Here is a 72,089-nt window from a genome sequence, read left to right as displayed (position 1 = left end):
CACACCCCATCAGTGGCAGCACTTGTGCCCCAGTTGTACACTTCACAGCTATATTTGCATCAAGCACATTCAAAAATACGCTATACTTAACCGTCCCCAGGATGACACCGGGGTAGGTAGCAAAGTCTTTCCTGATCCCAGCTCTGTTCATCTTGGATCATTTTTAAAAACAATGTAAGCAAGGGTTACTCCAAGCGGAGTCTCCCTTTTTTTCCAAAAATTGGGCCACACACACACCCACCACTTCAGTGGCAGCACTTGTGCCCCAGTTGTACACTTCACAGCTAGATTTGCATCAAGCACATTCAAAAATACGCTATACTTAACCGTCCCCAGGATGACACCGGGGTAGGTAGCAAAGTCTTTCCTGATTCCAGCTCTGTTCATCTTGGATCATTTTTAAAAACAATGTAAGCAAGGGTTACTCCAGGCGGAGTCTCTATTTTTTCCAAAAATTGGGCCACACAGACACTAACCCCTTCAGTGGCAGCACTTGTGCCCTAGTTGCAAACAGGATGTTTTGATTTGCATCAAGCACATTCCAAATCCACAAGCATTTACTCTCCCCAGGATGACACAGGGGTAGTATATTCCTTGTGGATCCATGACTTGTTCATTTTGATGAACGTTAGTCTGTCCACATTGTCACTGGACAGACGCGTGCGCTTATCTGTCAGCACACACTCAGCAGCACTGAAGACACGTTCAGAGACAACGCTGGCAGCTGGACACGACAAAATCTCCAAGGCGTAAGTTGAGAGCTCTGGCCATTTTTCAAGATTTGAAGCCCAAAATGAGCAAGGCTCCATTTGCAAAGTAATGGCATCGATGTTCATTTGGAGATACTCCTGTATCATCCTCTCCAGCCGTTGACTATGTGTCAGATTTGTTGTCTCTGGTGGCCTTGCAAAGGAGGGTCTAAAAAAATTATGAAAAGATTCAATTAAATTGCTGTTACCAGCACCAGATACGGTGCTACTGGTACGGGTAGACTGTTGGAGATGACGAGACCGTCCCATGTTTGTCAAGTTACAACTGGGAGATTCACTCCCTGCACCTGCACGGTTGTTTGGTGGAAAAGCCAAGCTAAGATCGAGTAACAGCTTCTGCTGATACTCCTGCATACGTGCGTCCCTTTCTATGGCTGGAATTATGTCACAAAATTTGGACTTGTACCGGGGATCTAATAGTGTGGCAAGCCAGAAGTCATCATCACTTCTAATTTTGATAATACGAGGGTCATGTTGGAGGTAGTGCAGCAAGAAGGCACTCATGTGTCTTGCACAGCCATGTGGACCAAGTCCACGCTGTGTTTGTGGCATAGAGGTGCTAACCGTTCTTTCTTCCTCTGACATCTCCCCCCAACCTCTTTCAACTGAAATTTGACCAAGGTCTCCCTCATCCGCTGAGTCTTCCATGTCCATGGACAGTTCGTCCTCCATTTCTTCATGTTCTCCTGCACCTTCCTCAACATTTCGCCTGCTACCATGCGCCCTTGTTGATCCCTGTCCCCATGCTCCCATGCCTGCTGCGTTGGTGATGATGAACGTCTGGACCTTGGTGATGTTGTTGTGTCTTGTGCATATGAATCCTCCTGTAGTTCCTCCCCTTCCTGTTGTCCCACCCCCTGACTCCGAATAGTGTTTAGCGTGTGCTCAAGCATGTAAATGACTGGAATTGTCATGCTGATAATGGCATTGTCAGCGCTAAACATATTCGTCGCCATGTCGAAACTGTGCAGAAGGGTGCATAGGTCCTTGATCTGAGACCACTCCATCAGGGTGATCTGCCCCACCTCTGCATCTCGTTGGCCCAGGCTATACGTCATGACGTATTGCACCAGGGCTCGGCGGTGCTGCCACAGGCGCTGTAACATGTGGAGAGTCGAATTCCAGTGTGTCGCCACATCGCATTTCAGGCGATGAACCGGCAGGCCGAAAGACTTCTGGAGCGATGCAAGTCGCTCAGCTGCGGCGGTTGAACGGCGGAAGTGAGCAGACAGTTTTCGTGCCCTGGTCAGAAGGCCATCTAGGTAAGGATAGTGTGTTAAAAATTGCTGGACAACAAGGTTCAACATTTGAGCCATACAAGGCACGTGTGTCACCTTGCCCAGGTGAAGGGCCGCACCCAGGTTTGCAGCATTGTCGCACACGGCCTTACCAGGCTGCAGGTTGAGTGGAGACAACCATTTATTAAACTCAGTCTCCAGGGCTGCCCACAACTCAGTCGCTGTGTGACTCCTATTTCCAAGACATGTCAAGCTAAAGACCGCCTGATGTCGTTGCGCTTTGCTGCCAGCATAGTAATGAGGGGTGCGTGCTTCCTTCTGCGCAGTGAGAACGCTGGTGGCCTGACCAGGCAGGCTTGGGGCGGAGGTGGAGGACACAAATGAGGTGGAGGAGGCAGAAGCAGTGGCGGAACTTGGACAGACAGAGGATTGACACACAAGTCGTGGGGACGGCAAGACTTGTGCAGCAGACCCTTCACCATCTATCACCATAGTTACCCAGTGCCCAGTCAGCGACATGTAACGTCGCTGTCCATGCTTACTGGTCCAAGTATCGGTGGTGAAATGCACCCGTTCACACACAGAGTTTCTCAAGGAAGCGGTGATGTTGTGTGCGAAATGCTGGTGTAGCGCGGGCACACCTTTCTTAGAGAAGTAGTGGCGACTGGGCATCTGGTACTGGGGCACAGCGACAGACATAAGGTCTCTAAAATCCTGTGTGTCCCCCAGGCGGAAAGGCGGCATTTCGGTAGCCAAGATCTTACAGAGGGATAAAGTCAACCTCTTAGCTTTGTCATGAGTCGCAGGAAATGGCCTTTTATTTGTCCACATCTGAGGGACAGAGATCTGGCTGCTGTGTGTAGACGGTGTTGAGTAGGGTGTCCCTGGAAAAATGCAGGTTTGTGAGGAAAGTGCAGGTGGAGACATGATGTTGCCTTCATCCAGCGTTGGTGCTATCGATGTCTGAGAGAGCTGTACACACGCACTTGTTTCCCTTTCCAAACCAACTGACGACCTACCAAGCAAACTGCCTGTTGCGGTTACAGTGGTGGAAGTTGTGCGTGGAAAACCAGGTGTGACAGCTGTCCCCACAGTCCTAGAAGATGAAGAGCGCGCGGATGCACTGGAAAAGGCAGGCGGTGGATGGTTCGCTCCGCTAGGCCGCATTGCAGCATGGTGAGCTTCCCACTGGGACATATGATATTTATTCATGTGATGATTCATGGAAGAAGTTGTCAAACTGCTGAGGTTTTGCCCTCTACTAACAGAATCACGACAAATTTTACAGATCACATAATTTGGGCGATCTTTTGCTATGTCAAAAAAGGACCAGGCTAGGCAAGGCTTAGAGGGTATGCGACCTGCTGAGCCCCCCCGACTAGTGCTCAGAGGCAGAGTGGTGGCTGAGGATGCAATTGTAGACGTGCTACTAGTGCTCCGACTCTGTCCAGGAAGACGCAAGGTAACTTCGTCGTCGGTTGCATCCTCCTCCACCGCCTCTGTTTACCTCCTCGAGTGCCTAACTGCGGGTTGACAGTAGGTGGGATCTAGAACGTCATCATCATTTGTTGTGTTTGCACTCCCCACACCCTCAGACCGAGCCTCTTCTTGCCCTGACCGAATATTAAAGTTGTCATCCCAATCTGGTAACTGCCCTTAAACTGGCAGCATAAATTGCTAGTATAATAGCTTTGTAAAAATGAGCTTGGATGTTCAATGCAGACGTGCTGCAAATATCTTTGCACTAGTGGGACAATACAGAAGTCCAACAGCCACGTTTAGGATGCCACTAAGTTCACTCAGTGTTTGCTAGTATAATGGCTTAGTAACAATGAGTTTGAGTGTGCAATGCAGGCACACGTGCTGCAAATATCTTTACACTAGTGGGACAATACAGAAGTCTAACAGCCACTTTTAGGATGCCACTAAGTTCACTCAGTGTTTGCTAGTATAATGGCTTAGTAACAATGAGTTTGAGTGTGCAATGCAGGCACACGTGCTGCAAATATCTTTGCACTAGTGGGACAATACAGAAGTCCAACAGCCACTTTTAGGATGCCACTAAGTTCACTCAGTGTTTGCTAGTATAATGACTTAGTAACAATGAATTTGACTGTGCAATGCAGGCAGACGTGCTGCAAATATCTTTGCACTAGTGGGACAATACAGAAGTCCAACAGCCACTTTTAGGATGCCACTAAGTTCACTCAGTGTTTGCTAGTATAATGGCTTTGTAATAATGAGTTTGAGTGTGCAATGCAGGCAGATGTGCTGCAAATATCTTTGCACTAGTGGGACAATACAGAAGTCCAACAGCCACGTTTAGCATGCCACTAAGTTCACTCAGTGTTTGCTAGTATAATGGCTTTGTAACAATGAGTTTGAGTGTGCAATGCAGGCAGACGTGCTGCAAATATCTTTACACTAGTGGGACAATACAGAAGTCCAACAGCCACGTTTAGGATGCCACTAAGTTCACTCAGTGTTTGCTAGTATAATGGCTTAGTAACAATGAGTTTGAGTGTGCAATGCAGGCAGACGTGCTGCAAATATCTTTGCACTAGTGGGACAATACAGAAGTCCAACAGCCACGTTTAGGATGCCACTAAGTTGACTCAGTGTTTGCTGGTATAATGGCTTAGTAACAATGAGTTTGAGTGTGCAATACAGGCAGACGTACTGCAAATATCTTTGCACTAGTGAGACAATACAGAAGTCCAACAGCCACGTTTAGGATGCCACTAAGTTCACTCAGCGTTTGCTAGTATAATGGCTTTGTAACAATGAGTTTGAGTGTGCAATGCAGGCAGACGTGCTGCAAATATCTTTACACTAGTGGGACAATACAGAAGTCTAACAGCCACGTTTAGGATGCCACTAAGTTCACTCAGCATTTGCTAGTATAATGGCTTAGTAACAATGAGTTTGAGTGTGCAATGCAGGCAGACGTGCTGCAAATATCTTTGCACTAGTGGGACAATACAGAAGTCCAACAGCCACGTTTAGGATGCCACTAAGTTCACTCAGCGTTTGCTAGTAAAATGGCTTAGTAACAATGAGTTTGAGTGTGCAATGCAGGCAGACGTGCTGCAAATATCTTTGCACTAGTGGGACAATACAGAAGTCCAACAGCCACGTTTAGGATGCCACTAAGTTCACTCAGTGTTTGCTAGTATAATGGCTTAGTAACAATGAGCTTGAGTGTGCAATGCAGGCAGACGTGCTGCAAATATCTTTACACTAGTGGGACAATACAGAAGTCCAACAGCCACTTTTAGGATGCCACTAAGTTTACTCAGTGTTTGCCAGTGTAATGGCTTAGTAACAATGAGCTTGAGTGTGCAAAGGGCAGGAGGGTACAGTGGCAGGGTAGTGGGTCTGGGTAGAGGAAAAGAAGCCTGCCTTTCTATCCCTCCTAATGGGGAAATGCAGCGAAGAAATCCCTGACCTTAGCTACACAGACGCTGTCATCTTGTGTAGCTGTTAAGCTCTGTTTTCACGGCCCTGACTGTCACCTATGGCTCTGACCCTGCCGGTATTAGCCCTTAGAAGGGTGCAAGAAACTTCTCTCCCTATTCTGTATAGCGCTGTGTATAGAGCGTACACAGCAGTATCGGAAATAGGAGCTGCGCCAGCGGTGACTGACACCAAGACGCAGAAGGCAGATAATGGCGTGCTGGAGGAAAATGTCCGTTTTTAAAATGCAGGGACATGTGACATGGACATCCTATCACACATGCCGTTGCTTCTCTGGCTAAAAGTCTACTTAGCTGTGTCTGTGTCTGGGATTGGCTGACATGCTGGCCCGCCCCACTACACGCGCGTGCTTAGGGAAGGAAGACAAGGAAAAAAAAAAATGGCGATCACCATTATCCATACAGCAGTGATCTGAATGCGCTGTTCCCACACACTATACACTGAAATTTCATAATAGTGTGAGTCACAGAGTGACTTACACTATTACAGCGGAAAACCAGCTAGTAGTTAGCTGGTCTTTTTGCTGCTAGAACCGTTCTCGAACGTATCTAGAACTATCGAGCTTTAGCAAAAAGCTCGAGTTCTAGTTCGATCTAGAACAGCCCCCAAAATCAGTCGAGCCGCGAAGTGGAGAACCTCGAACCGCGAACCGCGTTCAACTTTAGTCCCCATAGACTTATATGGGCACCGGAATCTGGAGTGGATCTTGATTTTTTTTTTTCAATCCAGCAGGGATCCGCCGATCCCGGATTTTGGCAGAAACGATCCTCTTCGATCCTCAAATTCGGTTTTGAATCTCACAGACCCTAAACTCGGATCTGTGATTTTTGTGAGTATTTGAATGGATTCATGAAATTTTCTGGGTCAATTTGATATCTGATAAAATATCGGGGAATACGGTTGTGTGCATGTAGCTTGGTGAAATTTTCACGCTGCTTAATTTATATATAATATAAATTACTAGGGAACCAAGAACATTTCTCTCTATTTTGCAGACCTGAACAGAAAATGTGGTTATAAGCAATAGTAACCAGTGTGTCTTAAAAAAAAGTAAACTGTACATTCCAACTTACTTATATCCATTGCTGCGTTTGAGTCCAATGTTTGTTCTGAGGCCTCTTGGATTCCAGTTACGCTTTGAACACAGACATATGGTAAATATAATCATTTGCCATGCATTATAGCAGGGATAGACATAGGCATAGATAACAGGGAAAGTATTGTAGCAGTAATGGACACCGGTGAAAAACCAACCTTATTGTACTTTGCTTTCTTATGAAAGCTTGATACTTGTCATAGAGAACCCCACTCTTGGCAGTTTAAAAAATTCTTAACTGGTGTACAAATTTGGTATAGTTATTATTATTATTATTTTATTATATGATATGATTGAATCTTCCAAGATTGAAATTTGCTGAATTGATCGACCATATATCATAATACACATAGGATGTAATAAAAATTTGAAACTTCACTGTTCACCAGTTCCATTGTGTCCACAGCCGACCATCTGGTCCTCATCACATTTTCTGTTCCTCTACCCTCACCATGCTCATCATTGCGTGCAATGGAAGAAGGGAGAATGAAGATGTGTGGAGGATCAGACAGTGGGCGAAGATGAGCATTATTGTTATTATTATTGTTATTCTTTTAACAGTTCAGCAAAGTGACAGATACAGATATCCTTTATTTTGAAGAATTTTGTATTCTAGAATATGCAAAATTTTGCAAAATTCAAGGAGAATTAAATTATACTTTAAAAAAGTTTCTTATCTCTATTTTTATATTATTAATAATATTATTTTATAGCTCCTTTAATTCCAGGGGGTTGTACATATAAAAACAGGGTTTACGTTATATAGCAATCATTCCGCAATACGTAGCAGGCATGAAAAACAAGTTTAACTAATCAAGGTTAAGTGATAGACCGATACAATAAGAGTGAGGACACTGCCTATGAGGGAGTACAACCTATAAGGGAAAAGGTAAAGGATATAGTAGGTGAAGGTAAAAATTGCTGGTATTGAAGTATGGTGGCAGCAGGATACTGTAGACTGTAATCATTTTTGAAGTGGTAGGTTTTAAGGTTGCATTTGAAGGCCTCTAAGATCAGCAAGAGTCTTATAAGCTTGGGTAGTATGCCCCATAGTACAGATAATGCATTGGGGAAATCTAAGTGTTTCTGTGAAAAGTGACAAGAAGAAAGGAAAGAAGAAAGCCTTTTGTTCAATACTTTTCCCTGTGTTATTTCTCATTATTACACATAATTAAATTTATGGACATCTATGGTTTCATTTCTTTGCCTGTGTGGATTGATGGGTTGTTACTGACATCTGGTGAAAAATGTATGTTAGAAATATATTTACTTAGAAAATTAGGGAAATGTTCAATACTTATTTCAACCACTGTGCATACATCTTATTTTTTTCCGTATGTGATTCAAGTTTGTTTTGTATATTTTTGAAGATTTTTTTGTCAGTGATGCATTTCCATTTTTAAAGAGATGTCCCCTATAGAAGCACACCACTGGTGGATGCATATTCTTATGGTCCTACTTTTACTTATTGGCAGCCCAATCTAGTGTTGGTGTAGGCTGGTCCCTTGGTTGCAACTAAGGCATAGGTATTTTATCACACTTAAAGGGGCTTTACACGCAGCGATATTGCTAGCATCATGGGCAAATTGCTGCCTGTGGCGCACAAAATCATTAGGAGCCGTCACACGTACTTACCTGGCTAGCGATGTCGCTGTTGCTGGCGAACCGCCTCCTTTTTAAGGGGGCGGTTCGTGCGGCGTCACAGCGGTGTCACTAAGTGGCTGCCCAATAGAAACAGAGGGGTGGAGATATGCGGCCGTAACATTCCGCCCACCTCCTTCCTCCTCATTGCCAGCAGCCGCAGGTAAGCTGTAGTTCGTCGTTCCCGAGGAGTCACACGTAGTGATGTGTGCTGCATCGGGAACGACGAACAACCTCCGTCCTGCAACAATCAACGATTTTTTGAAAATGAACAACGTGTCAACGATCAACGATAAGGTGAGTATTTTTGTTCGTTAATGGCCGTTTGTTGGTGTCACACGCAACGACGTTGCTAACGATGCCGGATGTGCGTCACGGAATCCGTGACCATGGCGATATATCGTTAGATACGTCGTTGCGTGTAACGGGGCCTTTAGGCTGTGTTCACAATAGGGCATAGCATCCGATGTGACAGTGCTGGATGAGATATGCTAATGACACTCGGCTCAAACTCAGCTGAGTGTCATTCTATTGTGCTCCGATTCTCTCCAATCACAGGTATGGAGAAGGAGAGATTAATTTCTCCATCTTCTCCATTGTCTGTCTCTGCATATATCAGACTGCACTTGCATGTCATCCAAGTGCACAATTTAATATTTCACATGCACCCATATATTTGTATGGGTGTGCGTGATCCGAGACATGCTGCCATGCAATTTTTTGCTCATGATGAATCGGCATGAGAAAAAAAATTCAGATCTGACCTGCATCATTTACATTGGACTGAGTGCAATGCAAGATTTTCTTGCATTATGCTCATTTGATTTAAACACTATTATGAGTAAGCCCTTAGGGTAATTCTTTTTTATTTGAGTCTCTGAGCTGTCAAGGATGTAAGCGCACTTCCATGTGGTATGCACACACAATGTCTTTTTTAGGCCGTAAACAGAATAGTGGTACTCTGTATCAAATTACCGTATTTTTCGCTTTATAAGACGCACCTGATTATAAGACGCACCCCCAAATTTGGTGAAGGAAAAGAGATTTTTTTTTTTTAATGTTAAATGGGGTCCGTCTTATAATGCCAGTGTCCATCTAACAAATCATAAAGGGTATATGTCCCTCATAGCCCCCCATCCTAAAATTAGCCTTCATCTGGATATGGCCCCCTTATATTGAATATAGCCCCTTGTGCTGGCACACGTCCCCCAGTGATGTCACATGTCCCCCATTGATAGCACACATCCCTCTGTGCTGTCCATGGCCCCCTATGGATGGCACACATCCCCCTGTGCTGCCCATGGCCACCTATGGATGGCACACGTCCACCTGCGTTTGATATGGCCCCCTATGGATGGCACACATCCCAATGTGTTGCCCATGGACCCCTATGGATGGCACATGTCCCCCTGTGTTGGATATGGCCCCCATGCTGCTGCACATAGTAAAATAAAAAACTCTTTACTTACCTTCTCCAGTGCTGTCCTGCCTCCTGTCTCCCTCCGCGGTGCTGAGCTCCTGCACTTCCTGGTTCTCGGTACCGGTCATGTGATCGGCACAACAGAGTGACATCATCTCTGCATGCCTGATCACAGTGGAGCAGGGAGACACCGGGAGACACCGGAGATCAGCGCTGGAGGAGGTAAGTAAAGCTTTTTTATTTTACTATGGGCAGCAGCATGGGGGCCATATCTAACACAGGGAGGGGGGCATGTGCCATCAAAGGGGGGCACAGGCACATATATGTGCCGCTCCCCCAGCCCATCACCGCGGTGCACTTTCAGCACCACAGTGATGGACAGCAGCAGTGCTTATGAGCGAGAGCAGGAGATCTCCCGCTGCCTCCTGCAGCCTTCACCAGCCCCCAGCACCGCTCCAGAGCTTCCCCCACCTCCCCTGGTCCCTGCAGTATATAATATCCGTATATTCGTATATCCGTATATTCGGGTTATAAGATGCACCCCCTACTTTGCCCAAAAATTTTGGGGAACAAAAGTGTGTCTTATAAAGCAAAAATTATGGTATATTTCTAAATTTTTATTTAAACATATTCAAGTTGTGCTGGAGAGACAACAACCTAATTGACGGATTGAGGTTTTGTCTGCACGGAACAGCCTGCATATGTATTAAGGTAATACGTGAGCAGGTTATTGCTATATTCACTGAAAACAGCATGTTGCAAAGGTTTAAACATAGAAGTAAGCAATACCTCTCTTGTCAAGGTCTGCTGCTCTTTACTTTGCATGTTTGTTTAAGCACCAGTAGCTTATCAATGCTCAGTGGCATATGAGACCATCAAGCATGCCTCTGTGACGCTAACCACCAGGGGGCTTTGGTACACTAGAATGATGTCACCAATAGGGGGTGCAGGTACACTAAAATGATGTCAAGTATCAAGATGTAGTGAGGCACAAGCCCACTAGGGGTCAGCAATACCCAAGCAAGAATGGTCTGCAGAGTTGTCAATCAAGCCCAGAATCAGAAGCCGGGAGGTCACGTCAGTACAGAGGAGGGAGAGAAGCTGAGGTCACATACAAGCTGGTGGTCAGGGAGGTCAGTAGTAGAGACAAGGCAGGGAAAGTGAAGGAACTAGGAATGAAAAACTAGGTAACAGGACAAGATTAGAACAAGATAAGGCTGAACAATTCCCTGGAATGAGGCATGACCGAATAGGCTCCTCCTACCAGGCACAGACCCAGAGAATACAGACAACGAGAAAGCATACAGAACACCCTGGTTCTGCAGAGAGCAAAGCCACAAGAGAATCATGACAGCCTCCATCTGTGATTAGCAGCTTTTCACTGTCCATAGATGGAGCCTAGTGTGGACAGGGCCAGCTTTTTCATCTCTGCTGCATTGCTAAATTCAAAGGCTCTAATTATGTTTAAACTGCTGCAGACAGTAATCTAAGTAATACATTGTTGGTGTCAGAGTCTCTTTGCCTATATCATGGTGCTCTCCGGTGAGTTTGACAAAATCTGCTGACAGATTTCCTGAAGCATCTTACTTTTGCACAAGTATGTCGGTGTCTAAATTATAGCTTATGCATATACCTTGCATAAATCTAGGGAAGCCTTTATGGCTAATTACGTAACAAGTTCTACAGGTCATGTTCCATCTTACTGCATTTCAGATTTTTGGTATATTGGCGTAAATGATTTCTGATTAGTTGCCCCATGAGAATACTATAAACCACTTTCAGTCATTGCATAGTTTTTTTTTAAACACCATGGATCTTTTGTCAGTCCAGAAGCTTCTGTTCCAGAAGACTCTGACTTCAAGTCATCTCTTGTTAGATTATGCTTTAGACTTTGTCTTATGGTTTAGCTCCTTAAAGGTGACACTAGAGAAACAGTTTTAATTCTGCTGGAGAGCTACCTTGCATACATTTGTACTTTCCAAGATCAGCTTTGTGCACATAGCAGAAATGTATTTTCACATGATTCACACATAAATACAATATTTTTAAATTATTTTTCAGTTTGACATGTCTACCAAAATACTTTAAAGGGAACCTTTCACCAGATTTGTACCTATTAAACTAAAAGAATCACCTTCTGCAGCTCCTGGGCTGCATTCTATGAAGGTGCACCTTGGCCCTGACTCCCCTTCAAGACCCCAAAAATAACTTTATAAAACTTGGCCATTAGGTATGCTAATTACCTTGGTTGGCCAGATGGGCGGGCTTATTTTCTGCTCCTGCTGCTGAACGCCGTCCTACTGGAAAATCTGGTGACAGGTTCCCTTTAAAAGTTTTGTCCAATGCTGTAGATTTTTCAAAATAACAGATCATACTAATCAATACTGTTTAAAGTGAAACTTTCAGCGGGGTTTTGCTATATAATCTGAGGACCGCATAATACAGAGTCTGAAACACTGATTTTAGGGATGTGTCACTAATTAGTCTGTTTATTACTGTTTACATACAAAGAGTGTTTTATCACTAGGAGATTATCACTGCCAGGACTGTGAGCTTTTGTCTGTTCAAATTAGCAAGTAGCATTTTTCATTGTATATTCCAATATTTTTCCATATGCTTGAGGCATTATACCATTATCTAAGTTTGATGTGCAGCCTTATTCTTGTATATAGTATGTATTTTTGGCTTGCACTCATATATATATATATATTAGTGCTCACTTCAGTTATCCTATTCAGTTATATGTAATTTTTTTTTCTGAATGTGAACACAGCTCCGCCCCTTTCGGCCATGTTTTTTCCATCTCCTATATAAGAAAGTCCTTAGTTACCCCTCTCCACCCATAGCAGTTTTTAATTGCAATGAGATGACACACAGTTAGGGTCACAGAGCTAGGGACCCCAATATAGAGATATACCTTGACGAGGCCTTGGGGCTCAGTTACATTGATCAATGCGATTGCTAAATATCTCCTTTTTCCTAATATTCATGGCAGGTATGCAATTCATTATTCACATGTTCAAATTAGCAAGTAGCATTTTTCATTGTATATTCCAATATTTTTCCATATGCTTGAGGCATTATACCATTATCTAAGTTTGATGTGCAGCCTTATTCTTGTATATAGTATGTATTTTTGGCTTGCACTCATATATATATATATTAGTGCTCACTTCAGTTATCCTATTCAGTTATATGTAGTTTTTTTTTCTGAATGTGAACACAGCTCCGCCCCTTTCGGCCATGTTTTTTCCATCTCCTATATAAGAAAGTCCTTAGTTACCCCTCTCCACCCATAGCAGTTTTTTAATTGCAATGAGATGACACACAGTTAGGGTCACAGAGCTAGGGACCCCAATATAGAGATATGCCTTGACGAGGCCTTGGGGCTCAGTTACATTGATCAATGCGATTGCTAAATATCTCCTTTTTCCTAATATTCATGGCAGGTATGCAATTCATTATTCACATGTTCAAATTAGCAAGTAGCATTTTTCATTGTATATTCCAATATTTTTCCATATGCTTGAGGCATTATACCATTATCTAAGTTTGATGTGCAGCCTTATTCTTGTATATAGTATGTATTTTTGGCTTGCACTCATATATATATATATTAGTGCTCACTTCAGTTATCCTATTCAGTTATATGTAGTTTTTTTTCTGAATGTGAACACAGCTCCGCCCCTTTCGGCCATGTTTTTTCCATCTCCTATATAAGAAAGTCCTTAGTTACCCCTCTCCACCCATAGCAGTTTTTAATTGCAATGAGATGACACACAGTTAGGGTCACAGAGCTAGGGACCCCAATATAGAGATATGCCTTGACGAGGCCTTGGGGCTCAGTTACATTGATCAATGCGATTGCTAAATATCTCCTTTTTCCTAATATTCATGGCAGGTATGCAATTCATTATTCACATGTTCAAATTAGCAAGTAGCATTTTTCATTGTATATTCCAATATTTTTCCATATGCTTGAGGCATTATACCATTATCTAAGTTTGATGTGCAGCCTTATTCTTGTATATAGTATGTATTTTTGGCTTGCACTCATATATATATATATTAGTGCTCACTTCAGTTATCCTATTCAGTTATATGTAGTTTTTTTTTTTCTGAATGTGAACACAGCTCCGCCCCTTTCGGCCATGTTTTATCCATCTCCTATATAAGAAAGTCCTTAGTTACCCCTCTCCACCCATAGCAGTTTTTAATTGCAATGAGATGACACACAGTTAGGGTCACAGAGCTAGGGACCCCAATATAGAGATATGCCTTGACGAGGCCTTGGGGCTCAGTTACATTGATCAATGCGATTGCTAAATATCTCCTTTTTCCTAATATTCATGGCAGGTATGCAATTCATTATTCACATGTTCAAATTAGCAAGTAGCATTTTTCATTGTATATTCCAATATTTTTCCATATGCTTGAGGCATTATACCATTATCTAAGTTTGATGTGCAGCCTTATTCTTGTATATAGTATGTATTTTTGGCTTGCACTCATATATATATATATTAGTGCTCACTTCAGTTATCCTATTCAGTTATATGTAGTTTTTTTTTCTGAATGTGAACACAGCTCCGCCCCTTTCGGCCATGTTTTTTCCATCTCCTATATAAGAAAGTCCTTAGTTACCCCTCTCCACCCATAGCAGTTTTTAATTGCAATGAGATGACACACAGTTAGGGTCACAGAGCTAGGGACCCCAATATAGAGATATGCCTTGACGAGGCCTTGGGGCTCAGTTACATTGATCAATGCGATTGCTAAATATCTCCTTTTTCCTAATATTCATGGCAGGTATGCAATTCATTATTCACATGTTCAAATTAGCAAGTAGCATTTTTCATTGTATATTCCAATATTTTTCCATATGCTTGAGGCATTATACCATTATCTAAGTTTGATGTGCAGCCTTATTCTTGTATATAGTATGTATTTTTGGCTTGCACTCATATATATATATATTAGTGCTCACTTCAGTTATCCTATTCAGTTATATGTAGTTTTTTTTCTGAATGTGAACACAGCTCCGCCCCTTTCGGCCATGTTTTTTCCATCTCCTATATAAGAAAGTCCTTAGTTACCCCTCTCCACCCATAGCAGTTTTTAATTGCAATGAGATGACACACAGTTAGGGTCACAGAGCTAGGGACCCCAATATAGAGATATGCCTTGACGAGGCCTTGGGGCTCAGTTACATTGATCAATGCGATTGCTAAATATCTCCTTTTTCCTAATATTCATGGCAGGTATGCAATTCATTATTCACATGTTCAAATTAGCAAGTAGCATTTTTCATTGTATATTCCAATATTTTTCCATATGCTTGAGGCATTATACCATTATCTAAGTTTGATGTGCAGCCTTATTCTTGTATATAGTATGTATTTTTGGCTTGCACTCATATATATATATATTAGTGCTCACTTCAGTTATCCTATTCAGTTATATGTAGTTTTTTTTCTGAATGTGAACACAGCTCCGCCCCTTTCGGCCATGTTTTTTCCATCTCCTATATAAGAAAGTCCTTAGTTACCCCTCTCCACCCATAGCAGTTTTTAATTGCAATGAGATGACACACAGTTAGGGTCACAGAGCTAGGGACCCCAATATAGAGATATGCCTTGACGAGGCCTTGGGGCTCAGTTACATTGATCAATGCGATTGCTAAATATCTCCTTTTTCCTAATATTCATGGCAGGTATGCAATTCATTATTCACATGTTCAAATTAGCAAGTAGCATTTTTCATTGTATATTCCAATATTTTTCCATATGCTTGAGGCATTATACCATTATATAAGTTTGATGTGCAGTCTTATTCTTGTATATAGTATGTATTTTTGGCTTGCACTCATATATATATATATTAGTGCTCACTTCAGTTATCCTATTCAGTTATATGTAGTTTTTTTTCTGAATGTGAACACAGCTCCGCCCCTTTCGGCCATGTTTTTTCCATCTCCTATATAAGAAAGTCCTTAGTTACCCCTCTCCACCCATAGCAGTTTTTAATTGCAATGAGATGACACACAGTTAGGGTCACAGAGCTAGGGACCCCAATATAGAGATATGCCTTGACGAGGCCTTGGGGCTCAGTTACATTGATCAATGCGATTGCTAAATATCTCCTTTTTCCTAATATTCATGGCAGGTATGCAATTCATTATTCACATGTTCAAATTAGCAAGTAGCATTTTTCATTGTATATTCCAATATTTTTCCATATGCTTGAGGCATTATACCATTATCTAAGTTTGATGTGCAGCCTTATTCTTGTATATAGTATGTATTTTTGGCTTGCACTCATATATATATATATTAGTGCTCACTTCAGTTATCCTATTCAGTTATATGTAGTTTTTTTTTTCTGAATGTGAACACAGCTCCGCCCCTTTCGGCCATGTTTTTTCCATCTCCTATATAAGAAAGTCCTTAGTTACCCCTCTCCACCCATAGCAGTTTTTAATTGCAATGAGATGACACACAGTTAGGGTCACAGAGCTAGGGACCCCAATATAGAGATATGCCTTGACGAGGCCTTGGGGCTCAGTTACATTGATCAATGCGATTGCTAAATATCTCCTTTTTCCTAATATTCATGGCAGGTATGCAATTCATTATTCACATGTTCAAATTAGCAAGTAGCATTTTTCATTGTATATTCCAATATTTTTCCATATGCTTGAGGCATTATACCATTATCTAAGTTTGATGTGCAGCCTTATTCTTGTATATAGTATGTATTTTTGGCTTGCACTCATATATATATATATTAGTGCTCACTTCAGTTATCCTATTCAGTTATATGTAGTTTTTTTTCTGAATGTGAACACAGCTCCGCCCCTTTCGGCCATGTTTTTTCCATCTCCTATATAAGAAAGTCCTTAGTTACCCCTCTCCACCCATAGCAGTTTTTAATTGCAATGAGATGACACACAGTTAGGGTCACAGAGCTAGGGACCCCAATATAGAGATATGCCTTGACGAGGCCTTGGGGCTCAGTTACATTGATCAATGCGATTGCTAAATAGCTCCTTTTTCCTAATATTCATGGCAGGTATGCAATTCATTATTCACATGTTCAAATTAGCAAGTAGCATTTTTCATTGTATATTCCAATATTTTTCCATATGCTTGAGGCATTATACCATTATCTAAGTTTGATGTGCAGCCTTATTCTTGTATATTGTGAGCTTTTGTCTGACCACACTCTCACCTCAGATAAGCAGCTTGCTGCCACTAGACAATGTACACAGAAACCTGTAGTGTGGGCAGGAGCAGCTTTCAGAGCTCTGCTACATGCTATATCTAAGATTGTGTCACAACTGCTGCACCCCAGGAAACTAAATGATACATCAATGGATTTAAGGTTTATTTTCATGTATTATGCAGCTCTCAGATCACATAGATTCCCTTTAAATCCAAGACAGTGCCAACTTTGACTAGACAGTCATAAAATTCTTACAGTTTATCAGTGTGTTAACTTTTGCCCTCTAGATATGATGAAGTCATAAAGGTGTAGTGTAAGTTCACACTAGCTAATATTGGATTACTTTGAGTTAGAAACGGCACAGTGTCACACAATAGGTCCAGCCCCTTTCCTAGGAAACCATTCCCCCTTTCATAAAGGCCACACACCCTCATCAAATAAGTTGTAAAACGTTTCTTAAACACATATTAAATATTTTACACGTCATTTTGCTTGATAAACATTCCCCAATGTTTTCGTGATAACAAGTGGGGGTATAATCACTTTCTGTTACTGTGGATCCAGTCCTCTCCAGAGGTCGGTTCAGGCTCTGGAAATAAAGTTTGTGCCAACTGAATGTTAACAGGAGAGCTGAAGCTTATGAGTGGCAGATGCAGGGGTTAAGTCACTAGAAGAGTAGAGCAATATCCGGTGATGCTCTGTTCTAGTCACCGGTTAGCTGCAGCCAACCACAGGCTTCAGTGGTCCTGCTAACATCCAGACCATGGAAACAATTTCAGGAGCTGCTGCTTTGTTATTTTAAAAACATCCATGTCTAAAAGAAATTTCAAATGTTGGATAACCCATTAAAATTGTCAATCTGATATCATGAAATTCGAGCTTTTGGTTTTCTGCATCCCATTCAATAGGATGCTAAGAAGTCCAGATTTATGTTGGAGATGTTAGATTTTATCGAAATCAATCATTCATTTATCAATAATTCATCATGTCATAAAAAATAATGTTCCATTAGCAATAGTGATTCAAAAAATCATTGATAATCTGAAACAGAATCAATCCTCTTAAGGCAACGATATTTCCCAACGAAGAAGCAAGTGTAATGACACGGTATGTTGATGTCAGATGTTAATGATTTTTCAGTAAGTCACTAGGAAAAAAAGATAGATTTCATCTGGTGATGCCGCAGCTTTGTATGTATCATAGAGCAATCTTTCTTACTCATTTTAAGAATTATGAAATCCTAAAGAGTAAAAATAAAGAATGGAGTAGAATTGAAAGCAAATGACTAAATATTATATATCCATAAATAAAGTGTAATAGAACAGTGCAAAAAATGTGTAGCTCATAGTAACAACAAGGTATAGAAGAAAAATGTGTTAAATAAGTGTACTGAAGACAAACCTGTTCAGGTTTATACTAAGTTGGGAGCTCTACTCAAAAATACCCACATTTAAGAGGGTTGTTAAATGATTAAAACTTACATTTCATTTCATGTGGCTAGGCTTTATAGTTATTGATTAATTTAACATCGTAATAATGTTGTGTATTGGAGAAGGACAAGTACAAAAAATGTGTAAAAGTAGTTAAAGTGTTAATTAAAAAAATATTCAATATGGCTGTCTGTAAAATTCTGATCTTACAAAATCTAAAATAATTTAACCCAAGTAAAAATACTAAAAATTAATACAAATTTGTATATACCCCAAAGTGGTACAGATATAAACTATTCCAATGCTCTTACTGATCTATATAAATTTTATATATTAATATTGGTCTGAAAAGTTTGGCTCCAAGGTCAACCTAATAAAAAATGTTTCTTTTTTGCAAATTTGGACTGTAAAGTGAATTGTGTAATTAAAAAGTACAACTCATTCCGCCCCCCCTACTCCCCCTCCCCCCAAAAAAACAGCCCTACTGAGGCCATGTTAATGGTGAAGAAAAGTTATGGATCTTTGAAGAAGACGAAAAATGGACACTGTAGGAAGAGTTTAAGAATCTACTTAACTTTTTAACTGCATACACCAGTAAATTATGCTAAGTTTTAACCAGAAAATGGCTCTCATGGTGTTCATACTGGCTGTCTTTGCTCATCTTTGCACACTTTGCTACATTGTTATGCATAATGACATTCTCTAGAGGTACATCTTTCCTACTATTTGACATACTGCCTTGGGATATATGCTCTTGAACCTAACGGATAAGGATGATGAAGTTTTGTCAAAATATATGAATGCTTGAATTAAGAAGTATAGAAATCAAACAATGAATTGAAATCTTAAAAATCTCATCATATTAATATTTCATATTACACATACACATATAAAAATATGTTTTTCCTTTTTCAATGATGATTCCCATGTTTCCTAACAATATGGTAAAATATAACTTTAACCATAATCGCACTCAGTAACAAGTACCACAAGTACCAGATAGTCTAGATCACAACACCTCACCAGACCAGCTAAGATAAACTATAGCTGACATAGAAGGACGTATGTAACCAGTAGATATAGGAAAGGAGCAGATGTAATTGGCCCCACGCAATAAATGATCACAGGAGACTATGATGCAGACTAGTAGTAGAGATTAACTATTGCTAGCCTGCTTATGAACTACCACCCTTCAGGTGGATGCCCAAGTCTACCGGCATTGATCACAGACATCTGAGAAGTTATCTGGGGCAGTGTCAGACTCAGTAGTCTGAACAGATCCCAACACTGCCATAACAATCGGCAAGGTTTATAAAAATCTGTGTGACACCTGTCTGCTGCATTATCACATCTGATCCATGGTGCTCAGCCTAAACTGTGGCTTTAAGAAGATCTCATCAGGCAAGACTTTAAAAAAAAAAAGATCTTATCCTAAGATCTTATTTTATGTTTTTTTAGTAATGTAAAAACAATTTTTTTCTCACTCTCTGTAAAATGACACTATGTTGTCTTAACTATCTTGAAATGAGTCAATACAATAATTGGATAAGGGAATATATATATTGAACATGTTAACTGTAAAAATGTAGCCACAGATATAAAAGTACCTTAGAAGAATTATAGCCTACCCACTGCTAGCATTATATACCATTTAAAACAAAATAGGTGTCACGCTCTCCGGGTCCCCTGCTCTGCTCCCCGGCTCACCTGCCACGCTCCCCGGCTTCCCTGCTTCTCTCCCCGGTCTCCAGCCTCCATTGCCTGCGGTCTCCAGGCGGCCCGGTCCCCGCTCCCGACGTCCGTCGGCTACTCAGCCCCAGCCCGGCTCTCCTGCGTCCTTCTCACCGCTCCCTGCCCTGGCTTCTGGCTCCCGGGCCTCGCGCATGCGCATTAGGGCGCGCGCGCGGTCATTGACCCTTTCTTAAAGGGCCAGCGTCCATTAACAGGAAATTGAACCCACAGGTACAGGGTATAAAGGGGTTTAGTGTCCAAGGGGGCGGGGCCTGTTCTTCGTGTTTCCTAAGCTAGGAGTCAGGTCTCCTTGTGTCTCTGTGCCATACTTACCTATCTCTCTTCTAGAGCCGCTCCTGCCTCGCCATCCGGTCCTGCCGATTCCCGAACGCTGACTATCTGCCATTCCGTCAGTCCGTACCATCTCTGATCCCTGTGGTGACCCGTCCTCTCGCTCCATCGGTTCCGGACTCCGCCTGACAACATCTCGGCCTCCGAACCTGAGCTCCGTCACCCGGACTACCATCAGTGACTCCATGGTCCCAGGGACTTCTCCATTCCACTCTTGTGCACGGACTGTCCTGCTACCCGTAGTGCTCCGGCTACCGGACCCCTTGCCTTCATCAAGGAGTTCGGCCCAGTGGATCCACCTCCTGGGTCTGCCCGTCCACCTGGCCCTAACAATAGGATGTACCACCCCTTTCTGAGCAGCGGTATTCTGAATCCTCCATACAGATCCCAAGATTGAGGGGCCACATCAGGTGTTTTCCATGCAGATACCTCCAACTCAAGCATACCAGTCACTCAGCAAACCATTGCTTTTGCTCCTTTATTCTCATGATTAGGACATTAGGATATAAAATCCTTAATTATCAGAAGGTGATGGCATGTTTTAGAAATATGTCACCACAAATATGAGTGATCTGATAATGGGGCAGGCAACAGTTCGGGTCTTGTTTATAATAAAGGCCGCTTTACACGCAGCGACATCGCTAACGAGATATCGTTGGGGTCACGGAATTCGTGACGCACATCCGGCCTTGTTAGCGACGTCGTTGCGTTTGACACTTACCAGCGACAGCTAACGATCCGAAAAGTGCCAAAAATCGTTGGTTGTTAATGCGTCATTCGTTTCCCAAAAATCGTTGCTCGTTTGGTATGCAGGTTGTTCGTCGTTCCTGAGGCAGCACACATCGCTACGTGTGACACCCTGGGAATGACGAACAACAGCGTACCTGCGTCCTCCGGCAATGAGGTGAGAGTGATGTTCATGCGGCTGCTCTCCGCCCCTCAGCTTCTATTGGTGGCCTGGTGTGTGACATCGCTGTTACACCACATGAACCTCCCCCTTAAAAAAAACGGTTGCTCGCCAACCACGGCAACGTCGTTAGGAAGATAAGTTTGTGTGACGCGTACTAGCGATATTGTTCTCCAAGGGCAGCGATATACCCGTGATGCACAAACGACAGCGGCAGGTGCGATCGCTAGCAACATTACTAACGATGTCGCTGTGTGTAAAGCGGCCTTTAGAGTGAATCAGGAAACTAAATTAATGCTGATTAAATCCTGTTTGTGGAAAGCTCTTGTATAAAAAGTACCGTATTTATGGGGTCATCTTGGGGTCACTAGATGTGAAACTATAAAGCCTATATCAGTCTCATTTGGACTGGTCCTATCTACAATTAATACATCCTTCTATGGTTCCCCTAATAGTGACTTCTGCACTTGGAAAAATCAAAACACTCACTTGGCAAGTACGGAATATTCTGGTGGGAATTGTACAGTGTTTCTAATGATTTGCTGAGCAAGGACTATGACAGTTTTCTTTTTTTGGCACATGTTCAAAGACTATTCAAGATTGACTTCTACTGTTAAAACGTGATTGATGCATATTGCATTTAAAGAGGTTTGATTTCATATTTGACATTTACTGCCATCTTTGCAAATGCTGTAAAGAGTACACAAAATGAAAGATTTATCAGCTGCTGCTTGTGATGAATATATGACTATTACTGAGTCTCATTTTGTAATGGAATCTGATTTACAGTGACAAATACAGATATATTTCTATTCTACAGCATTAAATTTAACTGTGGAAACATTATGCCTTTTTGTATTCTAAAGCAAGAATTTTCTGAGCTTTACACATTAGTCAAAGAAGCCGAAAAATACTTTTGTTCACTGGAGGCAAATGTGTTCTTATGGCTTTGCTAAATATAATAAGTCAAACCTGCATTTAACCCAAAGGAAAATTATAACTCAATGATACATTACAAAAGTGTAAAGAGAACTTTAGTTATAAAAATATAGAGTAAGTAGTATGCTGTTGTACATGAGTAAAGTACAATATAACCAATCAATAGTGAAAGAGATTTACAAGCATGTTGTTAGCAATGGTGTGATAAAGCCGACTTTTGTACTGAAGAACAATTTACTTGCTTAGTATAATAGAAAAAGGATCTCAAGACATTTTACAGATAATTGGTTTAGTCATTAAAGGGATATTCTCAAGTTGTCTCTTGAGCTGTTTACAGCTTATCAGTAATGATGGGCGAACCCGAATTGTAAAGTTCGGGGTCCATACCGAACACATAGTGTTCGTGCACACGATCCCAAACATGAGTTTTCCTGGGAAGCTCGGGTTACAGTTTGGGTCCAGGTCTAGGGGCTGTAAAAAAAAGCACATTAGTAAAAAACATTATGATTATACTTACCGCTCCCGCAACACATCCTGTAGACTCTGTCTCCCGGCTCCTTCTGCTTCTGGGTCCAATCATTAACTTCCGGTGGTATACATTGCACTGCTAGTCCCTCGGTAGTCTTCGGCTTTTTTTGGCTGTGTTCGCGGTGACGTCAGGGTTCACCTGAGTCCTGAGACATGGACTCGATTGAACTTTGACTGTCACTGTGTGAGTCTTGCATTGGCATCACCAGGCACGGTGCACACTCTCCTTACAGGAGTGGGTCGGCTGCATGTATTTCCATGCAGCTGAGGCGCTCCTGTCAGGAGAGTATGTGCCGTGTCGGGTGATACAGATGCGAGACTCGCAAGAGTCATACACAAGCCTCAGCTGTGCACTCTGGTGAAGGCTCTAATGGCTCTCAGCTGAGTCTGTGTAAGCACATCTGTGTTTGTCTTCTTGCACAGATGTAGCAGAGCTGAAAATGTTTTTCCGCCTTTGGACTGTCACAGTTTTTTTGGGGGGTTTTACTTTTAATAAATTATTTTTTTCTCTCTGTTGTTTTATTTAAAGGCTGCTTTACACCAGACAATCTATCGTGCGATAGATCGTCAGAGTCACGGTTTTTGTGACGCACATCTGGCATCGCTGGTGATGCCGGCCTGTGTGACACCTCCTAGCGATGCAGTATCGCTCACAAATCGTGAGTCGTGTACTGGTCGCTAGGTTCCATAATATCGTTTAATTTAGTTGTTCATCGTTTCCGTGGTAGCACACGCTGCTCCGTGTAACACCCCGGGAACGATGAACAGCAGCTCACCTGCGTCACGCAGCCGCCGCCGGCTATGTGAAGGAAGGAGGTGGGTGGGATGTTTACGTCCCGCTCATCTCCGCCCCTCCGCTTCCATTGGCCGGCGGCCGTGTGACGTCGCTGTGACGCCGAACGTCCCTCCCACTCCAGAAAGTGGACGTTCGCCGCCCACAGCGTGGTCGCACAAGAGGTAAGTACGTGTGATGGGGGTTACCGACTTTGTGCGACACGGGCAGCGATTTGCCCGTGATGCAAAAAGGACGGGGGCGGGTACGATCGATTGTGAAATTGCACAATCGGTCGTACCGTGTAAAGCAGCCTTTACTGTTAAAAAAACAAACAATCACAGATGCTGTCACAGAGTAGCTGTTTGAGATTGGCTGTTTGGTCCGTCACACATATAGTAGTGTAAAAATAAATAAATAATTAATTTAAAAAATGACGTAGCCCTCCGCAGTATTTTTGATTCTCAACGCAGATCAAGTGGATGGCTACGGGCTGCCACCACCATCTGCCTGGCTTTACCTTGGCTGGCAATCAAAATACAGTTAAGTCCATTCAGTTTTTTAAAATTATTTAATAAAAATAATTAAAAAATAAATGCATGGGCTCCCACCGTATTTTGAATGCTAATCAGGTAAAACCAGGCAGCTGGGGGATGGGATTCTCTGTAGCCCGCAGCCGCCGCTGGAAATGGTGTATTGCTTCTTAGTGCCATTTTCAGGTGCTTTGCCCGGCTCTTTCAGCAGCCCTGATGGCGGTGGCACGCTGGGTAATAAAGGGGTTAATACCAGCTTTGTATCCTCAGCTCATACTAAGCTCGAAATTCATGGTGTCATGCCAAATTAGACATGGCCACCATGAATTTCTGGTAAACAGTAGAGATGAGCGAACCGGTCGCGGTTCGGCTCGAGGTTGGTTCGCCGAACGGACCTCCCGTTCGAGTTCGGTTCGTCGAACGTTCGACGAACCGAACTCGAACTGCATAGGAAACAATGGCAGGCAATCACAAACACAGAAAAACACCTAGAAAACACCCTCAAAGGTGTCCTAAAGGTGACAAACAACTCAAACACATTGGAAAGTGACAAGGACATATACTCATGCGAAAACAAAACAGCTGGACAAGGAAAAAGAGGAGGACACACAGATATAGGCATGGCACGCCCTTCTAAAATCATGTAAAACACCGCAAGGTGACTCCAAGCGGAGTCTCCCTTTTTTCCAAAAATTGGGCCACACACACACCCACCCCTTCAGTGGCAGCACTTGTGCCCCAGTTGTACACTTCACAGCTACATTTGCATCAAGCACATTCAAAGATACGCCATTCTTATCCGTCCCCAGGATGACACCGGGGTAGGTAGCAAAGTCTTTCCTGATCCCAGCTCTGTTCATCTTGGCTTCTTTTAAAAACACAGCAAGCAAGGGTTACTCCAAGCGGAGTCTCCCTTTTTTCCAAAAATTGGGCCCACACACACCCACCCCTTCAGTGGCAGCAGTTGTGCCCCAGTTGTACACTTCACAGCTAGATTTGCATCAAGCACATTCAAAAATACGCCATTCTTATCCGTCCCCAGGATGACACCGGGGTAGGTAGCAAAGTCTTTCCTGATCCCAGCTCTGTTCATCTTGGCTTCTTTTAAAAACACAGCAAGCAAGGGTTACTCCAAGCGGAGTCTCCCTTTTTTCCAAAAATTGGGCCACACAGACACCCACCCCATCAGTGGCAGCACTTGGGCCCTTGTTGCAAACAGGATGTTTTGATTTGCATCAAGCACATTCAAAAATACGCCATTCTTATCCGTCCCCAGGATGACACCGGGGTACGTAGATAAAGTCTTTGCTGATCCATGACTTGTTCATCTTGGCTTCTTTTAAAAACAATGTAAGCAAGGGTTACTCCAAGCGGAGTCTCCCTTTTTTCCAAAAATTGGGCCACACAGACACCCACCCCATCAGTGGCAGCACTTGGGCCCTAGTTGCAAACAGGATGTTTTGATTTGCATCAAGCACATTCAAAAATACGCCATTCTTATCCGTCCCCAGGATGACACCGGGGTACGTAGATAAAGTCTTTGCTGATCCATGACTTGTTCATCTTGGCTTCTTTTAAAAACAATGTAAGCAAGGGTTACTCCAAGCGGAGTCTCCCTTTTTTTCCAAAAATTGGGCCACACAGACACCCACCCCATCAGTGGCAGCACTTGGGCCCTAGTTGCAAACAGGATGTTTTGATTTGCATCAAGCACATTCAAAAATACGCCATTCTTATCCGTCCCCAGGATGACACCGGGGTAGGTAGCAAAGTCTTTCCTGATCCCAGCTCTGTTCATCTTGGCTTCTTTTAAAAACACAGCAAGCAAGGGTTACTCCAAGCGGAGTCTCCCTTTTTTCCAAAAATTGGGCCCACACACACCCACCCCTTCAGTGGCAGCAGTTGTGCCCCAGTTGTACACTTCACAGCTAGATTTGCATCAAGCACATTCAAAAATACGCCATTCTTATCCGTCCCCAGGATGACACCGGGGTAGGTAGCAAAGTCTTTCCTGATCCCAGCTCTGTTCATCTTGGCTTCTTTTAAAAACACAGCAAGCAAGGGTTACTCCAAGCGGAGTCTCCCTTTTTTCCAAAAATTGGGCCACACAGACACCCACCCCATCAGTGGCAGCACTTGGGCCCTAGTTGCAAACAGGATGTTTTGATTTGCATCAAGCACATTCAAAAATACGCCATTCTTATCCGTCCCCAGGATGACACCGGGGTACGTAGATAAAGTCTTTGCTGATCCATGACTTGTTCATCTTGGCTTCTTTTAAAAACAATGTAAGCAAGGGTTACTCCAAGCGGAGTCTCCCTTTTTTTCCAAAAATTGGGCCACACAGACACCCACCCCATCAGTGGCAGCACTTGGGCCCTAGTTGCAAACAGGATGTTTTGATTTGCATCAAGCACATTCAAAAATACGCCATTCTTATCCGTCCCCAGGATGACACCGGGGTAGGTAGCAAAGTCTTTCCTGATCCCAGCTCTGTTCATCTTGGCTTCTTTTAAAAACACAGCAAGCAAGGGTTACTCCAAGCGGAGTCTCCCTTTTTTCCAAAAATTGGGCCACACAGACACCCACCCCATCAGTGGCAGCACTTGGGCCCTAGTTGCAAACAGGATGTTTTGATTTGCATCAAGCACATTCAAAAATACGCCATTCTTATCCGTCCCCAGGATGACACCGGGGTAGGTAGCAAAGTCTTTCCTGATCCCAGCTCTGTTCATCTTGGCTTCTTTTAAAAACACAGCAAGCAAGGGTTACTCCAAGCGGAGTCTCCCTTTTTTCCAAAAATTGGGCCACACAGACACCCACCCCATCAGTGGCAGCACTTGGGCCCTAGTTGCAAACAGGATGTTTTGATTTGCATCAAGCACATTCCAAATCCACAAGCATTTACTCTCCCCAGGATGACACAGGGGTAGTAAATTCCTTCTGGATCCATGACTTGTTCATTTTGATGAACGTCAGTCTGTCCACATTGTCACTGGACAGACGCGTGCGCTTATCTGTCAGCACACACCCAGCAGCACTGAATACACGTTCAGAGACAACGCTGGCAGCTGGACACGACAAAATCTCCAAGGCGTAACTGGAGAGCTCTGGCCATTTTTCTATGTTTGAAGCCCAAAAGGAGCAAGGCTCCAGTTGCACAGTCATGGCATCGATGTTCATTTGGAGATACTCCTGTATCATCCTCTCCAGCCGTTGAGTATGTGTCAGACTTGTTGTCTCTGGTGGCCTTGCAAAAGAGGGTCTAAAAAAATTATGAAAAGATTCCATAAAATTGCTGTTACCGGCACCAGATACGGTCCTACTGGTACGGGTAGACTGGTGAAGATGACGAGACCGTCCCATGTTTGTCAAGTTACAACTGGGAGATTCCCTCCCTGCACCTGCACGGTTGTTTGGTGGAAAAGCCGAGCTAAGATCGAGTAACAGCTTCTGCTGATACTCCTGCATACGTGCGTCCCTTTCTATGGCTGGAATTATGTCACAAAATTTGGACTTGTACCGGGGATCTAATAGTGTGGCAATCCAGTAGTCATCATCACTTCTAATTTTGACAATACGACTGTCATGTTGGAGGTAGTGCAACAAGAAGGCACTCATGTGTCTTGCGCAGCCATGCGGACCAAGTCCACGCTGTGTTTGTGGCATAGAGGTGCTAACCGTTCTTTCTTCCTCTGACATCTCCCCCCAACCTCTTTCAACTGAAATTTGACCAAGGTCTCCCTCATCCGCTGAGTCTTCCATGTCCATGGACAGTTCGTCCTCCATTTCTTCATGTTCTCCTGCACCTTGCTCAACATTTCGCCTGCTACTATGCGCCCTTGTCGATCCCTGTTCCCCATGGTCCCATGCCTGCTGCGTTGGTGATGATGAACGTCTGGATCTTGGTGATGTTGTTGTCCCTTGCACATATGAATCCTCCTGTAGTTCCTCCCCTTCATGTTGTCCCACCCCCTGACTCCGAATAGTGTTTAGCGTGTGCTCCAGCATGTAAATGACTGGAATCGTCATGCTGATAATGGCATTGTCAGAGCTAAACATATTCGTCGCCATGTCGAAACTGTGCAGAAGGGTGCATAGGTCCTTGATCTGAGACCACTCCATCAGGGTGATCTGCCCCACCTCTGCATCTCGTTGGCCCAGGCTATACGTCATGACGTATTGCACCAGGGCTCTGCGGTGCTGCCACAGTCGCTGTAACATGTGTAGAGTTGAATTCCAGCGTGTCGCCACATCGCATTTCAGGCGATGAACCGGCAGGCCGAAAGACTTCTGGAGCGATGCAAGTCGCTCAGCTGCGGCGCTTGAACGCCGGAAGTGAGCAGACAGTTTTCGTGCCCTGTTCAGAAGGCCATCTAGGCCGGGATAGTGTGTTAAAAATTGCTGCACGACAAGGTTCAACACGTGAGCCATACAAGGTACGTGTGTCACCTTGCCCAGGCGAAGGGCCGCACCCAGGTTTGCAGCATTGTCGCACACGGCCTTACCAGGCTGCAGGTTGAGTGGAGACAACCATTTATTAAACTCGGACCGCAGAGCTGACCACAACTCCTCAGCTGTGTGACTCTTATTACCAAGACATGTCAAGCTAAAGACCGCCTGATGCCGTTGCGCTCGGCTGCCAGCATAGTAATGAGGCGTGCGTGATTCCTTCTGCGCAGTGAGAACGCTGGTGGCCTGACCAGGCAGGCTTGGGGCGGAGGTGGAGGACCCAGATGAGGTGGAGGATGCAGAAGCTGTGGCGGAACTTGGACAGACAGAGGATTGACACACAAGTCGTGGGGACGGCAAGACTTGTGCAGCAGACCCTTCACCATCTATCACCATAGTTACCCAGTGCCCAGTCAGCGACATGTAACGTCCCTGTCCATGCTTACTGGTCCAAGTATCGGTGGTGAAATGCACCCGTTCACACACAGAGTTTCTCAAGGAAGCGGTGATGTTGTGTGCGACATGCTGGTGTAGCGCGGGCACACCTTTCTTAGAGAAGTAGTGGCGACTAGGCATCTGGTACTGGGGCACAGCGACAGACATAAGGTCTCTAAAATCCTGTGTGTCCACTAGGCGGAAAGGCAGCATTTCGGTAGCCAACAGCTTACAGAGGGATAGAGTCAACCTCTTAGCTTTGTCATGGGTCGGAGGAAGTGGCCTTTTATTTGACCACATCTGAGGGACAGAGATCTGGCTGCTGTGTGTAGACGGTGTTGAGTAGGGTGTCCCTGGAAAAATGCAGGTTTGTGAGGAAAGTGCAGGCGGAGACATGATGTTGCCTTCATCCAACGTTGGTGCTATCGATGTCTGAGAGAGCTGTACACACTCACTTGTTTCCCCTTCCAAACCAACTGACGACCTTACAAGCAAACTGCCTGTTGCGGTTACAGTGGTGGAAGTTTTGCGTGGAAAAACAGGTGTGACAGCTGTCCCCACAGTCCTAGAAGATGAAGAGCGCGCGGATGCACTGGAAGGGGCGGGCGGTGGATGGTTCGCTCCGCTAGCCGGCATTGCAGCACGGTGAGCTTCCCACCGGGACTTATGATATTTATTCATGTGACGATTCATGGAAGAAGTTGTCAAACTGCTGAGGTTTTGACCTCTACTAACAGAATCATGACAAATGTTACATATCACATGAGTTGGGCGATCTTTTTCGATGTGAAAAAAGGCCCAGGCTAGGCAAGGCTTAGAGGCCATGCGACCTGTTGATCCACCCCGAATAATGCTCATAGGCAGAGTGGTGGCTGAGGATGCAGTTGTAGACGTGCTACCAGTGCTCCGACTCTGTCCAGGAAGGCGCAAGGTAACTTCGTCGTCGGTTGCATCCTCCTCCACCGCCTCTGTTGACCTCCTCGAGTGCCTGACTGGGGGTTGACAGTAGGTGGGATCTAGAACGTCATCATCAATTGTTGTGTTTGCACTCCCCTCCCCCTCAGACCGAGCCTCTTCTTGCCCTGACCGAATATTTAAGTTGTCATCCCAATCGGGTATCTGCGTCTCATCTTCATCAGTATGTTCCTCATTGTCTATAACCACAGGTGTTACAGTTTGTGACAAAGGGTCAACATTATGCTCAGAAACTTGGTCCTCACGGCCTGAATCTGAGTCACAAAGGTTCTGGGCATCACTGCAGACCATTTCCTGTTCTGTACTCACTGTAGCTTGGGAGCAGACCTCTGATTCCCAGGCTATAGTGTGACTGAACAGCTCTGCAGACTCAGCCATCTCAGTTCCACCATACTGTGCAGGGCTGATGGAGACTTCAGAGCTGGGAGAAATCAAGTGTGATTGGGATGACAACTCAGAGGAATGGTGTTTTTTGGATGCGGTACTTGAAGTGGCTGAGAGGGCACTTGTTGGACCACTTGAGATCCATTCAAGCATTTTCCTTTTTTGCCCATCATCTACCTTTGTTCCTCTTGTTCGTGTCCGTAAAAAAGGGAGCACATCGGATTGTCCACAATAAGTAGTAGACATCTTACTTTTGCTAGTAGATGGTCTATCTTCAGCAGATGATAATGGAGCTTTGCCACCTTCCCCACTGACAAAACATTTTTTGCCTTTTCCACCACGCCTCTTCCCCTTTCCACCAGCATCTGTCATTTTGCCACTCATGTTGATTGCGACAAGATTGTGGACTGAAAATGTGGTAGTAAAAATTGAGAGGTGGTGAAGATTGCAGTGGTGGTCTAGCTTTATTAACAGCAGAATAATAAAGAATAAATATCCCTGACAATGTAACTTAGTTCTAATTCGTTGGAGTGTGCAACGCAGGCAGACGTGCTGCAAATATCTTGGCACTAGTGGGACTATAGCAAAGTCCAATAGCCACGTATAGGATGCCACTAGGTACACTGAGTGTTTGCTAGTATAATGGCTTCGTTATAATTAGTTGGAGTGTGCAACGCAGGCAGATGTGCTCTGCAAATGTCTTGGCACTAGTGGGACTATAGCAAAGTCCAATAGCCACTGTGAGACTGTGACCGGGGTTATCTATGACGGCCGGTATGTCTCGCCCCGGTTGTGCTCACTCCATGATAGAAAGTAAATCCACTATAGGGTTAATGCTGTTTCCCTACAGGCTGAAGGAAGGGTTAAATAGAATCAGGAACAAGGGCAGGTGTGCCGGGTGTGGGGGAAGTGACCAGAAATTCCTGAGCCCTCTGCTGGAGAGGCACATGTATTTTGTTATGGACTTTTTGTTTGGACATTAAAACCGAGTGCTGTGAACCTTAATGCCTGGATCCCGTGTCTTCTGCTGCGCAGCCGACCGTGCTACCTCACATATGGTGGAGAATCGGCGGGCATGACAGCCGGTGAGGTGTAGCATCCATCCCTGGTGACCCAGCTGCGCATGTCCTGGATTCGAGCGGCTATACTACAGCCCAAACCCGGCGACGCCATGGAGGACATACTAAAGCATTTGGCTCAGGCTAATGCACAGCAGCAACAGGCTAATGCACAGCAGCAACAGGCTAATGCACAGCAGCAACAGACCAATGCACACCTGCTCCAATCCTTGCAAGTGCAGAAAAAAAAATTCCAAGAACAGATGGATCAGGCCAATGCACGTCAGCAGCAATCCTTGCAAGTGCAGGACAAAAGGCACCAAGAACAGATGGAGCAGGCCAATGCACGTCAGCAGCAAGCCTTGCAATTGCAGGAAAAAAGGCACCAAGAACAGATGGTTCTCCTGGCCAAGTCGATCCGTGCCGGACCGGCAGCAACAACCCCGGGACCGGGTGACGACGGCAGCGTCCGGAAAGCGGTGAGACAAGCGTTGCAAAAGATGACCCCGGGTGATGATGTGGAAGCGTTCCTGGCGGTGTTTGAGCGGGTGGCCGAGCGGGAAAAGCTGCCGACCCCGCAGTGGGCTGAGGTATTGTCGCCCTATCTGACGGGGGAACCCCAAAAAGCGTACCTGGACCTCTGTGCCGAGGACGCCATTGACTATGTGACCCTGAAAGCCGAAATACTGGCTCGGTTGGGGGTGAATACCTATGTACGGGCTCAGCGGGTAAATCAGTGGTTCTATGAGGAAGCCAAACCCGTACGCTCCCAGGCCTATGACTTGTTGCATCTTGTAAAAAAGTGGTTGCAGCCTGACACTCTGAGCCCGGCGCAAATGGTGGAAAGGGTAGTAGTGGATCGTTTTGTGCGCACTTTACCCGTCACCGTTCAACGGTGGGTCGGACAGGGTGACCCGAGTACCCTGGACCAATTAGTGTCCCTGGTAGAGCGGCATGTGGCTACGCAGGACTTGATACGGGACACTGAGACTTTGCGTACCGCCCGTCGGTCCGGCCCCTCCAAGCCTAGGGCCAAGGACCCACCGCTGACAACGGTACAGGAGTCCCCTACCGTCCCGTCTGAGGCTGCGGCCACCATTCCTGAGGTCCGGAAGGTTCTGTACCCTAAACGACAACCCGTCAAGGGGGTTTCCGTCCCCATTAGATGTTGGCGGTGCCAGCGGGTGGGACATATGGAAGCCCAGTGTCCACTCACCACGGAGCCCATGGATTGTGGGGTTACCCGGCGGGGTTCAATGTATGCTCAGGTGGTGTGTACCGCTGACCTGGTCTCCCCAGAGACGGAGCCCCACTTGTGCCAAATACAGGTGAATGGATGTCCGGTTACAGGATTGTTGGATTCCGGAAGCTTAGTGACCCTTGTGCGATCCACCTTGAGAGCTAAAGTAAAGGCCACAGGACGCACCGTGGGGGTGGTTTGCATACATGGGGACCGCCGCGACTATCCCACGGGGATTGTCACCATCACAGCACCTTGCGGTCAGGTGCAACATGAGGTGGGACTTCTTAACACTCTTCCTTATGACGTGATCCTAGGAAGGGATCTGCCCTATTTTTGGACTTTATGGAGGGGACCCCCTAAGTCCCCTCAGATATTGGTCGGTCCGGGACCTGAGCCCTACAATCCTGAATCCGGGACACCTGCCGTAGGGGTCACCATGATAGGGACAGAGTGTGAACCCGATAGGTCGCCCCTAGAGGTATTGGCAGGAGAGGCTGAGACGGTCGAGCCCATCCCGGAGTTGGAGGCGTCCCCGGATACGTTTGGGACAGCCCAACTCCAGGACCCTACGTTAATACATGCCCGGAGTCGGGTGACAGTAGTTGACGGGGTGGCACAGCTGCCCGGTGCCCAGGTAAGGTACCCCCATTTCGCTCTTAAGCAGGATTTACTCTACCGGGTAGATGAAATACGGGGCGTAGGGGTAGAACAGTTGGTGGTGCCCCAGCCGCATCGCCGGCGGGTCCTCGACTTGGCTCATAAACACCTGATGAGTGGCCACCTAGGGGTCAAGAAAACGCAGGAGCGAATATTGCAAAGGTTCTATTGGCCCGGGGTCTTTGGGGAGGTAAAACGGTTCTGCGAAACCTGCCCGGAGTGTCAGCTTACTGCACCCCTGACCCATTTTCGCAGTCCGTTGGTACCGTTACCCATTATAGAAGTCCCTTTTGAACGGATAGGGATGGATCTGGTGGGGCCCCTCGTAAAGTCCGCTCGAGGGCACCAACACATCCTAGTGATCGTTGACTATGCCACCCGGTATCCCGAGGCGATACCTCTCAGACATACTGCAGCAAAGCTTATAGCTCGGGAGTTGTTTGCTGTGTTCTGCCGGGTGGGATTGCCCAAGGAGATCCTTACGGATCAGGGGACCCCATTCATGTCTAAAGTGACCAAAGAGCTATGCCGGCTACTCCAGATCAAGCAGTTGCGTACGTCTGTGTATCATCCTCAAACGGACGGTTTAGTCGAGCGTTTCAATAAAACCCTGAAAACCATGCTAAGAAGGGTGATTTCAAAAGACGGGAAAGACTGGGATATGATGCTTCCCTATCTGATGTTTGCCATACGAGAGGTGCCACAGGCATCCACGGGGTTTTCGCCTTTTGAATTGTTATACGGGCGACATCCCCGGGGATTGTTGGACCTGGCAAAGGAAACATGGGAACAAGAGCCCACCCCCCATAAAAGTGTGATTGAACACATTTTGGGTATGCAGAACCGCATAAGCGCGGTCATGCCAATTGTGAAGGAGCATTTACAGGAGGCTCAGGCCGCGCAAAGCGGCCGCTACAATAGACAAGCCACCGTGCGGACCTTTAAACCCGGGGATCGGGTGTTGGTATTGATCCCCACGGCGGAGTAAATTCCTGGCTCAGTGGCAAGGCCCCTACGAGATAAAGGAAAGAGTAGGGGTGGTTAACTATAAAGTATTGCAGCCCGGTAGGCGGAAACCTGAACAAATATACCATGTCAACCTATTAAAACCTTGGCAGGAACGGGAAAGCCTGATGGCTGTTTTTTCCCCACCTCCCTCCTCTTCGGGTCGTTCACATCCGGCTCCAGCGACCTCCGGAGAGGACGAACCGGAAGTAAGGATTGGAGAAGCCCTCACCAAGCAACAGAGGCGAGAGGCCAGACGGTTGGTTCAGCAGAACCCCGATGTCTTCTCCGAGCTGCCCGGTAGGACCAGTCTGATACGACATGATATTGTCACCGAGCCCCACCTGAAGGTACGCCTGAAGTCATACCGGGTACCGGAGGCTCGACGACAAGCCATATCGGAGGAAGTAAAGACAATGTTACGCCTGGGGGTCATCGAAAAATCCCGGAGTGAATGGGCTACGTGATAGGCCAAGGAGTGATTAAGCCCCAAATTAACAAGGTTGAGGCGATCCAGAAGTGGCCTAGACCCCTGACCACGAAGCAGGTTAGGGCCTTCCTGGGTATCGTGGGGTACTACAGGAGGTTTGTAAAGGATTTTGCGGGACTATCAGCCCCCTTGACGGACCTTCTCAAAGGCAAGAAGTCCGTCATGGTGCGCTGGACTCCGCAGGCCGAGGACTCCTTCCGGGCCCTGAAGGAGGTCCTGTGCGGACAGCCCGTTCTGGTCAACCCTGATTTCCGGAAGGAGTTCATAGTACAGACTGACGCCTCGGAGATCGGCCTGGGGGCAGTGCTGTCTCAGGTGGTTCAGGGGGAGGAACACCCCGTCACCTTCTTAAGTAGGAAGCTCACCCCTCCCGAGCGGAATTATAGCGTAGTGGAGAAGGAGTGCCTGGCGATCAAGTGGGCCTTGGAGTCCCTACGCTATTACCTGCTGGGACGGCAGTTTCGCTTGGTGACGGATCACTCTCCACTGGTCTGGATGAGGTCCGCCAAGGAACGGAATGCCCGGGTTACCCGGTGGTTCCTTTCTCTGCAAAACTTCCGGTTTACGGTTGAACACCGGGCCGGTAGGTTGCAGGGCAACGCCGATGCCTTGTCCCGCGGCCCGTGTTTGATGGCGGGAGTTCAACCCCGCACGCTTGAACTGAGGGGGGGGTATGTGAGACTGTGACCGGGGTTATCTATGACGGCCGGTATGTCTCGCCCCGGTTGTGCTCACTCCATGATAGAAAGTAAATCCACTATAGGGTTAATGCTGTTTCCCTACAGGCTGAAGGAAGGGTTAAATAGAATCAGGAACAAGGGCAGGTGTGCCGGGTGTGGGGGAAGTGACCAGAACTTCCTGAGCCCTCTGCTGGAGAGGCACATGTATTTTGTTATGGACTTTTTGTTTGGACATTAAAACCGAGTGCTGTGAACCTTAATGCCTGGATCCCGTGTCTTCTGCTGCGCAGCCGACCGTGCTACCTCACACCACGTATAGGATGCCACTAGGTACACTGAGTGTTTGCTAGTATAATGGCTTCGTTATAATTTGTTGGAGTGTGCAATGCAGGCAGATGTGCTCTGCTAATGTCTTTGCACTAGTGGGACTATAGCAAAGTCCAATAGCCACGTATAGGATGCCACTAGGTACACTGAGTGTGTGCTAGTATAATGGCTTCGTTATAATTAGTTGGAGTGTGCAACGCAGGCAGATGCGCTCTGCAAATGTCTTGGCACTAGAGGGACTATAGCAAAGTCCAATAGCCACGTATAGGATGCCACTAGGTACACTGAGTGTGTGCTAGTATAATGGCTTCGTTATAATTAGTTGGAGTGTGCAACGCAGGCAGATGCGCTCTGCAAATGTCTTGGCACTAGTGGGACTATAGCAAAGTCCAATAGCCACGTATAGGATGCCACTAGGTACACTGAGTGTTTGCTAGTATAATGGCTTCGTTATAATTAGTTGGAGTGTGCAACGCAGGCAGATGCGCTCTGCAAATGTCTTGGCACTAGTGGGACTATAGCAAAGTCCAATAGCCACGTATAGGATGCCACTAGGTACACTGAGTGTTTGCTAGTATAATGGCTGAGTTTAAAAAACTTGGAGTGTGCAATGCAGGCAGATGTGCTCTGCTAATGTCTTTGCACTAGTGGGACTATAGCAAAGTCCAATAGCCACGTATAGGATGCCACTAGGTACACTGAGTGTTTGCTAGTATAATGGCTGAGTTTAAAAAACTTGGAGTGTGCAATGCAGGCAGATGTGCTCTGCAAATGTCTTGGCCCTAGTGGGACTATAGCAAAGTCCAATAGCCACGTATAGGATGCCACTAGGTACACTGAGTGTGTGCTAGTATAATGGCTTCGTTATAATTAGTTGGAGTGTGCAACGCAGGCAGATGCGCTCTGCAAATGTCTTGGCACTAGTGGGACTATAGCAAAGTCCAATAGCCACGTATAGGATGCCACTAGGTACACTGAGTGTTTGCTAGTATAATGGCTTCGTTATAATTTGTTGTAGTGTGCAACGCAGGCAGATGCGCTCTGCAAATGTCTTGGCACTAGTGGGACTATAGCAAAGTCCAATAGCCACGTATAGGATGCCACTAGGTACACTGAGTGTGTGCTAGTATAATGGCTTCGTTATAATTAGTTGGAGTGTGCAACGCAGGCAGATGCGCTCTGCAAATGTCTTGGCACTAGTGGGACTATAGCAAAGTCCAATAGCCACGTATAGGATGCCACTAGGTACACTGAGTGTTTGCTAGTATAATGGCTTCGTTATAATTAGTTGGAGTGTGCAACGCAGGCAGATGCGCTCTGCAAATGTCTTGGCACTAGTGGGACTATAGCAAAGTCCAATAGCCACGTATAGGATGCCACTAGGTACACTGAGTGTTTGCTAGTATAATGGCTTCGTTATAATTTGTTGTAGTGTGCAACGCAGGCAGATGCGCTCTGCAAATGTCTTGGCACTAGTGGGACTATAGCAAAGTCCAATAGCCACGTATAGGATGCCACTAGGTACACTGAGTGTGTGCTAGTATAATGGCTTCGTTATAATTAGTTGGAGTGTGCAACGCAGGCAGATGCGCTCTGCAAATGTCTTGGCACTAGTGGGACTATAGCAAAGTCCAATAGCCACGTATAGGATGCCACTAGGTACACTGTGTGTTTGCTAGTATAATGGCTGAGTTTAAAAAACTTGGAGTGTGCAATGCAGGCAGATGTGCTCTGCTAATGTCTTTGCACTAGTGGGACTATAGCAAAGTCCAATAGCCACGTATAGGATGCCACTAGGTACACTGAGTGTTTGCTAGTAAAATTGCTTAGTTTAAAAAACTTGGAGTGTGCAATGCAGGCAGATGTGCTCTGCAAATGTCTTGGCCCTAGTGGGACTATAGCAAAGTCCAATAGCCACGTATAGGATGCCACTAGGTACACTGAGTGTGTGCTAGTATAATGGCTTCGTTATAATTAGTTGGAGTGTGCAACGCAGGCAGATGCGCTCTGCAAATGTCTTGGCACTAGTTTGACTATAGCAAAGTCCAATAGCCACGTATAGGATGCCACTAGGTACACTGAGTGTTTGCTAGTATAATGGCTTCGTTATAATTTGTTGTAGTGTGCAACGCAGGCAGATGCGCTCTGCAAATGTCTTGGCACTAGTGGGACTATAGCAAAGTCCAATAGCCACGTATAGGATGCCACTAGGTACACTGAGTGTGTGCTAGTATAATGGCTTCGTTATAATTAGTTGGAGTGTGCAACGCAGGCAGATGCGCTCTGCAAATGTCTTGGCACTAGTGGGACTATAGCAAAGTCCAATAGCCACGTATAGGATGCCACTAGGTACACTGAGTGTTTGCTAGTATAATGGCTTCGTTATAATTTGTTGGAGTGTGCAACGCAGGCAGATGCGCTCTGCAAATGTCTTGGCACTAGTGGGACTATAGCAAAGTCCAATAGCCACGTATAGGATGCCACTAGGTACACTGAGTGTTTGCTAGTATAATGGCTGAGTTTAAAAAACTTGGAGTGTGCAATGCAGGCAGATGTGCTCTGCTAATGTCTTTGCACTAGTGGGGCTATAGCAAAGTCCAATAGCCACGTATAGGATGCCACTAGGTACACTGAGTGTTTGCTAGTAAAATTGCTTAGTTTAAAAAACTTGGAGTGTGCAATGCAGGCAGATGTGCTCTGCAAATGTCTTGGCCCTAGTGGGACTATAGCAAAGTCCAATAGCCACGTATAGGATGCCACTAGGTACACTGAGTGTGTGCTAGTATAATGGCTTCGTTATAATTAGTTGGAGTGTGCAACGCAGGCAGATGCGCTCTGCAAATGTCTTGGCACTAGTGGGACTATAGCAAAGTCCAATAGCCACGTATAGGATGCCACTAGGTACACTGAGTGTTTGCTAGTATAATGGCTTCGTTATAATTTGTTGTAGTGTGCAACGCAGGCAGATGCGCTCTGCAAATGTCTTGGCACTAGTGGGACTATAGCAAAGTCCAATAGCCACGTATAGGATGCCACTAGGTACACTGAGTGTGTGCTAGTATAATGGCTTCGTTATAATTAGTTGGAGTGTGCAACGCAGGCAGATGCGCTCTGCAAATGTCTTGGCACTAGTGGGACTATAGCAAAGTCCAATAGCCACGTATAGGATGCCACTAGGTACACTGTGTGTTTGCTAGTATAATGGCTGAGTTTAAAAAACTTGGAGTGTGCAATGCAGGCAGATGTGCTCTGCTAATGTCTTTGCACTAGTGGGACTATAGCAAAGTCCAATAGCCACGTATAGGATGCCACTAGGTACACTGAGTGTTTGCTAGTAAAATTGCTTAGTTTAAAAAACTTGGAGTGTGCAATGCAGGCAGATGTGCTCTGCAAATGTCTTTGCACTAGTGGGACTATAGCAAAGTCCAATAGCCACAGATAGGATGCCACTAGGTACACTGAGTGTTTGCTAGTATAATGGCTTAGTTAGAATGAGTTGGAGTGTGCAGAGGACAAGAGGGTACAGTGGCAGGATTGTGGTGCTCTGGGTAGAGGAATGGAAGCCTGCCTTTCTATTCCCTCCTAATGGTGAAATGCAGGGAGGAAATCCCTGACCTGGGCTACACAGACGCTGTTGCTGTTTGCAGGACCTGTCACCTATGGCTCTCTGACCCTGCCGGTACGAGCCCTTAAAAGGACTGCTAGAATGTGCTCTCCCTAAGCTGTCTAACGCTGTGTATGCAGCGCATACAGCTGTATCGGCGATAGGACAAAGGACGGAACTGCGACAGTGATGTCTGACACCAAAGACGCAGAAGGCAGATAATGGCGATCGTGAAGAAAATGTCCGGTTTTATAATGCAGGGACATGTGACATGCAGATCCTATCACACATGCCGTTGCTTCTCTGCCTCAAAGTCCACTTAGGTGTGTGTGTGTCTGTGATTGGCTGACATGCTGGCCAGCCCCACAAGACGCGCGCGCTTAGGGAAGGAAGACAAGAAAAAAAAAAAAAAATGGCGATCGCCATTATAGAAACAGCAGTGATCTGAAGGCGCTGTTCACGCACACTATACACTGAAATGTGATAATAGTTTGATTCACAGAGTGACCTACACTATTACAGCAGAAACCAAGCTAAGATTTAGCTGTTTTTTGGCTGCTAGAACCGTTCTCGAACGTTTCTAGAACTATCGAGCTTTTGCAAAAAGCTCGAGTTCTAGTTCGATCTAGAACATGCCCCAAAATCACTCGAGCCTAGAACTGGAGAACCACGAACCACGAACCGCGCTCAACTCTAGTAAACAGTAAAAAGAAAAGCACAACACATAGGAAAAAAAAATTATTATAAATAAACCAAAAAAACATTTAGAGACTCCATCTTTATTATAAAAAAATCCTTTGTCTGACATAGCCCACAGGTAGAGGAATGTCAGCTCTGCTTCATTGCTCTGTACAGACAAACCTCTATACAGAGCGAGAAGCAGGCTGACACTGAGGGTATGATTCCACTTGCGTACGACTCCTGCGAGTCTCGCATCAGTATTACCCAGCACAGCGCACACTCTCCTGACAAGAGCTCATCAGCTGCATGGAAATATATGTAGCTGACCCTCTAATGTAAGGAGAGTGTGCACAGTGTAGAGTGATACCGATGCGAGACTCGCACATTGACAGCCAAAGTTCAATCGAGTCCATGGCTCATGGACTCAGATGAACCGTGATGTCACCGTGAACATGGACGAAAACAGACGAAGACTGCTGAGTGACAAGAAGTGCAGTGAATACCCCCAGAAGTTAATGATTGGACCTGGAAGCAGAAGCGGCCAAGAGACAGAGTCTGCAGGACACGTCACGGGAGCGGTAAGTATAATGACAATGTTTATTATTAACTATATTCTTCATTTTACAGATCCCCCCCCCACCGAAATCCCATAATTGTAAAGTCCAAGTTCGTTGTTCGGACGCAAGTTCGAGTTATTTAAGAACCCGAACTCGAAATTTACAAAAAGCTTGGATGAGTCTCCCAAACACAAACATTGGGGAGTTTGCCCATCACTACTTATCAGTCTCTCCTTACACTCTCATTGCTACAGAAGCACTTGTATTGCCTTGAGTGACAGTTCTGGTGTGTAGCTTCATTTTGCTGTTACACATTAGTGTTTGTTCGCAGCTACACTATTATCACTATATTTACGTATTAAAATAACAGGGATTTTGACACTTATGAAAAAGAGAGCCATGATTAGGAGAACTGTTATAAAAATTCCCTATTATGGGTGTCCAGGAATTGTGACTTATCAGGACTGATAAGAACCCTGCCAGGAGCTGAGAGGTTGTGAGATGGATGTGATCAGCTATCTGTTTCATAGAAATTAATGAGCTGTAGAGAACTGACTGGCATGATAGGTGTTAAAGCATTTCCTGGAATGTAACCAACAATGACACTAGGCCAGGTAGCAGTGGCCAAACTCCATGGAAACAAGCTCTACAGTTTGTAAGAATAAAGCTCTCACATCAGGACAATGACAGCAAACATAAAAAGAAAGTCAATCGCAAACTTGTTAATGCAATTTGTTAATATAGCATACCTTTAAATAAAAAAAAAGAATTGTAATTTTTAGTGATGAGCGAATGTATTCACCACTATTTGGTATCCGGCAGATAATGGGGTATTCGAGGTATTCGGTACCCGAAAGCTAACATGGTATTCACTCCGATACTTTCATTTTCATTTCTGAACTTCCTGGCACCTTTTTCCAGCCAATGAACACATCTGACGTTGCTTGCCCTCACAGTAACACCGCAGCTATCTTTGTTGTGGTGTTACTGTGATTGGCTTGGCCGCACAGCGTCATAGGGGCTATATAAGGCTGCCGCCATTTTGTGAACACCCATTAATTCCTGAGCTGCCGATGTAACAAGACTGTACTGTGTGCGGGACAGCTTTTATACAGCGTTTATACAGCGAACTAATAAAAGTCCTTGTAAGGGCTGAACATAGTGTCCACTAGCTGCTAGCAGCTGTGTAAATCATAGAACCAGGTATAGGGACAGTGCAGTGCGTTCTATGAGATAGCGTTTCCGTTGCACAATCCAAAATAGTCCTTGTAAGGGCTGAACACAGTGTCCACTAGCTGCTACCAGCTGTGTAAATTGTAGAACCAGGTATAGGGACAGTGTTAGTGCATTTCTTAGTTAGGTAAGAGCCGTTCCTGGTTTAAACCGGCCAGAAAAAAAAATCCTCTTATTAGCGCTGCATACAATCTGTTACTGCAGTGTGTGATATAGGGAGAGCTTATTCACAGGCAGGGAGAGATTTAAAGCTGTCCGGACATCTGCTACTAATAATCAACAATCTCAGCACTGCTGCATCCCTTGTGTCTGTTATACCAGGAATAGGTATTACAACTTGCAAAAAAAGGTTCCAAAATTGTCAAAACAATGGGTTCAGGTGTAGTGTAGTGCTTGTCAGCCACCATCTCAATTCATACCAGCTCAGATGCGTCCTTGTGTTGGCTTCATAGCGTTCATAAACTCCATACTCTGCTTCTATTGGCCGCCTGCCATGTGACATCGCTGTGACGCCGCACGAACCCGCCCCCTTAGAAAGGAGGCGGGTCGCCAGCCAGAGCTACCTCGCAGGGCAGGTAAGTGCATGTGAAGCTGCCGTACCGATAATGTTCGCTACGGCAGCTATCACAAGATATCGCATGTTTGACGGGGGTGGGTGCTATCGCGCTCGGCATCGCTAGCCGATGCTAGCGATGTCGCAATGTTCAAAGTAACCCTTATTTTTGGAGAAACACGGCTGGGGGGTAAGTTTACCCCCAAAAAAGCAGACCCCCCCCACTTCCCAGGAGACTCATACTCACCAAACCCGGATGTTTGCGTGGCTCCCAGGTCCTCCTGTTATCTCCGGTGGTTGCTGCATGCCATTCTCCCCTGCTGCTGGCTGACACACACAGCCGATTGCAGAGACACACAGGAAATCACACACACAGCCGATCGCAGACACAAACAGCCGATCGCAGACACACACAGCAAATCACACGCACAACAGATCGCAGACGCACACAGCAGATCACACGCACAGCAGATCGCAGACACATACAGCCGATCGCAGACACACACAGCCGATCACAGACACACACAGCAAATCACACACACAGCAGATCCCAGACACACACAGCAAATCACACACACAGCAGATCCCAGACACACACAGCAAATCACACACACAGCAGATCCCAGACACACACAGCAAATCACACACACAGCAGATCCCAGACACACACAGCAAATCACACACACAGCAGATCCCAGACACACACAGCAGATCACACGCACAGCAGATTGCAGACACACACAGCAAATCACACGCACAGCAGATCGCAGACACAAACAGCAGATTACAGACACACACAGCAGATCGTAGACACACACAGCAGATCACAGACACACACAGCAGATCGCAGACACACACAGCCAATCGCAAACACATACAGCAGATCACAGACACATACAGCTGATCGCAGATACTGCAGATCGCAGACACACACAGCCGATCACAGAAACATACAGCAGATCGCAGAAACATACAGCCGATCGCAGACATATACAGCCGGTCGCAGACACACACAGCCGATCGCAAACACACACAGCCGATCACACACACAGCCGAACGCAGATAAACATAGCCGATCGCAGACACACACAGCAGATCACACACACACACACACAGCCGATTGCATACACATGCACACATCACATCAAGCGCTTCTGGCCGCAGGGAATGATGAGAGCAAGTTATGTGTCCGGCCGTAGGTCCTGTTCTGCAGGTTCTTGCGCTCAACCGCACAGCCTCTTAGGATTCTGCCGGCGAGAAGAGATTGGTGTCGCGGGATGTGGTGAGTGTGTATGCAATCCGATGTGTGTGTGATCCGATGTTTGTGTGTGCGATCTGATTATGTGTGTGATCCGATGTTTGTGTGTTAGATCGGATGTTTGTTTGTGAGATCTGATTGTGTGTGTGTGTGAGAGATCTGATGTGTGCGGGTGTGCGATCACTGCAGGTCCTGCCGCTCAGTTTTGGGTGAGTGATTGAGGGGTGCCCCGCTGTCTATAATGAAGTGTTCTGCAGTATCTTTATCTTTTTTAGCTGCACGGACACTTCATTACTGAACCGCGCCTAGGGCTTATTTTCGGGGAGGACTTATATTTAAGCCTTGCTCCGAAAATGTTGAAAATCCCTGCTAGGGCTTATTTTTGGGGGAGGGCTTATTTTTGGAAAAACACGGTAGCATCCTGGTGGTGGCTTCACATCTTACACAACTTAGATAGTGGCCTGCTGCAACTAACACACAGTCTCAGTGTTTCCCAATTTTTATTAATACTCGGTGTCAGTGGCACTATTTCTGTCTGAAGGCCAATACCTTCCTATCAGCAAACTAGCATAATTTTGGGGGTTTCATATCTTATACAACTTAGATAATGGCCTGCTGCAACTAACACACAGTCTCAGTGTTACCCAATTTTTATTAATACTCGGTGTCAGTGGCACTATTTCTGCCTGAAGGCAAGTACCTTCCTATCAGCAACCTAGTGTAGTTTTGGCGGCTTCATATCTTATAGAACTTAGATAGTGGCTTGCTCATATGAAAACACAGTCTCAGTGTTACCCAATTTTTATTAAGACACGGTGTCAGTGGCACTATTTCTGCCTGAAGGCCAGTACCTTCCTATCAGCAAACTAGCATAATTTTGGGGGCTTCATATCTTACAGAACTTAGATAGTGGCTTGCTCATATTAAAATACAGTCTCAGTGTTACCCAATTTTTATTAATACTCAGTGTCAGTGGCTCTACTTCTGCCTGAAGGCCAGTACCTTCCTAACAGCAACCTAGCATACTTTTGGTGCCTTCATATCTTACAGAACCTACATAGTGTCTTGCTCTTACTAAAACACAGTCTGAGTGCCAAAAAACAATACTAAAATAAAAGTGATGTCAAACCCTGTTTTCTTTTGGGGCTGAAAGACATTCACAACATCTTTGTCGACTCCTCCAAGTGGTAGTTTTTCCAATAAAGGTACCTTGAGCTTTTTAGACTTACAGAAACAGCTATCATGGGAAACTATTAACACAAGTTTAACAACCCGGCATCAGTGTTGTTCCACTGCCTGTAGAAAAGGTCACGTTACAGTATTCACCAGAGTTGAGCCACCCCCCTAGCGTTCGAGTTCGGTTCGGTTCGCCGAACGGAGGCTCCATTCGACGAACGTTCGACGAACCGTTCGACGAACCACTCGAACCCCATTGAAAACAATGGGAGGCAAACACAAACACATAAAAACACATTATACATGTACACATAGAGTTAATAAACATTGCCATAACACTTACAGGTCCCCACAATGCGTCCTGCACTCTGTCTCCCGCCGCTATTTCTTCCGATAATCGCTGCATCCTCCCGGTAACCAGCACTGATGATAGGACCTATCGTGATGTCAAAATAGGATGTGACCAGTCACGTGTCTATTATCTCTTTGGCTACAGACTGGTCACATGGCTAGACGTCATTGCTAGGTCCTGTCAGTGCATCTCTCCGGTACGCGGTGATCGTTTAAGCATCCCCGCGAAATGCTCTGGCACATGGTCGACTCCCCGTTCCATCATGTGGGCGCTCTTCACAGAGTCAGACCACTTGCAGATACTAGCTGTTACAGCCAGTAAATAGCGGCACCGGGAATCACGTGATCGGAGCACCGTTGCTATAGAAACCCGCATGTCAGCGGTGACGTCACCGCTTACAGCACGCAGCTTCTGCTCACTCACTGAGGGAATAGACTGCACGGGAGCAGCAGTGTTCTTCCTCCCATGCTGCGCTGTCTGATGTAGCAGAGCTGCATGGGTTGAAGGAGAAAGAAGACAGAAGACCAGGATCGTGGAGGGCTGACAGGGAGTAATAAACATGGAGTCTCTAATGTGTCTGTGTATTTATTTCTATAAAGTATTTTTTCTCTGTGTGGTGTCTTTTTTTTAAACCTTTATTGGAGATTCTTAATGGCCAGGTCAAACTTGCCTGACATTAAGAAATTCTGGCTTAATACTAGCTAGTAAAACAAAGCTAGTATTAACTCATTATTACCCAGCAAGCCGCCCGGCTACAGGGCAGCTGGAAGAGTTAGATACAGCGCCAGATGATGGCGCTTCTATGAGAGCGCCATTTTCTGGGGCAGCTGCTGACTGCAATTCGCAGCAGAGGGGCCCAGAAACCTTGGGCTAACTTGTGCTGCGGATTCCAGTCCCCAGGGGTTGGGGCCAGCCCTACCTGCCTGCTGTACCTGGCTAGCATACAAAGATATGGCGAAGCTCACGCCATTATTTTTTTAGTTTTTTGGCAAAAAAAAAAAAAATGCTTCCCGGGATTTTCCATTACCAGTGAAGGTAACACCAAGCAGTGGGGGTTAGCAGCCAGTAGCTGCTTGGATTACCCTTAGCTAGCAATACAAAAAATGCAGCGGGAGCCCATTTTGTTTTTTTTAATTATTTATTTAATTTTGATTTTGATTGCCTGACATCACAGAACTGTAAAAATAAATCATTAAAAAAAATGACGTAGCGCTCCGCGGTATTTTTGATTCTCAGCGCAGATAAAGCAGACAGCTACGGGTTGCCACCCCCATCTGCCTGGCATTACCTTGGCTGGCAGTCAAAATACAGGGAAGACCATTAATTTTTTTAATTTAAAAAAATAGTTTAAACCCCTTAACGACCCGTGATGTACTGTATATGTCATGGATCGTGTGCGGTTAATCTCCGCCCCCTGCCATGGGCAGGTCGCGGCGATCTGCGCACATATCAGCTGTTTTCAACAGCTGACATGTGTGCCTGCTAGTCGCGGGTGGAATCGCTCTCACCCACGACCATTAACCCCTTACATCTCGCTGCCAAAATCTGGCAGAGAGATGTATATGCGCGCCGTCATGACAGTGACTTACCCCGCCCCCATCGGAAGTCACGTGACCTGATAACATGACTTTCGGTGGTTGCCATGGTAGCACAGGGTCATGTGATGACGCCTGTAGCTAACATGAGTCACTTCCTCTCAATGACGGAACAGCCGACATTGAAAGTAAAGCAACAAATCTGCAGTTCTCAGCTCTGTAGCTGTGATCTGCAGATAGGGCAGAGTGATCGGATTGCTGATTGCTATAGCCCCCTAGGGGGACTAGTAAAATAAAAAAAAAAGTTAAAGAAAAAAGTTTTAAAAAATTAAAAAAAAAAATAAAAAAACCTAAAAGTTCAAATCACCCCGTTTCACCCCATTGAAAATTAAAGGATTAAAAAAATAAAAAATATACACATATTTCGTATTGCCGCATTCAGAAATGCCCGATCTATCAAAATATGAAATCAATTAATCTGATCAGTAAACGGCGTAGTGCCAAAATTAAGTTTTATGGTCGCCAAACACTTTGCGCAAAATGCAATAACAGGTGATCAAAACATAGCATCTGAGCAAAAATGGTACCGTTAAAAACATCAGCTCGAGAGGCAAAAAATAAGCCATCACTAAGCCTCAGATCCTGAAAAATGAGAATGCTATGGGTTTCGGAAAATAGCGCAAAACGTTCGCCACTTTTTTTGGACAAGCTTGTGAATTTTTTTAACCCCTTCAATACAAGTAAACCTATTCATGTTTGGTGTCTACAAACTTGCACTGACCTTAGGCATCACAATGACACATAAGTTTTACCATATAATTAACACAATGAATAAAATATCCCAAAAACTATTGAGAGATCACACTTTTTTTTCAATTTTTCCGCACTTGGAATTCTTTTGCTGTTTTCCAGTATACCGTACGGTAAAACTTATGATTTCATTTAAAAGTACAACTCTTCTCGCAAACAATAAGCCCTCATATGGCAAGATTGACAGAAAAATAAAAAAGTTACGGCTCTCGGAAGAAAGAGAGGAAAAAAACAAAACGGAAAAACACAAAATGCCCGGGGGCTAAAGGGGTTAGAAAAAAAAATAACGTGGAATCCCCCCATTTTTGATAGCCAGCTAGGGTAAAGCAGATGGCTGTAGCGTGAAAACCACAGCTGGCAGCTTTACCGTGGTTGGGAAACCAATGTGGAGGTCACACCAGGCTCTTTTTTTTATAATTATTTTATAAATAATAATAATTACAAAAAAAAAAGTAGGGTCCCCCGCAAATTGGATCACCAGCCAAGGTAAAGCGGACAGCTGTGGTCTGGTATTCTCAGGGTGGGAAGATCCATAGTTATTGGCCCTTCAGAGCCTAAAAATAGCAGGCCGCAGGCGCCCCAGAAGTGGCGCATCCACTAGACGCGCCAATCCTGGCGCTTCACCCCAGTTCATTCCGTACCCTGGTGCTGTGGCAAAAGGGGTAATAAATGGGGTTGATACTAGCTGTAAGGTCAACTGACATCAAGCCCAGAAGTTTGTGATGTCATGGCGTCTTTCAGATACCCGACATCACAAACTGTCAGTACTAACAAAAAAATAAACAAAAAAAATGTATTTGAAAAAACACTCCCCAAAACATTCCCTCTTTCACCAATTTATTGTAAGGAAAAAAAAATAAGGGGTTCCCACGTCGACTCTGGACCGTATAGAATATGGGGGGACACACTCAGGGAATGTATGCCCCATTATCTAGGAGTGCAGACCCTCCATGTGAGGAATGTAGGTGCAATGAATCTGCACCCACTCTCCCCGGGTCCACAGCAGCAGAGTCCATGCCGTAACTGTTGCTACCAATGCTGCAATGCCCTGCTCATGAGGTAAGGGCATGCCTAATCAGAAGAACTATTCTACATTTCCAAATATTGGTATTTGCTGACATTATTGCTATTCCATCTACTATATATTGGGGACAGGATCTTGGAGATGGAATCTCCCCCCTTTAGTCCAGTTATCCAGCTGAATGAATACTAATCAACAGAGCTCGCTATTTAGACATGTTTTCTTGTGGCGTATAACGGACTCTCATGTTTGGTAGTCGTTCAGCAGGGCAACTATAAAATCATATACCTCCATTTAGAAATGTAGTATAGCTCTCCTGATCAATATGTTCCTTACCTCATGAGCAGGGCATTGCAGTACCTTACAGATGTATGGTTACCACCACTCACTGTGTCTGAACACAGGAAGCCGAGCTGATAGCCGCTCTGTGCATGCTGCAGCGTCTATTCTGAAGGAGGGGGCTGCGGGGAAACAACGCTGCACAGGTACCGTGGGACACCGGGGAACACCGGTGGGGTTATAGGGGGTGACCTGGCTGAGCCTGGGGAGGATTTTCTGTCGCATGTGTCATGGCACATGCGACAGAAATCAGAGGAGTAGGGTGAATGCAGCCGGCGCGCTGCTGTGCGCATGGCCATCTTGGATTTCCGGGAGGGGGTTGGGGGGGTACTTTGGTGACACCGGGGGACCAGAGGGGACCGGGGAGGAGATTTATATCCCATCTGACATGTTTGTTCATGCCAGATGGGAGATAAATAATTTTTACCGACGCAGTCATTTACTGTAATGTAATCATCAGTATACGGTGTATACCGGTGATCACATGAGCGGGGACCGGAAAAACCAGCCTGAATCATGACCTCCAGGGTCTCAGCTACCCCCTGAAACCCCGGAGATTTTCTGACGCTGGGGGGCGCTATTCACTTATTTCTGCCTGCTGGTTATAAACGGCAGATCAGAATAAGGCTACATTCACACGACCGATTCGTTTTTGCAGTCTGAAAAAAACGGTCCATTTTTTTCACAGATGCATCCGTGTGGCATCCGTTTCCATTCCGTATACGGTCCGTATGTCATCTGTTTGTCATCCGTGTGCCTTCCATTTTTTTGCGTACTGCAAAAATAATGAAGGAGGGAAAATACATAAATTTACCCAGGATCCATAGCTTCATCCTACATGAGGCGGTCACATATTCACTCCAGTGTAATTTTCTATTGCTTTGCTCAGCATTGAGCGCTCTGGTGATTTTCTTGTGCTTGTACACTTCATATCAGTCTTTTCTGTCATTATAATGGCAGAAAGACACATAATGTCCCACTCTCCTGCATTTTGTAATTTTGCACCCTTTGGTGCCTTTCATGTGGCACTAAGGGGTGCTTAGCCTTGTAGTTAGCCAAAAAAAAAATACATTTTTAAAAAAATGACATGGGGTTCCCCCTATTTTTGATAGCCAGCTAGGCTAAAGCAGATGGCTGCAGCCTGCAGACCAGAGCTGGCAGCTTCACCTTGGCTGGTAATCCAAAACTGAGGGCACCCCATGCTGTTATTTTAAATTAAATAAATAATTAAAAAAAAACACGTGGGGGTCCCCCCAAAATTGGATCACCAGCCAAGGTAAAGCGGACAGCTGGGGTCTGATATTCTCAGACTAGGGAGGTCCATGGTTATTGGACTCTCCACAGCCTAAAAATAGCAGGCTGCAGCCGCCCAGAAGTGGCGCATCCATTAGATGCGCCAATCCTGGTGCTTCGCTCCAGCTCATCCCGTTGCCCTGGTGTGGTGGCAAACGGGGTAATATATGGGGTTAATACCAGATGTGTAATGTCACCTGGCATCAAGCCCTGGGGTTCATGGTGTTAGGCGTCTATCAGATACCCGACATCACCAACCCAGTCAGTAATAAAAAAAAATAGACGTCAAACACATTTTTATTTGAAGGAACACTCCACAAAACATTCCCTCTTTCACCAATTTATTAAAAAGAAAAACAAATCCAGGTCTGGTGAAATCCAAGGGGGTCCCATGACGATCAATACCATAGTCAATGTCCCAGTCAATGAAAAACAGAATGTTCCATATTGGCTGGGAGAGCAATGCAGTGACCTGAGCCAACATCAATAGGTCAGCCCAGGTCACGGCAGGGCATGACAAGTGCTGCTGTCAGGAGGATAGCAAGGTACATTACCTGCGGTGATCGCTGCACTCCTGATAGCAGAGCTGTCACTGAGTTCAATGACCGCCTTCACAACCAAGTATCGCGGGTGCCTGTGACGTCACCGCTAGTGACAGTCTCGGGTTGGCTATGAGAGGAGATGTGACAAGCGGCAGCCATGGAGGACAGTGACAGCTCTAACGTCGGGAGGGCAGGACTTCATCACCGCAGGTAATGAACTTCACTAACCTCCTGACGGCAGCGCTTGTCATCCCCGCTTGGGCTGGAGCGGGACACAGACTGCAGCGGCATCCGACGGAAGTCACACGGAAGTGCTTTTGGGTGGCTTTCGGGGATTTTTGCACACGTAGCCAGGGAAAACATCGGGTTACTAAGCAAAGTGCTTTGCTTGGATACCCAATATTTACCCTGGTTACCCAATTACCGCAGGCTGCCAGCGATGGCTCCCTGCACACACGTAGCTGTAAAAAGCCACACTTTTGGTGATCGAACCATTCTCGAACGTAACTCGAACTGCCGAACTTTTAGCAAATCGTTCGAGTTCATCGAACGACTCGAACACTCCCAAAATCACTCGAACATAGAGTTGAGCGCGGATCTAGGTTCGAGGTTCTCCAGTTCTAGGCTCAAGTGATTTTGGGGCCTGTTCTAGATCGAACTAGAACTCGAGCTTTTTGCAAAAGCTCGATAGTTCTAGAAACGTTCGATAATGGTTCTAGCAGCAAAAAAACAGATAATTCCTAGCTGGCTTTTCGCTGTAATAGTGTAAGTCACTCTGTGACTCACACTATTATGAAATTTCAGTGTATAGTGTGCGTGAACAGCGCCTTCAGATCACTGCTGTTTGTATAATGGCGATCGCCTTTTTTTTTTTTTTTTCCTTGTCTTCCTTCCCTAAGCGCGCGCGTCTTGTGGGTGGGCCAGCATGTCAGCCAATCCCAGACACACACACAGCTAAGTGGACTTTTAGCTAGAGAAGCAACGGCATGTGTGATAGGATGTCCATGTCACATGTCCCTGCATTATAAAACCGGACATTTTCCTCCAGCACGCCATTATCTGCCTTCTGCGTCCTTGGTGTCAGACATCACTGGCGCAGCTCCGTCCTTTGTCCTATCGCCGATACTGCTGTATGCGCTCCATACACAGCGCTGGACAGCTTAGGGATAGCACTTTCTATAAGTCCTTTTAAGGGCTCGTACCGGTAGGGTCAGAGCCATAGGTGACAGGTCCTGAAAACAGAGACAGCGTCTGTGTAGCTAAGGTGAGGGATTTCGTCGCTGCATTTCCCCATTAGGAGGGAATAGAAAGGCAGGCTTCCTTTCCTCTACCCAGAGCCCCACAACCCTGGCACTGTACCCTCCTGTCCTCTGCACACTCCAACTCATTATAACTAAGCCATTATACTAGCAAACACTCAGTGTACCTAGTGGCATCCTAAACGTGGCTATTGGACTTTTGTCTAGTCCCACTAGTGCAAAGATATTTGCAGCACGTCTGCCTGCATTGCACACTGCAACTCATTATAACTAAGCAATTATACTAGCAAACACTCAGTGTACCTAGTGGCATCCTAAACGTGGCTATTGGACTTTTGTCTAGTCCCACTAGTGCAAAGATATTTGCAGCACGTCTGCCGCATTGCACACTCAAACTCATTGTTACTAAGCCATTATACTAGCAAACACTCAGTGAACCTAGTGGCATCCTAAACGTGGCTGTTGGACTTCTGTATCGTCCCACTAGTGCAAAGATATTTGCAGCACGTCTGCCTGCATTGCACACTCAAACTCATTGTTACTAAGCCATTATACTAGCAAACACTCAGTGTACCTATTGGCATCCTAAACGTGGCTATTGGACTTTTGTCTAGTCCCACTAGTGCAAAGATATTTGCAGCACGTCTGCCTGCATTGCACACTCCAACTCATTGTTACTAAGCCATTATACTAGCAAACACTCAGTGTACCTAGTGGCATCCTAAACGTGGCTATTGGACTTTTGTCTAGTCCCACTAGTGCAAAGATATTTGCAGCACGTCTGCCTGCATTGCACACTCCAACTCATTGTTACTAAGCCATTATACTAGCAAACACTCAGTGAACCTAGTGGCATCCTAAACGTGGCTGTTGGACTTCTGTATCGTCCCACTAGTGCAAAGATATTTGCAGCACGTCTGCCTGCATTGCACAATCAAACTCATTGTTACTAAGCCATTATACTAGCAAACATTCAGTGAACCTAGTGGCATCCTAAACGTGGCTATTGGACTTTTGTCTAGTCCCACTAGTGCAAAGATATTTGCAGCACGTCTGCCTGCATTGCACACTCCAACTCATTGTTACTAAGCCATTATACTAGCAAACACTCAGTGTACCTAGTGGCATCCTAAACGTGGCTATTGGACTTTTGTCTAGTCCCACTAGTGCAAAGATATTTGCAGCACGTCTGCCTGCATTGCACACTCCAACTCATTGTTACTAAGCCATTATACTAGCAAACACTCAGTGTACCTAGTGGCATCCTAAACGTGGCTATTGGACTTTTGTCTAGTCCCACTAGTGCAAAGATATTTGCAGCACGTCTGCCTGCATTGCACACTCCAACTCATTGTTACTAAGCCATTATACTAGCAAACACTCAGTGTACCTAGTGGCATCCTAAACGTGGCTATTGGACTTTTGTCTAGTCCCACTAGTGCAAAGATATTTGCAGCACATCTGCCTGCATTGCACACTCCAACTCATTGTTACTAAGCCATTATACTAGCAAACACTCAGTGAACCTAGTGGCATCCTAAACGTGGCTGTTGGACTTCTGTATCGTCCCACTAGTGCAATGATATTTGCAGCACGTCTGCCTGCATTGCACACTCAAACTCATTGTTACTAAGCCATTATACTAGCAAACACTCAGTGTACCTAGTGGCATCCTAAACGTGGCTATTGGACTTTTGTCTAGTCTCACTAGTGCAAAGATATTTGCAGCACGTCTGCCTGCATTGCACACTCCAACTCATTGTTACTAAGCCATTATACTAGCAAACACTCAGTGTACCTAGTGGCATCCTAAACGTGGCTATTGGACTTTTGTCTAGTCCCACTAGTGCAAAGATATTTGCAGCACGTCTGCCTGAATTGCACACTCCAACTCATTGTTACTAAGCCATTATACTAGCAAACACTCAGTGAACCTAGTGGCATCCTAAACGTGGCTGTTGGACTTCTGTATCGTCCCACTAGTGCAAAGATATTTGCAGCACGTCTGCCTGCATTGCACAATCAAACTCATTGTTACTAAGCCATTATACTAGCAAACACTCAGTGAACCTAGTGGCATCCTAAACGTGGCTATTGGACTTTTGTCTAGTCCCACTAGTGCAAAGATATTTGCAGCACGTCTGCCTGCATTGCACACTCCAACTCATTGTTACTAAGCCATTATACTAGCAAACACTCAGTGTACCTAGTGGCATCCTAAACGTGGCTATTGGACTTTTGTCTAGTCCCACTAGTGCAAAGATATTTGCAGCACGTCTGCCTGCATTGCACACTCCAACTCATTGTTACTAAGCCATTATACTAGCAAACACTCAGTGTACCTAGTGGCATCCTAAACGTGGCTATTGGACTTTTGTCTAGTCCCACTAGTGCAAAGATATTTGCAGCACGTCTGCCTGCATTGCACACTCCAACTCATTGTTACTAAGCCATTATACTAGCAAACACTCAGTGTACCTAGTGGCATCCTAAACGTGGCTATTGGACTTTTGTCTAGTCCCACTAGTGCAAAGATATTTGCAGCACATCTGCCTGCATTGCACACTCAAACTCATTGTTACTAAGCCATTATACTAGCAAACACTCAGTGAACCTAGTGGCATCCTAAACGTGGCTGTTGGACTTCTGTATCGTCCCACTAGTGCAATGATATTTGCAGCACGTCTGCCTGCATTGCACACTCAAACTCATTGTTACTAAGCCATTATACTAGCAAACACTCAGTGTACCTAGTGGCATCCTAAACGTGGCTATTGGACTTTTGTCTAGTCTCACTAGTGCAAAGATATTTGCAGCACGTCTGCCTGCATTGCACACTCCAACTCATTATAACTAAGCCATTATACTAGCAAACACTCAGTGTACCTAGTGGCATCCTAAACGTGGCTATTGGACTTTTGTCTAGTCCCACTAGTGCAAAGATATTTGCAGCACGTCTGCCTGCATTGCACACTCCAACTCATTGTTACTAAGCCATTATACTAGCAAACACTCAGTGTACCTAGTGGCATCCTAAACGTGGCTATTGGACTTTTGTCTAGTCCCACTAGTGCAAAGATATTTGCAGCACGTCTGCCTGCATTGCACACTCCAACTCATTGTTACTAAGCCATTATACTAGCAAACACTCAGTGTACCTAGTGGCATCCTAAACGTGGCTATTGGACTTTTGTCTAGTCCCACTAGTGCAAAGATATTTGCAGCACATCTGCCTGCATTGCACACTCAAACTCATTGTTACTAAGCCATTATACTAGCAAACACTCAGTGAACCTAGTGGCATCCTAAACGTGGCTGTTGGACTTCTGTATCGTCCCACTAGTGCAATGATATTTGCAGCACGTCTGCCTGCATTGCACACTCAAACTCATTGTTACTAAGCCATTATACTAGCAAACACTCAGTGTACCTAGTGGCATCCTAAACGTGGCTATTGGACTTTTGTCTAGTCTCACTAGTGCAAAGATATTTGCAGCACGTCTGCCTGCATTGCACACTCCAACTCATTATAACTAAGCCATTATACTAGCAAACACTCAGTGTACCTAGTGGCATCCTAAACGTGGCTATTGGACTTTTGTCTAGTCCCACTAGTGCAAAGATATTTGCAGCACGTCTGCCTGCATTGCACACTCAAACTCATTGTTACTAATACATTATAATACCAAAAATTGAGTAAACTTAGTGGCATACAAGAAGTGGCTGTTGTACTCCATTAGTGCCCCACTGGTGCAAATCTATGTGCAGCACCTCTGCATGACACCCTCCTGCTCTGTTTTTAATAAGCTATAATGATAGCAAAAAATACTGCCATTTAGTGGCATCATAGAACTGGCTGTTGTATTCCATTAGTGCCCCACTGGTGCCACGCTATTTCTAGCACTTCTGCATGACACCCTCCTGCTTTGTTTTTAATAAGCTATAATGATAGCAAAAAATATTGCCTGCCATTTAGTGGCATCATAGAACTGGCTGTTGTATTCCATTAGTGCCCCACTGGTGCCAAGCTATTTCTAGCACTTCTGCATGACACCCTCCTGCTCTGTTTTTAATAAGCTATAATGATAGCAAAAAATACTGCCATTTAGTGGCATCATAGAACTGGCTGTTGTATTCCATTAGTGCCTCACTGGTGCCAAGCTATTTCTAGCACTTCTGCATGACACCCTCATGCACATTTTGCTATGCTAGTTTTATAGCAAACTCAGGGAATTCCTTGCTGCATTTGATCATTAGGAGGGATAGAAAGTGAGGCTTCTTTTACTGTCCTGGTACCCACAGAACACGGCCACTGTACCCATCTGTCCACTTTTGCCACGCTATTTAATTTGCACAAAGAGCTGACTCTTTTTCTGCCATCCTAAAATTGTCTGGAATACTAAGTTAGTGTGCCTTTGCTGCCAAGCAAGGTACAACACATGTGCATTCTACACTCCTTTCCATTTCTGGAATGCAATTATTAACTGCAGGTAGTCCAGGCAATCTGTGACGAAGGTGCAGGCATGGATATAATGTAGCCTGCATCCAATGATGGTTCTCTCGATGTCTGACAGCTCAACAATACCTTCTGTTTCCACTTCCAAAACAAGTGATGACCTGCCAATCACACTCCCTGTTGTGGGTTAAGGAGTGGAAGTTCAGTGTGAAAAACCATGTGTGACTGCTGTCCCCACAGTCACAGAGGATGAAGAGCACGCAGATGCACTTGATGGGGCAGGCGGTGGTTGCACAGGCACGCTAGGCCGCATTGTAGCACAGTGAAATTCACATTGCGACGTATGCTTCATTTTAAGTTGTGTACAGGGTGGGCTCCCCAGTATGCAGCAAAACCAGGCAACAGGAAAAGGACTCTAGGCAGTTGGGTTGATAAATGATTGTTTAACTTTACCAAAACAAACAATAAGAACCATGCATACAATTTAAATAATTGAACAATCTATTCTGTTGCCTACTACCTGCTAATCCCTCTGTGTAGCAGTAATTGTGTGTGTGTGTGTGTGTGTGTGTGTGCGAACACGACTTACCAGTGGCGCATCACAAGAGCTTCCAAGTTATCTACCTAAACATAGACAAAACACATGACCCCCCTGAATACCCTTGTTAGCTGAAGCCTCACAGATAATGCAGATGATAACAGTGTGAATGCAAACCACACAGCTCTGCAACACAGTCATGGAAATCTTGAAAAGCAACAGTTAATGCAAACATGTGTTGCTGTCCCTCTATGATTTAAACTGTACGTGACAATTTGACAGTGCAGAGGCAGCAAGTCTTATTGTCTATATAGTCGGCCTACCCAGAACAGATATGTGTTTTGCTAATAAAACAAAGTGTTGCGTTCCCGCATTATTGTCTGGGCACAGCCTACCGTACACGGGTACTGTGATGTCCAGTTTCCAGAAATACAGACTTTACGCTCCTCTCACGGTAAACAGTATAGACAGCACCGTAAGAATGTTGGTCTGTGGCACAGGATGCTGCTCACTGACGTTACAGTACTCATCATCAAAGTACAACACAACTCCCCTCACAATTGAACGAAGTGTTTCCGCGGTGGCTCCTTGCTGTAACACACACCTTTAGCTTTTCCTTCTGTTCATAGACAGCATCTTTAAGTCCACCCCCGAAGAGCAATTTTCTATTGCTATAGTGACCAAAGGCAGATCCAAAAAAACAGCAGCCCCTTGTGTGTAGTCTGCAACAATGCATGCAATGAACGGCAAATAAGCATATTACGTTGACAGTTGCTAAAGCTGAGCAATACACCTTCACGCTGTCAATTCATATCCATGTGATACTTCATGGAGGAAGTACTCAAAAGTGTGAGTTTTTGCCTTCTACTTACAGATTGTTGACAAATCTTACAGATTCCATGACTTGGGTGATCCTTTGCGATGTCCAAAAATTCACAGGCTAGGAAAGGCTTACAGCCCATGTGACCTGCATAGCCAACACGACATCTGCTCAGAGTCAAAGTTGTGGTCCAGGATTCAGTTGTTGACGTGCTTCCAGTACTTTGTCTCTGGCCATGAAGACGCAACGTAACCTCGTCGTCAATAGCATCCTCCTCCACCTCCTCTGCTGACCTCATCGACTACCTGACTTTGGTTTGACAGTAAGTGTGGTCTCCAACCTCATCAATAACACTGTGTGTTTTCATTCCCCTCGCCCTGAGTCCTCCGAGACAACCTCTTCCTGCCCTGACCGAATAGTAAAGTTGTCCTTCCAATCAGGTATCTGTGCTCCTCATCATGTTCCCCATTGTCTCCACCAGGAGGATTTACTTTTTGGAAATGAGGGTGTAGATTAGGCTCAGCACCTTCTTCATCGGGGCCTGGATCCCAGTCACAAAGCTTCTGGCCATCTGCGCAGATCATTTCCCCTGTCTCATGGAACTCGCTACCTCAACACGTTAGATTATCTGCTACACACGCAAGCTTCAAACTGAATCTGAAAACTCATCTGTTCAGAAATGACTATAACCTTCAATGACACCACCACCATACGTACTTGACGCTCAACCTAAACAACTCCTACTGTCTCCTCCCAAAAATCCTTTAGAATGTAATCCCGCAAGGGCAGGGCCCTCTTCCCTCTGTACCAATCTGTCTATAGTTACTTGTATATGTATTCTGTATGTAACCCCCTTCTCATGTACAGCACCATGGAATCAATGGTGCTCTATAAATCAATAATAATAAAAATAATAATAACTTCCTTGTCTGTACTCATTGCAGCTTTGGAGCAGACCTCTGATTCCCAGGCTATAGTGCGACTGAACAGCTATGCAAACTCAACCATCTCTGTCACCCCATACTCAGCAGGGCTGGTGGAAGCTTGAGAGCTTTTAGGAAGCAAGTGCGATTGGATTGACACCACAGAGGAATGGAGTATTTGGGATCTTGAAATTGGGGTGGAGGAGAGGCCACTTTATGTAGCAATTCAGATCCATTGAAGCAGCTGCTGATTTGGCCTCATCTACATTTGTTAGCGATGGTTGTGTCCATGAAAAAAGGGATCATATCAGATTATCCATGGGAAGAAGTACACCTGTTCTTTTGGATGTTATTTGTTGTTACAAAACGGTGACGCCTTAAACGCAAGCAGCCTGCTGCGGTTTCAGTTGCGCCCAGGCATCAGCTGCCATTTAGGCCTGTGCCTCGGGTTGTCCAGCTGGCTGCTTTCTCCTCCACGTCTAAGTGTGGAGAGGCAGCTAGTGCGCATGCGTGTGCCGATTTACCCCAGCCGCAGCCTAACTCCAGTGTTTCACCTAGTGAGTATGCTCAGCCTGACTGTGCCATTCCTGAGGCTAAGTCTTCATTTCGGGATACAGCGCATGCTCCCACACTTAGTGCGAAAAGCCTCTTTGCACAGGTACTTGCATTCCGTGCCGGGGCTAAGTCCTGTTTTGTGCATAGACACCATGCTAAAGCTGATAGTCTTTTTTCAGAGACTCTATTTCATGCAACTGACCATGGTCAGGCACTTACTGCATCAGAAACTAGGTCCGGTAATGAACTCTTTGGCCCTGCCCCTGATGTGGGGGGCCCATTTAGACGACAGGGCATCAGGTGTCCTGACGATGTGGCCAGGCCACTCCCAAATGGCTTGCAGAGGCCTGCCCCTATGACTTGTCACCTCATTATTGATGGTCAGATGATGACTGGTGAGGTGTTTGGGTCATGACAGCCATGAGGTCATCATTGATGTTGCGGTTCCAAATAGGACGCTAGTTATGCCACTCATGACGTATCACTCTGCTTTTGTCTCCATGAGGTGCATTGTGGTCCACCCTGGTTTGGGGCGGACCCAGGTTATAGAAGGGGCTGGAGACAACAAGGAGGTGCGCAGTCTTCTATTATGCTCCGAAAGAGCACACCTCCATGTGTTGAACCCATTGCGGCTTTAGGCCAGAGGTAGGCAGGGATAGGGCGTCGATGCAGGCCGCCACCACAGTTGGTAACGCAGAACGGTTAAGACCAGCTCTTGTCCTACAAGTCCTGCTTGTGCAGCCCAGTGGCATTAACAGGCCTGCTGCTGCTGATGCGCCTGCTGTTCACAGGTGTGGCCCCAATGCACACGGTCAGCGTACTGAATGGCCCCTGTGATGTTAACAGGGAGTTCCTGGGCTGGGTGGGCGTGTGGACCCTGTGACGCTAACAGGGCTCCCAGTCTCAAGATCCGAGTGGCGTCTAACTTGGTTCAGGCTACTATTAGTTTCATAGCCACACAGCTCTGTATCCTCCACCGAACCTTCCAGTTGCCAACCTCTCCTTTTCCATCTGGGAGCACGGTGGACACTGACTGCTGATGGGGATATATACCTTTCTCTTTCTTTTCATATTAATTTTTGTTATATAGCGGTAACATAGTATATACCACCTTATCCAAATCTGCCAGTCCCACCGTAACAGATGGTGTGTCTTCATCAAATGTTACTTTTGTTTAACCACCAAACCCACGGACCAAAACTTTTTTCCCCTTTCCAACACACCTGTTCCCCTTTTCACCAGCATCTGTCCTTTTTCAACTCATTTTGTATATGACCAAAAGTGCAACTCTGCAGGGACACCGTACTCAATGCCATCTCAGCACAACAGCCAGCCCTCGGTCCCTCAGATGTGGACAAGTAAAAGACCATTTCCTCCTATCCAGGACAAACCGTTGAGATTCACTCTGTGCAGCACTGGTGTTTAGTGGAAAAGCAGATCGAAGATTGCGTACCACCTTCTGAAGATACTCCTGTACACGTGCGTCCCTTTCTATGGCAGGAATTATTTCGCCAAATTTTGTCTTGTACCGGGGATCTAACAGTGTGGCAACCCAGTAGTTAGCATTACTTCGAATTCGTACAATCCGAGGGTCATGTTGTAGGTAGTGCAGCAAGAAGACGCTCATGTGTCTTGTGCATCCAGGAGGACCAAGTCCTTGGTGTGTTGGTGGCAGAGAGGTGAGAATCGTGCCTCCTTCCTCTGCCCTCTCCCCCCAACCTCGCACAACCGAAATGTGAGCAAGCTCTCACTCATCTGCTGAGTCTTCCATGGCCATCGCAAGTTCGTCCTCCATTTCTTCATGGCTCCTGCACCTTCCTCACCAACTTTTGCTGATACTATGCGCCCTTGTTAATCCCTATCCCCCACCATAACTGCTGCCTAGGTGCTGCTTACCGTATGGACCTTGTAGATCTTATTATCCCTTCTGCATATGACTCCTCCTGTACTTCCTCACCTTCCTCTTGGACCAATACCTGACTCCGAATAATGCTTACAGTGTGCTCCATCATGTAGATGACCAGAATTGTCACGCTGAGAATGGCATTGCCAGTGCTAAACATCTTCGTCGACATTTGTAAACTGTGTAGAAGGGTGCATAGGTCCTTGATCTGACACCACTCCAGCAGCGTGATCTGCACCACCTCTGGATCAAGTTAGCCCAGGGTATACGTCATACCGTATTTCAGCAGGGCTCTGCGGTGCTGCCACACACGCTGCAACATGTGCAGATTCCAATTCCTGCATGTCGGAACATCGCATTTCCGGCGTTTAACAGCCAGACCTCAAGACTTCCGGAGTGATGAAAGTTGTTGAGCTGCTGGGTGCGAAGGATGAAAGTGACCACATAGCAGCGTGCCCGCTGCACAAGGCCATGTAGGCCGGGATGGTATTTTAAAAATTGCTGGAGAATCAGATTCAACACGTGAGCCATACAAGGCCCGTGTGTCACAACGCCCTGACGAAGGGCCGCAGACAGGTTTGCATCATTGCCGCACACGGCTGTTAAGTCACCAACGTAGTCCACTCAATCAATTTGTACTCTGGTCCCAATGGGAAGACACCACACCCTTTTTTAGGCCCCTCCTGTCTGCAGACCACTGCCAGACAAAGCTATGAACCTCTTGTTTGAAATAACATAGAAGGAAAAGTGCACAGCACTGCTTACCCTTTCAAAAGGTAGTGAGATGATCTCGTTTCACCACTAAGCAGTGTGGTTGTTGCTTTGTGACATCAGGCACAATCCTGAAAAAGTTCCTGGTATGATGGAAGCTGCTGTCTCAACCGTGGTGCTATTGCCCAGACGAAGCCATCAATTCATAGAAAATAAAGGAGCGGGCAGCACTCTGCAGGTAGCTTCAGACAGCTTTATTTTTCGATGTTGACAGGTGTAACAGACATGAGGGAGTGGAGGGAGGGGAGCACGAGGACGACGGTACCGTTTTGCACCTCTAGGGGCGCTTTCACGGGTCCATACCATAGGTGCCCGCTCCTTTATTTTCTATGAACCTCTTGTTACTGTTACCCCCAGTTCAGTTTTATGAGTTTGTGTGCTTGTTACCTGACTATGTTTCCTGCTTGCTGTTTATGTACCTCGTTGGCCGATCCGCATTTCACCTCTGCTTGTTTTCTGATTAAGTCCTGGCCATCCCATTCTGTTCCTCTTCCTCAATTAATGTTTTTGACGCTGCATGACTACTATTCTCTGGAACTGCAGCCTTCCACAGGTATTGAATCACTTGGGCCCTGTGTAATTCCAAATCACTGTATAGGGGTTAAAGGGTTTCAGGGTTCTGGGTGTCCAGCTTGGTGAGTGGCTTGACTCTAGCCTATACTTTACAGCCCATCTGAGTGTGTCGATCCAGGCAGGCATTACACCGTGCCCTCTGCAGAAGACCATGTAGGCCGGGATAGTGTTTTAAAAATTGCTGGACAACCAGGTTCAACACGTGAGCCATACAAGGCACGTGTGTCACATTGCCCTGAAGAAGGGTCGCAGACTGGTTTGCATCATTGTCGCACCCGACCTTCCCTGACTGCTGGTTGAGTGGAGACAACCATTGATGAAACTCGGTCTCACTCTCCAGAGCTAACCGTCCACAATTCCTCAGCGGTGTCTCACATTTCCCCTACATTTCAAAGTAAACATTTGACCGCCTGATGGCCTTGAGCTCTGCTGCCAGCATAGTAAGGAGGTGTGTGGGATTCCTTGGGCGCAGTTACAAGGAAGGGTGGCCTGACCACACAGGGTTTGGGCCGAGGTGGAGGACCCACAAGAGGTTGAGGAGGCAGAAGCAGTGGAGGAACTTGTACATACAGAGGAAGGATTGACACACAAGTCGTGGGGACGGCAAGACTTGTACAGCAAACCCTTCTCCATCTCTCACCATAGTTACCCAGTGCCAAGTCAGCAACATGTAACTCCCCTGTCCATGCTTACTGGTCCAAGTATCTGTGTTGAAATGCACCCTGTCACACACAGAGTTTCTCAAGGAATCGGTGAGGTTGTGTGCGACCTACTGTGGTAGCGCGGGCACGCCTTTCTTGGAGAAGGAGTGACGTCTGGCCATCGGCTCTTGGGGCGCTGCAATGGGCATAAGGTCTCGAAAATCCTCGGTCTCAAAAGGGTGTAAAGGCAGCCTTTCTGTTACCAACAAGTTGCAGATGATGAAACTCAACCTCTTAGGCATGTCATGCCCTTCGAATATCATGTAAAACATAGCGAGGGGACTCAAACCACAGTCTCCCTCGTTGCCACTAATTGTGCCACACTCACCCCACTTGACTGGCATCAGTTGACCCCCCTTTTGAAAAAGAAAAAGATGCTTTGCATGAAGCACTCTCAAAAATACGCGTGCCTTTCCCGTCCCCTGGCTGACCCAGGGGAAGAAAAGTCCTCTGAGAGCCATGACTTGTTCATCTTGGTTCTTTTAGAAACACAGCGAGGGGACTCCAACCACAGTCTCCCTCGTTGCCACTAATTGTGCCACACACACCCCACTTGACTGGCATCAGTTGACCCCCCTTTTGAAAAAGGAAAAGATGCTTTGCATGAAGCACTCTCAAAAATACGCGTGCCTTTCCCGTCCCCTGGCTGACCCAGGGGAAGAAAAGTCCTCTGAGAGCCATGACTTGTTCATCTTGGTTCTTTTAGAAACACAGCGAGGGGACTCCAACCACAGTCTCCCTTGTTGCCACTAATTGTGCCACACACACCCCACTTGACTGGCATCAGTTGACCCCCCTTTTGAAAAAGAAAAAGATGCTTTCCATGAAGCACTCTTAAAAATACCCGTGCCTTTCCCGTACCCTGGCTGACCCAGGGGAAGAACAGTCCTCTGAGAGCCATGACTTGTTCATCTTGGTTCTTTTAGAAACACAGCAAGGGGACTCCAACCACAGTCTCCCTTGTTGCCACTAATTGTGCCACACACATCCCACTTGACTGGCATCAGTTGACCCCCCTTTTGAAAAAGAAAAAGATGCTTTGCATGAAGCACTCTCAAGAATACGCGTGCCTTTCCCGTCCCCTGGCTGACCCAGGGGAAGAAAAGTCCTCTGAGAGCCATGACTTGTTCATCTTGGTTCTTTTAGAAACACAGCGAGGGGACTCCAACCACAGTCTCCCTCGTTGCCACTAATTGTGCCACACACACCCCACTTGACTGGCATCAGTTGACCCCCCTTTTGAAAAAGGAAAAGATGCTTTGCATGAAGCACTCTCAAAAATACGCGTGCCTTTTCCGTCCCCTGGCTGACCCAGGGGAAGAAAAGTCCTCTGATAGCCATGACTTGTTCATCTTGGTTCTTTTAGAAACACAGCGAGGAGACTCCAACCACAGTCTCCCTCGTTGCCACTAATTGTGCCACACACACCCCACTTGACTGGCATCAGTTGACCCCCCTTTTGAAAAAGGAAAAGATACTTTGCATGAACCACTCTCAAAAATACGCGTGCCTTTCCCGTCCCCTGGCTGACACAGGGGAAGAAAAGTCCTCTGAGAGCCATGACTTGTTCATCTTGGTTCTTTTAGAAACACAGCGAGGGGACTCCAACCACAGTCTCCCTCGTTGCCACTAATTGTGCCACACACACCCCACTTGACTGGCATCAGTTGACCCCCCTTTTGAAAAAGAAAAAGATGCTTTGCATGAAGCACTCTCAAAAATACGCGTGCCTTTCCCGTCCCCTGGCTGACCCAGGGGAAGAAAAGTCCTCTGAGAGCCATGACTTGTTCATCTTGGTTCTTTTAGAAACACAGCGAGGGGACTCCAACCACAGTCTCCCTCGTTGCCACTAATTGTGCCACACACACCCCACTTGACTGGCATCAGTTGACCCCCCTTTTGAAAAAGGAAAAGATGCTTTGCATGAAGCACTCTCAAAAATACGCGTGCCTTTCCCGTCCCCTGTCTGACCCAGGGGAAGAAAAGTCCTCTGAGAGCCATGACTTGTTCATCTTGGTTCTTTTAGAAACACAGCGAGGGGACTCCAACCACAGTCTGCCTCGTTGCCACTAATTGTGCCACACACACCCCACTTGACTGGCATCAGTTGACCCCCCTTTTGAAAAAGGAAAAGATGCTTTGCATGAAGCACTCTCAAAAATACGCGTGCCTTTCCCGTCCCCTGGCTGACCCAGGGGAAGAAAAGTCCTCTGAGAGCCATGACTTGTTCATCTTGGTTCTTTTAGAAACACAGCGAGGGGACTCCAACCACAGTCTCCCTCGTTGCCACTAATTGTGCCACACACACCCCACTTGACTGGCATCAGTTGACCCCCCTTTTGAAAAAGGAAAAGATGCTTTGCATGAAGCACTCTCAAAAATACGCGTGCCTTTCCCATCCCCTGGCTGACCCAGGGGAAGAAAAGTCCTCTGAGAGCCATAACTTGTTCATCTTGGTTCTTTTAGAAACACAGCGAGGGGACTCCAACCACAGTCTCCCTCGTTGCCACTAATTGTGCCACACACACCCCACTTGACTGGCATCAGTTGACCCCCCTTTTGAAAAAGGAAAAGATGCTTTGCATGAAGCACTCTCAAAAATACGCGTGCCTTTCCCGTCCCCTGGCTGACCCAGGGGAAGAAAAGTCCTCTGAGAGCCATGACTTGTTCATCTTGGTTCTTTTAGAAACACAGCGAGGGGACTCCAACCACAGTCTCCCTCGTTGCCACTAATTGTGCCACACACACCCCACTTGACTGGCATCAGTTGACCCCCCTTTTGAAAAAGGAAAAGATGCTTTGCATGAAGCACTCTCAAAAATACGCGTGCCTTTCCCGTCCCCTGGCTGACCCAGGGGAAGAAAAGTCCTCTGAGAGCCATGACTTGTTCATCTTGGTTCTTTTAGAAACACAGCGAGGGGACTCCAACCACAGTCTCCCTCGTTGCCACTAATTGTGCCACACAAACCCCACTTGACTGGCATCAGTTGACCCCCTTTTGAAAAAGGAAAAGATGCTTTGCATGAAGCACTCTCAAAAATTCGCGTGCCTTTCCCATCCCCTGGCTGACCCAGGGGAAGAAAAGTCCTCTGAGAGCCATGACTTGTTCATCTTGGTTCTTTTAGAAACACAGCGAGGGGACTCCAACCACAGTCTCCCTCGTTGCCACTAATTGTGCCACACACACCCCACTTGACTGGCATCAGTTGACCCCCCTTTTGAATAAGAAAAAGATGCTTTGCATGAAGCACTCTCAAAAATACGCGTGCCTTTCCCGTCCCCTGGCTGACCCAGGGGAAGAAAAGTCCTCTGAGAGCCATGACTTGTTCATCTTGGTTCTTTTAGAAACACAGCGAGGGGACTCCAACCACAGTCTCCCTCGTTGCCACTAATTGTGCCTCACACACCCCACTTGACAGGTCTCAGTTGACCCCCCTTTTGAAAAAGGAAAAGATGCTTTGCATGAAGCACTCTCAAAAATACGCGTGCCTTTCCCGTCCCCTGTCTGACCCAGGGGAAGAAAAGTCCTCTGAGAGCCATGACTTGTTCATCTTGGTTCTTTTAGAAACACAGCGAGGGGACTCCAACCACAGTCTGCCTCGTTGCCACTAATTGTGCCACACACACCCCACTTGACTGGCATCAGTTGACCCCCCTTTTGAAAAAGGAAAAGATGCTTTGCATGAAGCACTCTCAAAAATACGCGTGCCTTTCCCGTCCCCTGGCTGACCCAGGGGAAGAAAAGTCCTCTGAGAGCCATGACTTGTTCATCTTGGTTCTTTTAGAAACACAGCGAGGGGACTCCAACCACAGTCTCCCTCGTTGCCACTAATTGTGCCACACACACCCCACTTGACTGGCATCAGTTGACCCCCCTTTTGAAAAAGGAAAAGATGCTTTGCATGAAGCACTCTCAAAAATACGCGTGCCTTTCCCATCCCCTGGCTGACCCAGGGGAAGAAAAGTCCTCTGAGAGCCATGACTTGTTCATCTTGGTTCTTTTAGAAACACAGCGAGGGGACTCCAACCACAGTCTCCCTCGTTGCCATTAATTGTGCCACACACACCCCACTTGACTGGCATGAGTTGACCCCCCTTTTGAAAAAGGAAAACATGCTTTGCATGAAGCACTCTCAAAAATACGCGTGCCTTTCCCGTCCCCTGGCTGACCCAGGGGAAGAAAAGTCCTCTGAGAGCCATGACTTGTTCATCTTGGTTCTTTTAGAAACACAGCGAGGGGACTCCAACCACAGTCTCCCTCGTTGCCACTAATTGTGCCACACACACCCCACTTGACTGGCATCAGTTGACCCCCCTTTTGAAAAAGGAAAAGATGCTTTGCATGAAGCACTCTCAAAAATACGCGTGCCTTTCCCGTCCCCTGGCTGACCCAGGGGAAGAAAAGTCCTCTGAGAGCCATGACTTGTTCATCTTGGTTCTTTTAGAAACACAGCGAGGGGACTCCAACCACAGTCTCTCTCGTTGCCACTAATTGTGCCACACACACCCCACTTGACTGGCATCAGTTGACCCCCCTTTTGAAAAAGGAAAAGATGCTTTGCATGAAGCACTCTCAAAAATACGCGTGCCTTTCCCATCCCCTGGCTGACCCAGGGGAAGAAAAGTCTTTTAAGAGCCATGACTTGTTCATCTTGGTTCTTTTAGAAACACAGCGAGGGGACTCCAACCACAGTCTCCCTCGTTGCCACTAATTGTGCCACACACACCCCACTTGACTGGCCTTAGTTGACCCCCCTTTTGAAAAAGGAAAAGATGCTTTGCATGAAGCACTCTCAAAAATACGTGTGCCTTTCCCGTCCCCTGGCTGACCCAGGGGAAGAAAAGTCCTCTGAGAGCCATGACTTGTTCATCTTGGTTCTTTTAGAAACACAGCGAGGGGACTCCAACCACAGTCTCCCTCGTTGCCACTAATTGTGCCACACACACCCCACTTGACTGGCATCAGTTGACCCCCCTTTTGAAAAAGGAAAAGATGCTTTGCATGAAGCACTCTCAAAAATACGCGTGCCTTTTCCGTCCCCTGGCTGACCCAGGGAAAGAAAAGTCCTCTGAGAACCATGACTTGTTCATCTTGGTTCTTTTAGAAACACAGCGAGGGGACTCCAACCACAGTCTCCCTCGTTGCCACTAATTGTGCCACACACACCCCACTTGACTGGCATCAGTTGACCCCCCTTTTGAAAAAGGAAAAGATGCTTTGCATGAAGCACTCTCAAAAATACGCGTGCCTTTCCCGTCCCCTGGCTGACCCAGGGGAAGAAAAGTCCTCTGAGAGCCATGACTTGTTCATCTTGGTTCTTTTAGAAACACAGCGAGGGGACTCCAACCACAGTCTCCCTCGTTGCCACTAATTGTGCCACACACACCCCACTTGACTGGCATCAGTTGACCCCCCTTTTGAAAAAGGAAAAGATGCTTTGCATGAAGCACTCTCAAAAATACGCGTGCCTTTCCCATCCCCTGGCTGACCCAGGGGAAGAAAAGTCCTCTGAGAGCCATGACTTGTTCATCTTGGTTCTTTTAGAAACACAGCGAGGGGACTCCAACCACAGTCTGCCTCGTTGCCACTAATTGTGCCACACACACCCCACTTGACTGGCATCAGTTGACCCCCCTTTTGAAAAAGAAAAAGATGCTTTGCATGAAGCACTCTCAAAAATACGCGTGCCTTTCCCGTCCCCTGGCTGACCCAGGGGAAGAAAAGTCCTCTGAGAGCCATGACTTGTTCATCTTGGTTCTTTTAGAAACACAGCGAGGGGACTCCAACCACAGTCTCCCTCGTTGCCACTAATTGTGCCACACACACCCCACTTGACTGGCATCAGTTGACCCCCCTTTTGAAAAAGGAAAAGATGCTTTGCATGAAGCACTCTCAAAAATACGCGTGCCTTTCCCGTCCCCTGGCTGACCCAGGGGAAGAAAAGTCCTCTGAGAGCCATGACTTGTTCATCTTGGTTCTTTTAGAAACACAGCGAGGGGACTCCAACCACAGTCTCCCTCGTTGCCACTAATTGTGCCACACACACCCCACTTGACTGGCATCAGTTGACCCCCCTTTTGAAAAAGGAAAAGATGCTTTGCATGAAGCACTCTCAAAAATACGCGTGCCTTTCCCGTCCCCTGGCTGACCCAGGGGAAGAAAAGTCCTCTGAGAGCCATGACTTGTTCATCTTGGTTCTTTTAGAAACACAGCGAGGGGACTCCAACCACAGTCTCCCTCGTTGCCACTAATTGTGCCACACACACCCCACTTGACTGGCATCAGTTGACCCCCCTTTGGAAAAAGGAAAAGATGCTTTGCATGAAGCACTCTCAAAAATACGCGTGCCTTTCCCATCCCCTGGCTGACCCAGGGGAAGAAAAGTCCTCTGAGAGCCATGACTTGTTCATCTTGGTTCTTTTAGAAACACAGCGAGGGGACTCCAACCACAGTCTCCCTCGTTGCCACTAATTGTGCCACACACACCCCACTTGACTGGCATCAGTTGACCCCCCTTTTGAAAAAGAAAAAGATGCTTTGCATGAAGCACTCTCAAAAATACGCGTGCCTTTCCCGTCCCCTGGCTGACCCAGGGGAAGAAAAGTCCTCTGAGAGCAATGTCCACATTGTCAGTGGACAGACACGTGTGCTTATCTGCCAGCAGACCCCCAGCAGCACTGAAGACAGGTTCCGAGAGAACTCTGGCTGCAGGACACAACAAGATCCCCAAGGCGTACGTGGCGAGCTCAGGCAATTTATCCAGATTGGAAGCCTAAAATGAGCAGGGCTCAAGTTGCTCAGTAATGGCATCGACGTTCCCTTGCATATACTCATATCTGTGTCTCCTCCTCTTTTTCCTTGTCCAGCTCCTTTGTTTTCGCATGAGTATATGTCCTTGTCACTTTCCCATGTGTTTGTGTTGTGTTGTGAGTTGTTTGTCACCTTTTGGACACCTTTGAGGGTGTTTTGTAGGTGTTTTATGTGTTTGTGATTGCCTGCCATTGTTTCCTATGCGGTTCGAGTTCGGTTCGGCGAACGTTCGACGAACCGAACTCGAACGGGACCTCCGTTCGGCGAACCGACCTCGAGCCAAACCGCGACCGGTTCGCTCATCTCTACTCGAACATGAAATTGGCGAACCTCAAACCTCGAACATAGCTCATCTCTAGTATTCACCTTCAAATAATCAAACCCAAAAAATGGGAAAAAGAGGGGGTAAGGACTGTGGACTAGGTGGTAGTAACAGTGGTGGTCGCCTAAGTAGTGTGATCAAGCCAAAGAAAAAGGTTCCTGCTTTCTCTACCTCTGCCTTCCTATCCCATTTTTCTTGTTCACATGGGAAAGCACTCTTGCGCCCCGAACTGTGCAAACAGGTAACGAGTTGGCTAGCAGAAAATGCCTCCAGCAATTTGTCGAGTAGCAAATCCCAAGGGTTCACACAGACAGACTTTAGTAGCCCAGAGGCTGGCCCATCAAATCCTCAGCCTGGTCATCCTTCCTCACAACATCAGTATTCTAAGGGAACATATGACACCAAAGAAGGTTACTCTGAGGAACTGTTTACGGGACCCTTTGACCTTGCTTTCCTCTCACCGCACAACACCACCAACGCAGGTGAGGCCGTGGTGTGCAGTGATGCACAGATCTTTGAGCAACCATGGCCAGAAGAAAGCCATGTTAGTGGTCGTGACATGCTGGGCAATCAGCTGGAAGTGTTGGAGGATGATGAGACACATTTGCCCTCAGATAAGCCTGAAACCTCCATTCCGGAAGATGTTGACTTTTAGGAATTTGAAGACGACCAGGTCGATGATGAGGTGACTGATCCAACATGGATGGGTGGGATGGATTACGAGAGCAGCAGTGCAGAGAAGCATGTGCCCATAGTCCGCAAAATGCTGTAAGACATAGGGTTTCGACCACTGCCAGAAGACAATACTCTGTGCACATGACACCACCACCTGTGACATCTCAGAGTCCAAGGGTCCATGCACCACCTGTGCCATCTCAGAGTCCAAGGGTCCATGCACTACCTCAACCATCTCAGAGTCCAAGCGTCCATGATGCGATTATGTGTGAGTTTTTTTTCCAAGAGTCCTTCAGATCAAACGGTTGCCATTTGTCAAATCTGTCAGACCAAGCTTAGCAGAGGCAGAAATACTTCCAGCTTGGGAACCTCCAGCATGAGAAACCATTTATGTTAGCCAAGCCCACCACTAGGTGGTTTACAGCTCTAGGTGAAAAATACAATTTCCAGACTCAAACTCTGCCACTTTCCCTGGGATGCCTGCTTCCCAAACTGGTGTGCAAGATGGTGGCGCTGATGCCTCCTTCTCCCAACCTGATGTTGGCCAAACTGAATCATCAACGACTACATCCGCTTTGGTGTCCAAGCGTTCCGTTCAGTTGTCCATACCACAGACCTTCAAAAAGAAGCGAAAATACCCCGTAACGCACCGAAGGGCAGAAACCATAACTGCATACATTGCACGATTGATAGCTCTTGAGATGTTGACGTATCGGCTTGTGGGAACAGAGGCTTTTCACGACCTCTTGGCGGTGTTAGAACATCGGTACTCTGTGCCTAGCCGTCACTATTTTTCTCTTTGTGCCATTACCGCGCTCAACAATCACGTGTCCGTAAACATCGAACGGGCTCTCCCCAACGCTATAACAGGGAAGGTCCACTTAACCACAGATACGTGGACAAGCGGAAGTGGACAGGAACACTACATCTCACTGACGGCACACTGGGTGAACCTGGTGGCGGCTGGTACAGAGTCTGAGCCGGCAACATCCCATTTAGTTACCACACTCAGAATAGCGGGACCCACTTCAATCACAGTTTCAGTAGCCTACTACACAGCAACAA

The sequence above is a fragment of the Anomaloglossus baeobatrachus genome, chromosome 2, assembly GCF_048569485.1.
Source record: "Anomaloglossus baeobatrachus isolate aAnoBae1 chromosome 2, aAnoBae1.hap1, whole genome shotgun sequence".
In the NCBI taxonomy this organism is placed as follows: Eukaryota; Metazoa; Chordata; class Amphibia; order Anura; family Aromobatidae; genus Anomaloglossus; species Anomaloglossus baeobatrachus.
The sequence above is the reverse complement of the archived record's forward strand: the minus strand, read 5'-3'. Positions refer to the sequence as shown.